General features: G+C 50.4%; 1 long non-coding RNA gene across 1 annotated transcript; it reads left to right on the top strand.

Annotated features, from left to right (window-relative positions):
* Positions 1 to 24,582: 24,582 nt before the first annotated feature.
* LOC135175102 (uncharacterized) lies at positions 24,583 to 54,225 on the top strand. Its single transcript, XR_010302242.1, has 3 exons — positions 24,583 to 24,703; positions 53,930 to 53,996; positions 54,116 to 54,225. It is a non-coding gene; the product is annotated as an uncharacterized LOC135175102 (long non-coding RNA).
* The last annotated feature ends 16,578 nt before the right edge of the window (positions 54,226 to 70,803 follow it).

Raw genomic sequence — 70,803 nt, 5'->3', positions numbered from 1 at the left:
GATCAGCTATCACCTCAGCTCAGTTGTTTCCAGAGACAGCCATATGAAAAAGAAAACTTGCTCTGCAGGCTCACCATTTAGGATTGAAAGAACAAACTCCAAAGTCTCATTGGAGATGGCCCAAACACAGCCTGTAACTCTCCAGTTATCTGCTGCATTCCCTTCTGTTTTCTAGTGTAGCAGCCTTGGAGACTACAACCTCCAACCTCCTGATTGCTGGCTGGGAGAGATGGAAAGGACCAAGGAAATGAGTCAGACAGCATGTGAGATCTAGGCTGGATGTTAGGAGGAAGTTGTTGTCAGAGAGAGTGATTGGCATTGGAATGGGCTGCCCAGGGAGGTGGTGGAGTCACCGTCCCTGGGGGTGTTGAAGCCAAGCCTGGCTGGGGCACTTAGTGCCATGGTCTGGCTGATTGGACAGGGCTGGGTGCTAGGTTGGACTGGATGAGCTTGGAGGTCTCTTATAACCTGGTTGATTCTATGATTCTATGATCTTTGTTTTTTGGTGGCTTCCCCACAACTTGTAGTCAATGCAAGGTTGATGGGTGGTGGTTTGCAAGAGCTCAGAGAGCTTCTGAGCAGAGGGCTGGAGAAAGAAATGCCCAATTTTACAATTTCTTAGTGGTAACACTTCCTAAGAAGCTGTTGCTAGAGATGATATCTGTCTTTTGTATTAAAGAACTTAGGGCAAAGACAATTCATGTTGGGTTTTCAGCCACTATCAGTTGAAGATGTAGACCACCATGAGGTCTGTTCTGCTTGTATCCTCTCACAAGCTGCTGGAAACCTTCATTCTGCCTTAGGAATGGCTAAAGCAGCCCCACCTCTTCTTTAAATGTATGGGAAGAGATATTTCCCTGGGGGAAGCTTCTGTGTCAAGCCTAGAAAGTACATAATAACCATGACCATGAGTGTTAGAAGATTGTGTCTGCTTATCTAGCAGTTTGCTAATGTACTTGACAAAGGTCTGAGGAAGCATTGTCCTTCAATTACAGAGCTCTGTGCTGCCATCAGTGTCTGCTCTTTTAGCTGTTGCCATCAGTGTCTGCACTTTTAGCTGCTTTATCCTGCTACATCTCTCTCAGTTGCCTCTTTCTGCTGTGTTAAGATGTTTCAATCCATTGATGTGGCATAGAAATAAGCAGTAAGCTCCCTCTGGGACCACCAGAACGTTGAGATAACCTCATAGATTCCAAGGTGGCTCTGCTCTTTGCTTCAGCTTTGCTTGCAGGCATCTGCTGACAGCTCTCCTGGCTATGGCTATGCAAAATACTGTCCTAGAATTGTTCCAGTTGGAAAAGATCTCCAAGATCATTGAGTCCAACCATCCACCTAAGGCTGCCAGGGAGTTTAAACTGTGCTCTAATGTGTCCAATCTACATGTTTCTTACTTGAGCTTCACATCACTCTTTAATCTATTTTTCCCCCTTTTCAAGGAAGCCTTCTGACACTACTGGAAGGTTGGGGGAGAGAATTCCACCAATAAATGACTACAGCCTGGAGGCTTTTCTCCAGCTCTATCTTCCCAAAGCTTCTCTGCCTAATTTTGTGCCAAGCTGACATCATCACCTTTAATTTTTAGAAGGCAGCAAAGCTGCTGCCTCTTAAAGCAGTGTAGAACTGACCCCAGGAGGGGATTAAACTCCTGTATCTTCTTAGGTTGGACTGGATGATCTTGGAGGTCTCTTCCAACCTGGTTGATTCTACGATTCTATGATTCTATGGTAAAGAGTCTACAGAATGAGTCTTCTTCTCTGGAACCTTTCCAGGCCTGTCTGGATGTGTTCCTCTGTGACCTGAGCTAGACTGTATGGTCCTGCTCTGGCAGAGGGGTTAGACTGGATGAGCTCTTGGTGTCCCTTCCAACTTCTGGCATCCTGTGAGTGTGTGAACCTCTGGACATGTCTATATCTTTCCACTCAATGCCACTATGGCCATTAAATCATTTGTTCACACAGAAAGGTGCAAGTTGGCAAAGCCCCTGAGCAGCACCAAGTCCAACCTAGAACTCTACACAATTCACCTGAAACCATAGCCCTAAGCACCACAGTCAAACCACCCTTGTTTCTGTCATCCACAACCTCCCTGGGCAACCTCCCTGTTCCAGTGTCTCACCACCCTCACTGTAAAGAACTTCTTCCTAATATCCAGCCCAAATTTCCCTCTTCCAGCTTCAAACCATTTCCCCTGGTCCTATGCCTATCAACCTTTGTAGAGGTCTCACCCTGAGAGCAGATTCCTCTCTGCCTGCCTTGCCATGGTGCAAGGACTCTGCAGTGCTTCTTGCAAACACACAGTCATAGAATCATAGAATCAACCAGGTTGGAAGAGACCTCCAAGCTCATCCAGCCCAACCTAGCACCCAGCCCTGGACAATCAACCAGATCATGGCACTAAGTGCCCCAGACAGGCTGTGCTTGAACACCTCCAGGGATGGCAACTCCACCACCTCCCTGGGCAGCCCATTCCAACGCCAATCACTCTCTCTGACAACAGCTTCCTAGAATCATAGAATCAGTCAGGATTGGAAGGGACCACAAGGATCATTTAGTTCCAATCCCCCAGCCATGGTCAGGGGCACCCTACCCTAGAGCAGGCTGCCCAAAGCCTCCTCCAGCCTGGCCTTAAACACGTCCCTGAGCAACCCATTCCAGGCTCTCACCACTCTCAGGCTCAACAACTTCCTCCTCATGTCCAGTCTGAATCTTCTCACTTCCAGCTTCGCTCCATCCCCCCCAGTCCTGTCACTCCCTGACAGCCTCAAAAGTCCCTCCCCAGCTCTTTTGGAGGCCCTCTTCAGATCCTGGATGGCCACAAGAAGGTCACCTGGGAGCCTCCTCTTCTGCAGCCTGCACAGCCCCAACTCTTTCAGTCTGTGCTCACAGCAGAGCTGCTGCAGCCCTCTGAGCATCCCCCTCCTAACATCCAGCCTAGAACTCCCCCAGCACAGCTGGAGACTCTGTCCCCTTGTTCTGTTGCTGGGTGCTTGGGAGAAGAGCCCAACCCCACCTGGCTATAGCCTCCCTTCAGATACTTGCAGACAGCAATGAGGTCTGCCCTGAGCCTCCTCTTCTGCAGGCTGCACACCTCCAGAACCCTCAGCCTCTCCTCACAGGGCTGTGCTCCAGGCCCCTCCCCAGTTTTGTCGCCCTTCTCTGGACACCTTCCAGCACCTCAATGCTCACACAAAGTATTAATGTGTTTGAAGATTAGAAAAAAGACAAGAAAAGTTAATGTACCATACAGCCTCACATCCTATTTAAACTTAATTTGATGAAATACCAACTACCAACAAATGTAAAAGGTCTGCAGTAAATATCCATGGTGTTCTCCCTAATGGAAGTGTCATCATAAGGTATAATTCGTTAGAGGCTCTTCACTTAAGGCTTTTATGTTTTCAGGTCATTAGCTGTTGATAGAGGTGACCACACAGAATGGCTTAGGTGGTAAAAATGATGTTTCAGAGTTTGCCCTTTTTTCTTGTGAAGGCGAAGAAATTTCCACTTGCAAAAGCAAAACAGCATCAAAAATGTCTTGGAGCAGATGCAGAGGGAATTGGGTGTTTGCAGTCTGGAAAAGAGCAGCCTGAGGAGGGGATCTCATCAGTGCTCATCGGTACTTAAAGGTTGGGTGTCAGGAGGATGGGAGCAGTCTTTTGTTATAGAATCATAGAGTCATAGGATCAAGCAGGTTGGAAGAGATCTGCAAGCTCATCTAGTCAGTGGTGCCCAGGGACAGGAGAAGGTGTAATGGGCACAGCCTTGAACAGGAGAAGTTCCATCTAGAATGATAGAAACATAGAATCAAGCAGGTTGGAAGAGACCTCCCAGCTCATCCAGCCCAACCAGTTGGGATTGGTCTCTTCTGCCAGGCAACCAGTAACAGAACAAGGGGACACAGTCTCAAGTTGTGCCAGGGCAGGTCTAGGCTGGATGTTAGGAGGAGGTTGTTGTCAGAGAGAGTGATTGGCATTGGAATGGGCTGCCCAGGGAGGTGGTGGAGTCACTGTCCCTGGAGGTGTTGAAGCAAAGCCTGGCTGGGGCACTTAGTGCCATAGTCTGGTTGATTGTCTAGGTCTGGGTGCTAGGTTGGTCTGGCTGAGCTTAGCTTGGAGGTCTCTTCCAACCTGCTTGATTCTATGATTCTCTGTGACCTTCTTTATGTGCACCTGCCTTGGCAGAGGGTTTGGACTCAATGATCTCCAGAGGTTTCTTCCAAGCCCCTACTCTCCTATGATTCTATGCATGCTGCCTGTGTTGTCCTTTAATGCAGCTGCCTGCAATGAAAACCTGAAATTGAATTTTAACTTAATAAAGTCAATTGTTTTTTAATTGCATTCCCCCCCTCCCCCTCCTTCTTTTTTTATTGTTTTTTCTTCACTGGGAACCTTCCTCCTCTTTTCATTATGTTCCATTTAAAAAAAGGAGGAACAAATAAAATCAATTTATTTGCTGACAGTGAAAAGGGAGCAGGCAGTATTTCTGAGCAGTTTGGAAAGCCAGCAGCCTTTCCACCTTCAGCATAATCTGTTACAAAGATGTGCTTAAAGCAAGCAGTCACTTAATTAGAAGAGCTGCTCCCTGCAAACAGCTTCCATAGCAAAGCATTGTATAGAGTACCTCCTGAACCCTGCTTTTTTTTTCAGGTGAGGGCAGTTGGAAATTGTGTAGGGAAAGGAAAAAGAGAGATCCTTAAGGTCCCTTCCAAACCAAATTGTTCTATGGGTCACCCCAAATGCCAAGCACGAGGGAGGAAGATGCTGATGTATTGAATGCTGGGCAGGGACCATCCCAGCATTGTGTTACCCCAGGGTCTCTGGCCTGTGTCTGTCCTGGTGTGAGGTAGATCAGAACAGAGGCAGGGGGCTTGGAAATAGATGATTCTTGAGGTCCCTTCCAACCCTGACTAATGCTGTGATTCTGTGAGAACTGATTCTGGTCACTGCTGTGACTTCTCAGCTCAGTCCCTGCTCACTGAGGAATTTTCTGAAGATCAGGGCAGGTTTGCACCTTCAACTGCCCAACAAGAGGTTGCCTGCCATGGGTGGCATCTTTGACAGCAAGCTGAAGGATCACCAAGGTCAGGACTCTTCTTCCCTGGAAGGTGGCCTAAGGGAATGGAGCAAGGCTGGAGGAGAAGAGATTGAGTCTGGATGTGATGAGGAAGTTGTTGAGCATGAGAGTGGTGAGAGGCTGGAATGGGTTGCCCAGGGAGGTGGTTGAGGCCCCATGGCTGGAGGTGTTTAAGGCCAGGCTGGGTGAGGCTGTGTGCAGCCTGCTCTAGGGTAGGGTGTCCCTGCCCATGGCAGGGGGGTTGGAAGTAGATGCTCCTTGTGGTCCCTTGCAACCCTGACTGATTCTATGATTCTGTGACTCTGTCTCTTCTGCCTTCCATCCCAGTCCTGGATTTCTGAATCCATTTCATAGAATCATAGAATCAAGCAGGTTGGAAGAGACCTCCAAGATCATCCAGCCCAACCTAGCACCCAGCCCTGGCCAATCAACCAGACCATGGCACTAAGTGCCTCATCCAGGCTTTCCTTAAACACCTCCAGGGATGGTGACTCCACCACCTCCCTGGGCAGCCCATTCCAATGCCAATCACTCTCTCTGACAACAACTTCCTCCTAACATCCAGCCTCCCCCAGCACAACTTGAGACTGTGTTTTCTTATTCTGTTGCTGGTTGCCTGGCAGAAGAGCCCAACCCCACCTGGCTACAGCCTCCCTTCAGGTAGTTGTAGTCAGCAATGAGGCCTGCCCTGAGCCTCCTTTTCTCCAGGCTGCACACCCCCAGCTCCCTCAGCCTCTCCTCACAGGGCTCTGCTCCAGGCCCCTCCCCAGCCTTGCTGCCCTTCTCTGGACACCTTCCAGCACCTCAACATCTCTCTTGAATGGAGGAGCCCAGAACTGGACACAACACTCAAGCTGTGGCCTGACCAGTGCTGAGCACAGGGGCAGAAGAACCTCCATTGTCCTGCTGGCCACACTGCTCCTGAGCCAGGCCAGGATGCCATTGGCTCTGCTGCCTACCTGGGCACACTACTGCCTCATCTTCAGCTACTCTCTACCAAGACCCTCAGGGCCTTCTTTGCCTGGCTGCTCTCAGCCACTCTGTCCCCAGCCTGTAGTGCTGCTTGGGTTTGTTGTGGCCAAAGTGCAGAGCCCTGCCCTTGGCTTTGTTCAGTCTCATTCCATTGGCTCTACCCACCCATGCAGCCTGGCAAGGTCCCTCTGCAGGGCTCTCCTACCCTCCACCAGCTCCACCCCTACTCCTAGCTTTGTGTCACCTGCCAACGTGCTGATGCTGGACTCAGGAAGCTTGCAGATGAATTTGCAGGTTTGTGAATCCAGCTCCCAAATCCTTTCCCCATCCACTGCTGTGTCTGGTCTTGGACTTGTCCTGTGCCTGCCCCGAGCATCAGTGGTGTCAGTGGTGTTGTCATTGCCACCAGGGGTTGGCTTGTCTCTTGGTTTGTGTCTGTTTGTCTGTTTCATTGTCCTTCTTTCCATCCTAGCTGGGTTGGGTTTGTTTTCTTCCTTCAGTGTCTCTTCTTCCTTCCATTTGGGAACACAGAGTGTTGTTTAGCTCTGTCCTTTGACACCATCTAACTCCTCCATGCACCCAAACTCAGCCACCTTTCCTTGTCCCCAGTTAACATCTACAAAATGGGAAAAAAAATATTCCTTGAGTTTTCCCACACCAGTCCTGTTATGCTGATAATGAAAACACATCTCTGCAACTCCCTTGTTCTTCTCAGCATGGCTGCAGGAACCTTCCCTTCCTCTGCTTTGATGCCTCATTCTGATTTTCAGGCTGAGAGCAGCTGGGGCTGTACTCAGCTGCCTTCTCCCAGAGACCAAAGCAGATTTTAGAAGGAATAAAACCGAAGCATTTAGCAAGGATTTATTTATTTATTTACTTATTTTGGTGACAGCATCTCTTAAACAGCCCCAATCCTCCCAAGGCCTTTCCATTTTCCTCTCCTCAGGATGAGCTGAGACAAAAACATCCGCTGGTCTTTGTGCTTTTTGATCTCCTTCGTAGAGTTGGGAAGAGGAACATCAAAGGTGAAATGTGAATGATCTCAGGCTGCCTTTGCCTGCATGGTGCTGTTCCTCCTCTGGAGAAAGGAGTACTTTTTGGGTTTGCTTTTAGGGCAGTTGCTTTTGTCTTTGTCTTCTTTGCTCTGTGCTGGCTTTTGGTGTTAGTACAAAAGGAGGGTGGTTAAAAAAAGCCCTCTTAGATGGGGAGAGAGCAGGAGAAGGGAAACAGCAATGCCTCCTCCTTTCCAGCACATCTGATGGTTTTCTTTGCTCTATCACCACTGGAAAGATTAGAAGAAGGAATAAGTAGAGCAGGTTCCTGTGTTTCTGGTTTTCTGTTGGTGACAGACTAGAAATCATGTGTAGAATCACAGAATCAATCAGCCAAGTTAGAACAGACCTCCAGGTGTATCCAGCCCGGTCCAACCAACCAGACCATGGCACTAAGTGCCCCAGCCAGGCTTGGCTTCAACACCTTTAGGGAGGGCAGCCCATTCCAATGCAAATCACTCTCTCTGTGAAGAACTTCCTCCTAACATCCAGCCTAGACCTGCCCTGACACAACCTGAGACTGTGTCCCCTTCTTCTGTTGTTGGTGGCCTGGCAGAAGAGACCAACCCCACCTGGCTAGAGCCTTCCTTCAAGTAGTTGTAGACAGCAATGAGCTCTGCCCTGAGCCTCCCCAAAAGGGTTGTCAAGACCTGGCCCAGGCTGCCCAGGGCTGTGTTGGAGTTCCCATCCATGGAGGGCTGAAAAGCTGTGCAGATGTGGTGCTGAGGGACATAATTTAGTGGTGGTTCCCATCCATGAAGGGCTTGAAAAGCTGTGCAGATGTGGTGCTGAGGGACACAATTTAGTGGTGGTTCCCATCCATGAAGGGCTGAAAAGCTGTGCAGATGTGGTGCTGAGGGACACAATTTAGTGGTGGTTCCCATCCATGAAGGGCTGAAAAGCTGTGCAGATGTGGTGCTGAGGGACATAATTTAGTGGTGGTTCCCATCCATGGAGTGCTGAAAAGCTGTGCAGATGTGGTGCTGAGGGACATAATTTAGTGGTGGTTCCCATCCATGGGGGCTGAAAAGCTGTGCAGATGTGGTGCTGAGGGACACAATTTAGTGGTGGTTCCCATCCATGGGGGCTGAAAAGCTGTGCAGATGTGGTGCTGAGGGACACAATTTAGTGGTGGTTCCCATCCATGGGGGCTGAAAAGCTGTGCAGATGTGGTGCTGAGGGACATAAGTTAGTGGTGGTTCCCATCCATGGAGTGCTGAAAAGCTGTGCAGATGTGGTGCTGAGGGACATAATTTAGTGGTGGTTCCCATCCATGGGGGCTGAAAAGCTGTGCAGATGTGGTGCTGAGGGACACAATTTAGTGGTGGTTCCCATCCATGGGGGCTGAAAAGCTGTGCAGATGTGGTGCTGAGGGACACAATTTAGTGGTGGTTCCCATCCATGGGGGCTGAAAAGCTGTGCAGATGTGGTGCTGAGGGACATAAGTTAGTGGTGGTTCCCATCCATGGAGTGCTGAAAAGCTGTGCAGATGTGGTGCTGAGGGACATAAGTTAGTGGTGGTTCCCATCCATGGAGTGCTGAAAAGCTGTGCAGATGTGGTGCTGAGGGACACAATTTAGTGGTGGTTCCCATCCATGGAGGGCTGAATAGCTGTGCAGATGTGGTGCTGAGGGACATAATTTAGTGGTGGTTCCCATCCATGAAGGGCTTGAAAAGCTGTGCAGATGTGGTGCTGAGGGACACAATTTAGTGGTGGTTCCCATCCATGAAGGGCTTGAAAAGCTGTGCAGATGTGGTGCTGAGGGACATAATTTCGTGGTGGACTCAGCAGTGCTGGGTTAACAATTGCACCTGATCACAGAATCACAGAATAAACCATGTTGGAAAAGACCTCCAGGATCACCCAGTCCAACCTATCACCTACCACCTTCTAATTAACCCACCCATGGCACTAAGTGCCTCATCCAACCTCTGATGATCTTAGAGATCTTTCCCCACCAGAATGATCCTGTGAGAAAAGGAGAAGCAGCACAAACATGTTTCTCCTCTCTCCTGCACTACTGCTTGCTGCTGTGCCATGCTCAGCAGAGGAAGCAGATGCTCTTCAGTCCCTCCAGCTTCTGCTTCAGTGAGCATGTGCTTCCAAACTGAATTAACAGCTGATGGGATGGCATTTTGTTGCTTCAGTCCAAAGGTGATTAAGCATTTACTGGCATGTCTGAGCAAACAGGGGATGAGGTGATGGGGTTTGGAGTGCTGCGAGTGCGCTGCTTATAGAGCAGTGCCTTCTGCAGAGCAGGTGGGGTGAGGATTGAGTCAAACAGATGTAGGTGTGCACCTGTGGGGAGCAAACATCTCTGACAAGTTACCCATGGCTCAGCAATCTGCCCCTGGGGCCAAGAAGGTCAATGGGTTTCTGGGGTGTATTAAGAGGAGTGTGTCCAGCAGATCAAGGGAGGTTCTCCTCGCCCTCTACTCTGCCCTGCTGAGACCTCATCTTCAATACTGTGTTCAGTTTGGGGCTCCCCAGCTAAAGAGTCCAAACCCCCTGCCAGAGCAGGACCATACAATCTAGCTCAGGGCACACAGGAACACATCCAGACAGGCCACCTCTCTCCAATCTCTGTTCAGGGAGGTGTAGGGAGTCAGAAAGTCTCTTTTGAGCCTCCTTTTCTCCAGCCTGAACAACTCTAGTTCCCTCAGCTGTCCTCTTAAGTCTTGTACTCTAGAACCGTCACCACATTCATTGCCCTTCATAGAATCAACCAGGTTGGAAGAGACCTCCAAGCTCATCCAGTCCAACCTAGCACCCAGCCCTAGCCAATCAACCAGACCATGGCACTAAGTGCCCCATCCAGGCTTTGCTTGAACACCTCCAGTGACTGGGGACTCCACTACATCTGGGCAGCCCATTCCAATGCCAATCATTCTCTCTGCCAACAACTTCCTCCTAACATCCAGCCTAGACCTGCCCTGGCACAGCATGAGGCTGTGTCTCCTTGTTGTGTTGCTGGCTGCCTGACAGAAGAGCCCAACCTCTTCTCTAGGCACACTCCAACCACATGAAGAGAGTTCAGTTTACCCACAGGAGGTGGTTGTGGAGCCACTGATGTGAAGGCAGAGATGAACTCTAATAGGGGTTTGAAGCAGTGTAGTGAACTGGAGAGAGGAGAACAGACACTGTCAGAGACCTTACACATCCCCAGCATACTTGGATCAGATTTCCCCAGAGCTCTCTAAACTCTATTGCAAACACAAATCTGCTTTTAAGGCTCATTTGGGCCCCACCAGCGACCTGTCATTGGATTTGTGCCCCTCTGGTCTGTGCTGGGGCTGGTGTCAGCAGCATCTTTTCATTGATTGTGAATTGTTTGGGGACATTTTTATTGTCTCCAGCTGTGGAAATAAATAATTTTGCTCTTCCTTTGGTGAATCCAGAGAAAAAAACTAAGTTAATTGAAGCACTTATTTTAGCTGTGGCCAAGCACTTTCCTTCTTCTTATATCTGCCCTTTTCCTAAACAGATGAAACAATAAACTGAGGAGGGGACTGGTGTGGGGGTGGGGGTGTTTATTTGAAAGAAATGAATACTCAAAGCTTAAAGTTGCTTTAAAATACACAAAACCTCCCCAGATTTGGTACTAGAAATGGGGAAAAGCAACCTTGCCACTTGCCCAGATGGTTGCTCTTTCTTTGCTGTTGTCTTTTCTTCTCAGGTTGAAGTTGTAAGGATGTTGATGTGCAACTTGAAAAGTATTTTGGTGTATCTGAATCTGCAACTTTGTTTTTGGTGTGAAAATTGTGGTGGCACAAACAATATATATACAAACATAGCCAGATTTTTCCATGCCTATAGAGGAAATTATCTCTACACCTGCTGTAGAAATGCATCCAGGTCAACCAACAGCATCCTTCCTCGTTGCCACCTGAAAAGTGAATGACATCAGTGATAAGCCACAGAAAAGAGAGTGACAGGATGGTTTGTGTTGGAAGGGAGCTTTAAATGGGATGAGATTGAACAAGGCTAAGTGCAGGGTTCAAAACTTTGGCCACAACATCCCCCAGCAGCACTGCAGGCTGGGGACAGAGTGGCTGAGAACAGCCAGGAAGAGAGGGAGCTGGGGGTGCTGTAGCTGAAGATAAGGCATCAGTGTGCCCAGGTGGGCAGCAGAGCCAATGGCATCCTGGGCTGGCTCAGGAGCAGTGTGGCCAACAGGACCAGGGAAGTCCTTCTGCTCCTGTGCTCAGCACTGCTCAGGCCACACCTTGAGTGCTGTGTCCAGTTCTGGGCTCCTCAATTCAAGAGAGATGTTGAGGTGCTGGAAGGTGTTTGGAGAAGGGCGACAAAGTTGGTGAGAGGCCTGGAGCAGAGCCCTGTGAGGAGAGGCTGAGGGAGCTGGGGGTGTGCAGCCTGCAGAAGAGGAGGCTCAGGGCAGACCTCACTGCTGTCTGCAAGTATCTGAAGGGAGGCTGTAGCCAGATGGGGTTGGTCTCTTCTGCCAGGCAACCAGCAACAGAACAAGGGGACACAGTCTCAAGTGGTGGCAGGGGAGGTCTAGGCTGGATGTTCAGAGGAAGTTGTTGTCAGAGAGAGTGATTGGCATTGGAATGGGCTGCCCAGGGAGGTGGTGGAGTTGCTGTCCCTGGAGGTGTTGAAGCCAAGCCTGGCTGGGGCACTTAGTGCCATGGTCTGGTTGACTGGATAGGTCTGGACTGGGTGATCTTGGTTGGAATGGTTGGACTGGATGGATAGGTTGGCCTGGTTAGAGAGGTTGGACTGGATATTCTTGGAGGTCTCTTTGAGCCTGGTTGATTCTATGATTCTCTGACCTTTGAGGGTCCCTTCCAGCCACATTCATTCCTGTGATTTAAATTCAGTAAGTGCTTTCAGTGGCAGGATTCTGCTGGCCTGGGTTCTGAGCAGAGGCAGGAGGAGAAAATGCCATCAGTGCCACGGAGCCCAGAGTAAACACCAAAAGGAAAAGCAGGATTAGCCTGCATTTATAGACTGCAGTGAGTTCAAATTTACCTAGGTGTAGAGGAATATAATAGGGGATTTGGGTGCCTCCCATAGCCAATGGCCTCCTTTAGAGATAACCAGTCCTTTTAGAAAGGGGATTAAGTGTGGAGGAAGCCTAGTTATGCAAATTAAACCTAAAAGAAATGATTAAGGAATAATTGAATTTAAGAAATAGCTCAGTGCTTAAACATGAACCTTCATAGCTCTAACATACACTCGATCCTTGTTCTTTGCTTGCAACTCAGAGCCTAGAGACTGTGAGGTGGTGGCTTGAGTCCCTTCTCCATGGCTGGGGCTGTGCTTGGGTTTGAGTCAGGATAAAATTCAAGGGATTGAGTGGGTAGAGAAATCCCCAACCCTGGAGGTGTTTAAAAGCCACAGAGGTGTGGTGCTGAGTGACACTGTTTAGCACCAGACTTGCTCGAGTTGGATATTGGTTGAACTTGACGGTCCTCAAGGTCACAGAATCACAGAAACATGCAGGTTGGACAAGACCCTCAGGATCACCAAGTGGTCAAAGGTGCCATTCTGTGCTTCTGTGCTCCACAACCTCCCTGGGCAACCTGTGCCAGTGTCTCACCACCCTCACTGCAAACAACTTCTTCCTAACAGCCACTTTCAATCTCTCCTCTGCCACTTTAAACCCATTCCTCCCTGTCCTGTCATTACAAGACCTTGTCAATAGTCTCTCCCCAGCCTTCCTGGAGTCCCCTTCAGATACTGGAGAAGGCCACTCCAAGGTCTCCTGGAAGCCTTCTCTTCTCCAGGCTGCAGAGCCCCAACTCTCTCATCCTGTGCTCAGAGCAGAGCTGCTGCAGCCCTCTGAGTATCTTGGTGGCCTCCTCTGGAGTGGCTCCAGCAGTTCCATGTCCTTCTTGTGCTGGGGGCTCTAGAACTGCACCCAGGACTGCAGGTGGGGTGTGAGGAGAGCAGAGCCAAGGGCCAGAATGCCCTCCCTTGCCCTGCTGCCCACACTGCTCTTGCTGCAGCCCAGCACAGGGTTGCTGTCTGGGCTGCACTCACACTGCAGGCTCCTCTTGACCTTTTCACCAACCAAGACCATCATGACCCTTAAACTAAGATAAGGAGTCCCTTTCCTTGAGTATCTGAGATGCAGAAAACAGAGATCACTTCTCTAGGTTACACCAGAAACCACTTTTCTTCAGCTTTGTGTTTCTTTCCCTGTCCTTGGATGTGCTGTGCATAGCTGTGGTGTGTCCTCTGCCAGTTTCTGCTCATCTCTTGCCATCAGATGCCTGCATCCCAGGTCCCAGCCTCTCAAAGCCTCTGCTGTTGAAGCAGGTCTGGGTTTCTCTACTCATCAGCATGTTAGTGATAAATATCTTGTCCTGTCTAGAATAACTGCTTGTTACTGCTGCCTAAATCAAACCATGGTTGTTCCACACCAAGATAAACAAAAGTAACACAAATTAGCCACAGACAGCTGGTCAATTAGAAAAACTGCTGCTACAGCTAAAGCAAGTGAAAGGGAAGCTGCAGCAGGTCAGGGGAAGTTCAGGCAGAGAAGAGCTGAGGCCATGGAAACTTAGTGCAGAGCATGAAGTGGCAATGGTGGTGCCCTGTTATGGGGCTAGAGGGCTGCAGCAGGACCAGTGTCAATCAGTGGTGCAGGCTGACTGTTGGAGGCAGTGCCTGGATGGGCAATGGGAGTGCAGGTGGGTAAGAAAACAGATGGAGTTGTGGAATCACAGAACGGTTTGGATTGAAAAGGACATTTAATGATAACCCAGACTAATAGCCCTGCAGTCAGCGAGGACATCTGTGCCTAGGGCAGGGGGCTCAGCCCCAGACAACCTGATCTGAAATTGTTCCAGGGATGAGGCACCTACGACCACTCTGGGCAACCTGGGACAGATTTTACCACCCTCAGTAGCAAAAATGTCTTCCTTCTCTCCAGTCTGAATCTCCCTCTTTCCAGCATCAGTAAGTTTGCAGATGACACCAAGCAAGGAGCAGGTGTGGAGCTGTTGGAGGGTAGGAGAGCCCTGCAGAGGGACCCTGCCAGGCTGGATGGGTGGGCAGAGGCCAATGGGATGAGATTTAAGAAGGCCAAGTGCACTTTGGCCACAACAACCCCAAGCAGCACTTGGGGCTGGGGACAGAGTGGCTGAGAGCAGCCAGGCAGAGAGGGAGCTGGGGGTGCTGGGAGAGAGTAGCTGAAGATGAGGCAGCAGTGTGCCCAGGTGGGCAGCAGAGCCAATGGCATCCTGGGCTGGCTCAGGAGCAGTGTGGCCAGGCTGGATGAGGCTGTAGACAGCCTGATGTGGTGTGAGGTGTCTTGGAAGAGGTGCTGGAACTTCCTTTCCAACCCTGACTGTTTCTATGATTCTGTGATTCTATGATGCTATGATTCTAATTAGGACAGAAAGCTGGCAATATGAACGAACCCAAACCCCTCCTTTGGTTTCAGCCACCTTTATGAGGCACACCATTAGCCACAGGAACGAGTTCAGTGTGAGTTTTTGTCTTCTCAAACCGCAGCTGACACATGGGGAACAATTTCACTTGCTAATGAAACTGCTCCTCGGAGTTGCTATTTTCCCTTTCTCATGCACATGTCCTGGTTGCATAACTGATAAGGAATTTAGGCACAGAAAGGGCTTTGCCAGCAAGCTTCAGGATTGTCCTTTTGAATAGCAAATACCTGCTCCACACTTGGGCAAGGCAAGTGAAGGATAAGAGTTGGACCACTGCATAGGAGGAACCTCTATGCCATTGAGGAGATCAGCAGAGACAAAGACCCAAACCCAGACTCCTGAGCTTTTGATAAATTCAGCCTGTTTATTTCCTTGGTCATCTCCAAACACAGTAATGTGCCTGTTGTAGCACTAATTATCATTGATGGAATGTTATGAATACAAACTTTAGACACAGTGTGGGTCACTGACTGAATTCACCACTTGCATGATGATCTTATCCTGTGCTTGTAAAGCATAGAGTCATCATAGAATCAACCAGGTTGGAAGAGACCTCCAAGCTCATCCAGTCCAACCTAGCACCCAGCCCTATCCAATTAACCAGACCATGGCACTAAGTGCCCCAGCCAGGCTTTGCTTCAGCACCTCCAGGGACAGCGACTCCACCACCTCCCTGGGCAGCCCATTCCAACGCCAATAGGCATCACTATTATTTTCTTTTCACAGCCAATGATCTAATTTCTCTCATTAAAATATTCCAGTTAGCCTCAAACCAGCACACATGCCCTATCATGTACTCCTTGGGGAAAGGGAGCATCTCCCACCTGGCTCTAACTTTGCTTCACAGAGTTGTAGAGAGACAGAAGGTCTCCCTGCAGGCTCCCTTTCTTCATGTGCAGTTTTGAATCCCAGTTCCCTCAGTCACTCAGGATCACAGTGTGCCCAGGTGAGCAGGAGAGCCAATGGCATCCTGGCCTGGGTCAGGAAGAGTGTGGCCAGCAGAGTAAGGGAGGTTATTCTGCCCCTGTACTCAGCAGTGCTCAGGCCACACCTTGAGTACTGTGTCCAGTTCTGGGCTCCTCAATTCAAGAGAGATGTTGAGGTGCTGGAGCATGTCCAGAGAAGAGCGATGGAGCTGGTGAGGGGCCTGGAGCACAGCCCTGTGAGAAGAGGCTGAGGGAGCTGGGGGTGTGCAGCCATGTCACAGAGTCACAGAATTAACCAGATTGAAAAAGATTTCTTAGATCATTGAGTGCAACCTATCACCTAACCCTTCTCTTTAACTAAGTGAACAGTAAGTGCCTCATGCAGCCTCCTCTTAAACACCTCCAGGGATGGGGACTTCACCATCTCCCTAGGCAGCCCAATCCAATGCCAGTTGCTCTTGCTGTGAAGAACTTCAGCCTGACATCCATCCTGAACCTGCTCTGGCACAGCTTGAGACTGTGTCCCCTTGTTCTGTCTCTGGGTGCCTGGCAGAAGAGACCAACCCCACCTGGCTACAGCCTCCCTTCAGGTAGTTGTAGGCAGCAATGAGGTCTGCCCTGAGCCTCCTCTGCTCCCATGGCTTGTGATCTAGACCTTTTTTGTCAGCTTCCTTACCCTTCCCTGTTCCTGCTCCAGCATCTTTCCCAGCAAGCCAGTTTGAATTAGGAAGGCTAGCTGAGTCTAGAAGATAAAGATCAGCTTTTTCTTCTGCGAGAGGACGTGGACCTTTTGCCTAAGCACCAAATGCAGAGTGCGCAAAACTGGCACAGTCTGTTAGCCCTGAACCCCCTCTGTCTTTCATGCCATCTCCACTGCTGATCACTGCTTGGGAGCTGGAGCAGGATCAAAGAGCTGACCTTGCTGCTTCTCTGCAGCTTTTGCACTCTCAAGGAATTCAAAGGGTAGAGAAAAGCTCCCTGAGCTGCTACAGCTCCTAACAAATGCTTCTGCCACACCAGCATCCAATTCTTGGGGAAAGAGCTAAAGATTGTCAATTATACATGCTCCTTCCCCCAGGTTTAAAATGATATGTACACACATTATGGACTTCAATTAATGTCTGAGACATTAAATTGGAGATTCAAAGTGGCAGTGACTTGATTATTTTTTTTTCTTTTGGTGGTGCAGTGCAATGCCAAGCACCAATCCAGGCTGGGCAGTGAGTGACTGGAGAGCAGCCCTGAGCAGAGGAACCTGGGGGTGCTGGTGGATGAGAAGCTAAACAGGAGCCAGCAGTGTGCACTTGCAGCCCAGAAAGCCAAGCAGAGCCTGGGCTGCAGTAGGAGAAGTGTGGGCAGCTGGGTGAGGAAGGTGATTCTCCTCCTCTACTGCACTCTGGTGAGACCCCATCTTGAGTATTGCATCCAGTTCTGGAGCCCCTGGGACAAGAGGGATGTGGAGATGCTGGAGTGTGTCCAGAGCAGGGCCAGGAGGATGCTCAGAGGGCTGCAGCAGCTCTGCTGTGAGCACAGACTGAAAGAGTTGGGGCTGTGCAGGCTGCAGAAGAGGAGGCTCCCAGGTGACCTTCTTGTGGCCTTCCAGGATCTGAAGGGAGCCTCCAAAAAAGCTGGGGAGGGACTTCTGAGGCTGTGAGGGAGTGACAGGACTGGGGGGAATGGAGCAAAGCTGGAGGTGAGGAGATTCAGAGTGGCTGTGAGGAGGAAGTTGTTGAGCATGAGAGTGGTGAGAGGCTGGAATGGGTTTCCCAGGGAGGTGGTTGAGGCCCCATGGCTGGAGGTGTTTAAGGCCAGGCTGGCTGAGGCTGTGTGCAGCCTGCTCTAGGGTAGGGTGTCCCTGGGCATGGCAGGGGGGTTGGAACTAGGTGATGGTTGTGGTCCCTTGCAACCCTGACTGATTCTATGATTCTGTGCTCTGTTGGTCAGCTGCCTGTGCTGGGTTAAGTTTAACTTGATCTCAGATGTCTCTTCCAAACAAATGGATTCTAAGATTCCATGAATCAGAGTTTATTTCTGGATAGAAAAGAAACAGAGAAAAGGCTGCAGGTCCTCAGGAAGAGCTGAGGGATACAAACCAAACTCTTGCTCCTTCTCTCTGTTCATCTGGCTGAAACAGATCTGCTTAATGCAAGCAACAAGTGGTGGTTTGAATGTTCCCCCGTGCAGTGTTCCTATGCATTCCTGGAGAAGGATTTGGCCACAGGTCTTCTGTTGGTGATGAAGATGAACCAGTGTCACACCACTGCCTAATGGGTGGATAAATGTCCCTGTTCCTTGGTGTCTTCTCTGCAGAGGGGCAGCTCTTTGCATGACCAGGACACTGGCCTTGGAGAAGCCCTTGTATGTGGTGGTAGACCAATATCTTTCTGCAACTTCTTTATTCCTTCTCATGTATTGAGCTACCGAGATTCAAAACTAGCAGCTGGCAGTTGCTGCCCAAGGATGTGGTGTAGCAGTGGTAGAGTTAGACCATGGTTGGACTTGATGATCTCAAAGGTCTTCCCCCACCATGGTGATTCTGTGATTCTGCAGTTGTTTTGAGACCAACATCACTGGGCTTTGTCCTTGATTCCATCCCGTGGAGGAGCCTTGCCTTTCAGTCTCCTGCAAGGTCCCTTTCCCTCTCTGTTCTGAAGTGTTTGTATGTTTAAGGGTCCTTGTGCAGAAGAATATTTCATTGCAGGGGGCTGGAAAGGCAGAGGGTAGTTGGCTCTGCTGGCTCTGAACAAAAAGAACAGGTTAGAAAAGACTGTTTGCCATTTTACACTGTTTAAGTGGTTGGAGATTTTGAGGCCACTCAGTAGTTGAGATGTTGCCTGGTTACCATTTTTGATGAGGTAGAGGCAGAATAAATAAAATGACACTTTAGCATTAAAATGCTGGGATGGAGAATTGCAGATGTGCTCCCTTGTGTGTGGGCCAGCTAAGTCAGGAATCTTCCTTTGGAAGAGCTCTGATTCTTCTGTCCCTTTTTAATCTCATTTATTATTATTATTACTAGTAGTAATAGTTCGATCACAGTCTCTGCACTGCATTTTCTTTGCCATGGAGAGTCTCATAGAATCAACCAGGTGGGAAGAGACCTCCAAGCTCATGCAGTCCAACCGAGCACTGAGCCCTAGCCATTAACTAGACCATGGCACTAAGTGCCTCATCCAGGCTTTGCTTCAACACCTCCAGGGATGGTGACTCCACCACCTTCCTGGGCAGCCCATTCCAATGCCAATCACTCTCTCTGCCAACAACTTCCTCCTAACCTCCATTCAGGTAGTTGTAGACATGCTCATCATCCTCACTGCAGTACCTCACAAACATCCCCACCAAGCTGCCTTAGGAGAGCAGGCAGCTCCTGCTCGTCAGTGCTGCCACTTTATGGACAATGCCTGCTTTTGAGGCAGCGCTTGACTGCTGACCCTGTTTCATCCTCAGTGCCTTGTAACACAGGAATTAACTATTCTTCTGGCTTCCCCAACCTGTCATTTGAGAAGTGCTCATGGAGCTGAGAAATCTTTCATTCTGCAGCAGCTGTCTCATCAGCGAAAAGGTGACTGTCTGAGCAGGAGCACTGGAAATTTCTTGGGTTACTGTCTGGTTGTTAAAAGTCTTTGTGTCTTTTAACAATGGGCAGGTTTTGTCCTAGCTGGTAGGCTGAAGGTGTCAGGTCCCCTCTCAATCTGCTCGTTACCTGCCATCCTGAACGTGATGGAGAGGGCAGAACATCAGACAACAGAGAATGTAGGGGTTGGATGGAACCTCTGGGGATCATCTAGTCCAGACTTCCATGTGTTGTGCCAGGCATGTTTTGTTGCTCTTCCCCCTCTTGTGCTGTGGGGAGAAGCAACCACGGGAAAGAGGGCTCCCCAGTTGACGAGGGACAGAGATCTGCTGGAGAGGGTCCAGCAGAGGGCTAGGAGGATGATGAGGGGAAAGGAGGGCATGGCTTATGAGGAGAGGCTGAGGGACCTGGGGCTGTTAATCTGAAGAAGAGAAGACTAAGAGGGGATCTAATAGATGTTTATAAGTATTTGAGGGCTGGCCTGGAGTGGGGGACAGGCTCTGCTCACTGCTCCCTGGGATAGGACAAGGAGCAATGGGTGTAAGTTGCAGCAAAAGAGGTTCTGCCTCAACACAAGGGGGAACTTCTTTATTGTAAGGGTCCCAGAACACTGGCACAGGCTGCCCAGAAAGGTTGTGGAGTCTCCTTCTCTGGAGCCTTTCAAGGCCTGTCTGGATGTGTTCCTATGTGATCTGTGTTAGATAGCATTGTCCTGCTCTGGCAGGGGGATTGGATTTGATGATCTCTTTGGGTCCCTTCCAACCTCTGACATCCTGCGAGCCTGTGAGCCTGTGACAAAGAACCTGGAGCCACTGCGTCTAAGGACTTTGGCTTGTCCAGACCTGTTAGGGCCACAAGGATGCTCAGAGGGCTGGAGCACCTCTGCTATGAGGACAGATTGCTTATCATGACAGGAGGCCTCCCCTGTGCTCTGTCTCTTCAACCTGGTTGATTCTATTCTATTCTATTCTATTCTATTCTATTCTATTCTATTCTATTCTATTCTATTCTATTCTATTCTATTCTATTCTATTCTATTCCATTGCATTCCTATCCTATCCTATCCTATCCTATCCTATCCTTCTCTATTCTATTTCTATTCTATTCCATCCCATTGATGGCATCTTCAAGACAAAACTGAGGGATGCCCAGGTTCAAACCTCTTCTTCCCTGGCTGGTGTCCATGGAAGACTCTGTCCCTTCTACATTTTATCCTGATCTGCATGTTTCTGAATCCATTTGCAGAATCTACCTCCTGAATCTGATTCCCATCTGCTGCCGAGTTCAGCCTGGGACGTGCTGAGTGCCTGCCCCCAGCGTCAGTGGTGCCAGTGGTGCTGTCATTGCCATCAGAAGGTAGGAGGGAAGAGAGATCATGGAGAGCATCTGGCACTTCTTTGCTGGCCAGAACAGCCTTTACCATTGGTAGAGCTTTTGGGTGATTCCTGGTAATGATGTTTATTCAGGTTTTCCTGGATAAAGCCTGAAGATTCCTAAATGTCCTTTCCCAAGACATTAGGAAACACAGAGAGATTAAATGATGGAGTTCAGTGAGCACTTAATAATCAGGAATGATAAACTTAGGAAACTTTCAGCTGGCACTTATATTGAAGAGAAATCTATGCAATGATAAGAAACAGATAGCTCAGGAATCTGAAGTGCCTTTTGAAGCATTAACGTTTAGAGATATAGGCACCAAAATCCATTAGCTGCACGGCTGTTGCATGCTGTCATTGCACCACTGAATTGCCAGGAGAAAGCACCCCATTAAGTGTTGATGCTCCATGCTAATTCATGCACAGGCTTTCAATTGATTTAGATTCCTGCAGCCACGTAAAGTGATGAGAAAATTCTGTGGCAGCCAGCAGAGATCAGTGAATCTTTCCCTGGGTGTTAATAGGGATCCATAAATATGTGTATGTACAGGGATAAAGAGATAGAGAGTAAAACTAGCACATAGAAGGGTATTTTGTGAAGTTCAGCGTGCCCAGGTGGGCAGCAGAGCCAATGGCATCCTGGCCTGCATCAGGAGCAGTGTGGCCAGCAGAAGCAGGGGAAGTCCTTCTGCCCCTGTACTCAGCACTGCTCAGGCCACACCTTGTGTGCTGTGTCCAGTTCTGGGCTCCTCCATTCAAGAGAGATGTTGAGGTGCTGGAAGGTGTCCAGAGAAGGGCAGCAAGGCTGGGGAGGGGCCTGGAGCACAGCCCTGTGAGGAGAGGCTGAGGGAGCTGGGGGTGTGCAGCCTGCACAAGAGGAGGCTCAGGGCAGACCTCATTGCTCTCTGCAACTCCCTGAAGGGAGGCTGTAGCCAGGTGGGGTTGGGCTCTTCTGTCTGGCAACCAGCAACAGAAGAAGGGGATACAGTCTCAAGTTGTGCTGGGGTAGGTCTAGGCTGGATGTTGTTAGGAAGTTGTTGTCAGAGAGAGTGATTGGCATTGGAATGGGCTGCCCAGGGAGGTGGTGGAGTTGCTGTCCCTGGAGGTGTTGAAGCCAAGCCTGGATGAGGCACTTAGTGCCATGGTCTAGTTGACTGGATAAGTCTGGTTGATAGGTTGGGCTGGATGATCTTGGAGGTCTCTTCCAACCTGATTGATTCTATGATTCTATAGTCTGGTTGATTGGCCAGGGCTGGGTGCTAGGTTGGGCTGTCTGAGCTTGGAGGTCTCTTCCAACCTGGTTGATTCTATGAAGCAGAATACAGTTTGCGTGCTGGTACAAGGAATCATAGAATGGCTTCAGCCAGAAGGTACCCTAAAGATCTGGAGCATGTCCAGAGGAGGACAATGAAGCTGGTGATGGATGTAGAGAAGAGAAGCAGCTGAGGGAACTAGAGTTGTTTAGCCTGGAGAAAGGGAGGCTGAAGGGAGGCCTTTCTCTCAACATAAAAGGAGGTTGGAGGAAGGTGAGCATTTATCTCTTCTCCCATGACCTTTCAGTGCTGGGTTGAAGGTTGGACTGGATGATCTGGAAGGTCTCTTCCAAGCAAATATATTCTCTGATCTGTATTCCCCACCCAAAAGCTGCTGCAACTAATTGGAAGATGTTTGTGAAGCAGCTGTGAGGTTTGTCCTCTCTGTGGCCACAGTGCAATAAAGCTGATGGGAAGCTGCCTTAGTGCTTTCCCTGCCGTGCAAAACTCAAACCATCTCCTCCTGAGGAGGTGTCCCTTGGCATTTCTGTTTGAGCACTCACTTTGTCTCTCTGTTTTTAGCTCTTTCTAGTTCAGAGAGAAACATTTTCCTTTCCTGCTCCTGAGCTGAAGCCAGTAGGACAAATGTGTCCTTGTGGTGTAAGATTTCTAGCTAAATTGCCAGCAGCAGCATGGGCAAAGGAGCTCTGTCTCTCTGCAGGGCAGCAGAGTTTGACATCCTCAGTTACAAGCAGATAAAATAAAATATGATTTCAGAAGGGGAAAGATAATTTGGACTGAGGATGAAATGAAAATGTTAAGTGACACTTCAGAAGGGATTGATCACAGAATCACAGAGTCATAGAATCAGTCAGGGTTGGAAGGGACCACAAGGAGCAGCCAGTTCCAACCCCCCTCCCATGGGCAGATATACCCTACCCTAGAGCAGGCTGCCCACAGCCTCAGCCAGCCTGGCCTTAAACACCTCCAGCCATGGGGCCTCAACCACCTCCCTGGGCAACCCATTCCAGCCTCTCACCACTCTCATGCTCAACAACTTCCTCCTCACGGCCACTCTGAATCTCCTCACCTCCAGCTTTGCTCCATTCCCCCCAGTCCTGTCACTCCCTGACAGCCTCAAAAGTCCCTCCCCAGCTTTTCTATAGGCCCCTTTCAGATCCTGGAAGGCCACAAGAAGGTCACCTGGGAGCCTCCTCTTCTGCAGCCTGCACAGCCCCAACTCTTTCAGTCTGTGCTCACGGCAGAGCTGCTGCAGCCCTCTGAGCATCCTCCTGGCCCTGCTCTGGACACACTCCAGCATCTCCACATCCCTCTTGTCATAGTGGGTCCAGAACTGGATGCAGTACTCCAGGTGGGGTCTCAGCAGAGCAGAGTAGAGGGGGAGAATCACCTCCCTCAACCTGCTGGCCCCAGCATGGCTGGTAAATGTTTTGCCAAGGAAGCCAAGTGACTTACCCAAGGAGAGCTTGAGGGCAGACATATTTGAAACCATTTTCTCACTCTTATTGTTTTCTGTCTTTTCTTTTTTAATGGATGCTCTACCTTCTAAACAATTCTATCTCATAAAAAATGAGCATTTGCCATAGTTCAATTTTAGAAACCAGGCAGCAGGTTTTTGTTGGGGTTTTTTTGTTTGGATTTTTTTTTTAGCTGTTCATTAGGGAATTTTATTTTTCTCTATTGACTTTGTTGTTGCTTAGATTACTTCAAGCTATCCCTCTCAGTTTTAAGCAACTAAACCCCAATCACCTCTCTGAAGATGAGGCTTTCACTCTGTAGTTGTCTCAAACATAGAATCATAGAATCAACCAGGCTCAAAGAGACCTCCAAGCTCATCCAGATTGGCATTGGAATTCTATGATTCTGTGAACATCCAGCCCAACCTAGCACCCAGCCCTAGACAATCAACCAGACCATGGCACTAAGTGCCCCAGCCAGGCTTTGCTTCAACACCTCCAGGGACGGTGACTCCACCACCTCCCTGGGCAGCCCATTCCAATGCCAATCACTCTCTCTGACAACAACTTCCTAACAACGTCCAGCCTAGACCTGCCCTGCCACAACTTGAGACTGTGTCCCCTTGTTCTGTTGCTGGTTGCCTGGCAGAAGAGACCAACCCCACCTGGCTACAGCCTCCCTTCAGGGAGTTGCAGACAGCAATGAGGTCTGCCCTGAGCCTCCTCTTGTGCAGGCTGCACACCCCCAGCTCCCTCAGCCTCTCCTCACAGGGCTCTGCTCCAGGCCCCTCATCAGCTTTGTCGCCCTTCTCTGGACACCTTCCATCACCTCAACATCTCTCTTGAATTGAGGGGCCCAGAACTGAACACAGCACACAAGGTGTGGCCTGAGCAGTGCTGAGTACAGGGGCAGAAGGACTTCCTCTGCTTCTGCTGGCCACACTGCTCCTGATGCAGGCCAGGATGCCATTGGCTCTGCTGCCCTCCTGGGCACACTGAACTTCATAAACAAGAAAGGCAGAAAACCCCTTCTATGTTCTATTTTTAGTCTCTATCTCTTTATCCCTGCACATGCATGTTGGCTCTCCTGGTCACCTGGGCACACTGCTGGCTCATGTTCAGCTACTCTCTACCAGCACCCACTGCTGGCTCATGTTCAGCTACTCTCTACCAGCACCCCCAGGTCCCTTTCTGCAGCAGAATAACTAGAATCTGTTTTAAAAAAATAAGCTGTTAGTGTGCACACTAAAAAACCCACCCCACCACATTCAACTCAGGTGGCAAAAAGGTGTCTTCTCTATGACGAAAAACCTCTTTGAAGCTCTGCTTAATGGCAGCCACATCCCTAAAGCTGAGCTGGCAAACAATATCTGCCACTTTACCCAACAGTTTGGGGTGGAATTAATGCATGAAACTTAATTGGCTTTATATATTTACATCCAGGCTATTCAGAGGGAAACTCCAGTTTGTCTGAGGGGCTGCCCACGCTCCTCTTTGATGAGCCTCATCATGAATAAAGATGGCTTCAAACTGAGTTCTGAGGAGAACCTGGAAAGCGTTGGGGATCTTGAAAGTCTCTGGGTAAGTCAACCTAGATATCAAAGACTTGTCTCTTAAGCTGGGTATTTAATCCATAACATGTGAAAAGAGTTGATATTTGGTTTTGGTTTTTGGGGGGTTTTTGGGTTTTTTATGGTTTAGAATGGTTTAAGTTGGAAGAGACTTCAAAGCTCAGCCAGTTCTGAACCCCCTGCCATAGGCAGGGACACCTTGCACTAGAATAGGTTGCTAAAGGTCTCATCCAGCCTGGCTCTGAACAACTACAGGGAGGCTGTGGATCACCAACCTGGCCCTGAACCTGGCCCTGAACACCTCCAGGGAGGTTGTGGAGCACAGAAGGTGATCAAAGATCACTGTCTGTGCTTCTGCGCTCCACAGCCTCCCTGGGAAACCTGTGCCAGTGTCTCACCACTCTCACTGCAAACAACTTCCTCCTAACATCCAGTCTAAATTTCCTCTCTGCCAGTCTAAACCTGTTCCTCCTCATCCTCTCATTACAAGACCTTGTCAATAGTCCCTCCTCAACCCTTCATAGAATCATAGAATCACAGAATCATAGAATCAATCAGGTTGGAAGAGACCTCCAAGATCATCCAGTCCAACCTAGCACCCAGCCCTATCCAATCAACCAGACCATGGCACTAAGTGCCTCATCCAGTCTTTTCTTGAAGACCCCCAGGGAAGGCCACTCCAAGGTCTCCTGGAAGCCTTCTCTTCTCCAGGCTGCACAGCCCCAGTTCTCTCAGCCTGTGCTCATAGCAGAGCTGCTGCAGCCCTCTCAGTATCTTGGTGGCCTCCTCTGCACTGCCTCCAACACTTCCATGTCCTTCTTGTGCTGGGGGCTGCAGAACTGCACCCAGGACTGCAGGTGGGGTGTGAGGAGAGCAGAGCCAAGGGGCAGAATGCCCTCCCTTGCCCTGCTGCCCACACTGCTCTTGCTGTAGCCCAGCACAGGGTTGCTGTCTGAGCTGCACTCACCCTGCAGGCTCCTGTTGAGCTTTTCATCAACCCAGACCTCCAGGTCCTTTTCCTGAGGGCTGCTCTCAGCCATTCCCCCCCCAAGCCGGGATCTATGCTTGGGATTGCATCCACCCAGGTGCAGGAGCTTTTACTTGGCCTTGTTGAATCTCATGAGCTTGGCCTGGGCACAGCTCTGCAGCCTGTCCAGGTCCCTCTGTATGGATCCCTGCCCTCTAGCAAGTCAACTGTGCCACACAGTTTGGTGCCATCTGCAAACATCCAAACAGGTCTTGAAAGTCTCCCTAGAAGGAGACACCACAACTTCCCTGGGGAGCCAGTTTCAGTGCTCCATGGCCCTTACAGTAAAGAAGAAGTTCCTCCTCATGTTGAATCACAGGAACATGCAGGTTGGCAAAGCCCCTCAGGATTACAGGATCAAAGGATATTAGGGGTTGGAAGGGACCCAAGGAGGTCATGGAGTCCAACCCCCCCTGCCAAATCACCAAGTCTAACCTAGAACCCTGCTCTACAAGATTCACCTTAAACCATATCCCTAAGCACCACATCCAAATCAGCCTTAAACACATCCAGGCTGAGTGACTCCACCACTTCCCTGGGCAGCTCATTCCAGTCCCTGAACACTCTCTCCAGGAAAAACTTTTTCCTAATGTCCAATCTAAACCTTCCCAGCCTCAGCTTGAGGCCACATCCTGTGCTGTAGTTCATATCCACTGCCTCTGTGTTCCTTTGTGACCTGCCCTTGGTGATCCTGCTCTGACAGCAGGGTTGGACTTGACAATCCACAGAGGTCCCCTCCAACCCCCTACCATTCTATGACTCCAAGATTCTAGAAAGCTAAAGCAGCACAACTGACAGAAAAACCCTGCAGTGTGAGAAGAGGCTTTGGGGTGACCTTGATCACAACTTGCTGGGAATCAGGTGTGCAGCTGCCTTTCATAAGACAGGAATCACAGGTCTAATTTCCTGCCTATTGAGTTAAAAGCTGCCTCCTGATTTTATTGTGATGCTATCTGGGAGATGTTATTTCATTTCAGTGTATTCTCTTTTCATCCACATGCATTTTTCTACTGCAGTCACTATTTATTTTCTCTCCTAACTCATCTTCTGCATTAACATCATCTTCACCAGGAGGAACTGCAACGATAATTCAATCTGAGTTAGCTTCCAGGAAGGACCTGTGGCCTGGGTGTCTGCTGAGGCTTTGAGAAATTGATTTCTTGGCTTGCAACAGGCACTAAATTCTCCTTATAAACCACTGAGCATCTTCTTATGGGATGTGAATGGCTGCTGTCACAGCAGGTGCAGTTGGCCTGATAAACATAATCACACTCAGGGCTGGCCAGCATGGATGTTTGGATGGCAATCAACAAGTCAGGTTATTTGTTGGCTTTCTGAGCTCCAGCTGAGTGTTTTGAGAGCAGAAGTGTGAGCAGGCAGGACAAGAAGAGGGTTTGTTTTTTTTCATAGAATCAGAGAGTCATAGAATTGTTTCAACTGGAAAAGACCTCCAAGATCATCAAGTCCACATGGCCATTAAAACATGTCCCCAAGTGCCATGTCCCCAAGTGCCATTCCAGAGACAATGACTCCAGCACCTCCCTGGGTAGCCTGTTCCAATGTCTGACCACTCCTGCAGGAAAGAATTTTTAACTCATATCCAACCTAAACCTTCCCTGGCACAATTTAGAGAATCATAGAATGGTTTAAGTTGGAAGAGACCTCAAGGATCATCCAATTCCAACCTCCTGCTTTAGGCAGGGACACCTCCCACTAGAACAGGTTGCTCAAGGCCCCATTCAACCTGGTCTTGAACACCCTGATCATCTTCTGTGCTTCTGTGCTCCACAACCTCCCTGGGCAACCTGTGCCAGTGTCTCACCACCCTCACTGCAAACAACTTCTTCCTAACATCCACTTTCTATCTCCCCTCTGACACTTTAAACCCATTCCTCCTCATCCTGGCATTACCACACCTCGTCAATAGTCCCTCCCCAGTCCTCCTGTAGCCCACTTCAGATCCTGCAAGGCCACTCCAAGGTCACCTGGAAGCCTTCTCTTCTCCAGGCTGCAGAGCTCAAATTCTCTCAGCCTGTGCTCATAGCAGAGCTGCTGGAGGACTCTGAGCATCTTGGTGGCCTCCTCTGGAGTGGCTCCAACACTTCCATGTCCTTCTTGTGCTGGGGGCTGCAGAACTGCACCCAGGACTGCAGGTGGGGTGTGAGGAGAGCAGAGCCAAGGGGCAGAATGCCCTCCCTTGTCCTGCTGGCCACAGTGCTCTTGTTGCAGCCCAGAGCTACCTTTGAATCTCTCTCAACACACAAAGGGATAAACCAAACACCAGAGCTCCCTTTCAACCTCCACCACGTTGGGATTCTGTGATTCTCAACCCACAAATGGATAAACCAAACTCCAGAGCAGAACACGACTGTTTAGACTATCCCTAGTCACCACCCCTCTCCTTTTGAGAACTGGAAGCAAAACACACCCCTTGGCATCTTTTCTGTGCAGCTTCCTTGCTGGTTTTGTCTTAGACTAACCTCTTTCAGGGCTAATGAGGTAGTAAATTATGTATTTCTAGAGCTCTGGCCAAGATCTTGTTAAGTGCTGGCTGGGTGCAGCACTGCTGGCATCCTTGGGCTGTCCTGGGAGCGCTGCGGCTGTGGCTGCTGCAGACTCTTCCAAACAGGGTGCCTGAGCTCTCTGCAGGAGTCCAGTCCCTTATTCATCCCCTTCACCCACTGCAACTAGGGGATTAGGAGCTATTTTGAGGCCAGCAGCAAAAAAAACCTGGCACCAGATTTTGCAGGTACTGCTCTCCCAGGGCTTGCTTGATCCCAGCAAAAGCAGTTTCCAGCTGCCAGCAGGCTGTAGTGGGAGAGAAGAATGGTGTTGGCACCTACCTACTACAACAGCAAAATGTGGTGGCTTTGGAAAAGTGATCAGATTCTTACCAAAACTTGTCACATTTTACTACTCATCTTCCATCAACCTCCTTTAGGTTTCATAGAACTGTTTTGGTTGGAAGTGATCTCAAAGATTATCATATCCAGCCATCACTGGTGGCACAGCTGAGCAAAGTCACACTCAGGCTTTGGAGGAGGAGGCTTGTGCTTCTACATCACCTTGGAGGGGCCAACATGTCCTCAGAGAAGGTGCAGGAGGAGGCTTGTGCTTCTGCATCACCTTGGAGGGGCCAACATGTCCTCACAGAAGGTGCAGGAGGAGGCTTGTGCTTCTGCATCACCTTGGAGGGGCCAACATGTCCTCACAGAAGGTGCAGGAGGAGGCTTGTGCTTCTACATCACCTTGGAGGGGCCAATGTGTCCTCACAGAAGGTGCAGGAGGAGGCTTGTGCTTCTGCATCACCTTGGAGGGACCAACATGTCCTCACAGAAGGTGCAGGAGGAGGCTTGTGCTTCTACATCACCTTGGAGGGGCCAATGTGTCCTCACAGAAGGTGCAGGAGGAGGCTTGTGCTTCTACATCACCTTGGAGGGGCCAATGTGTCCTCACAGAAGGTGCAGGAGGAGGCTTGTGCTTCTACATCACCTTGGAGGGACCAACATGTCATCACAGAAATATCTTCTGGGGGAAAACCAACAGGAAAGCTGGGGAGGGACTTTTTAGGGTGTCAGTGATAGGATTGGGGGAATGGAACCAAGCTAGAAATGGGTAGGTTGAGACTGGATGTTAGGAAGAAGTTCTTCAGCATGAGGGTGGTGAGAGCCCCATCCCTAGAGGTGTTTAAGGCCAGGCTGGATGAGCTTCTAGACAGCCTGATCTCATGTGAGGTTTCCCTGCCTATGGTGGGGGGTTGGATCTGAGTGATTTTTCTGGTCCCTTCCAGCCCTGACTGATTCTATGATTGTATGATTCAACCAGCAGCAGAACAAGGGGACACAGTCTCAAGTTGTGCCAGGGGAGGTCTAGGCTGGATGTTGTTAGGAAGTTGTTGTCAGAGAGAGTGATTGGCATTGGAATGGGCTGCCCAGGGAGGTGGTGGAGTTGCTGTGCCTGGAGGTGTTGAAGCAAAGCCTGGCTGGGGCAGTTAGTGCCATGGTCTGGTTGATTGGCTAGGGCTGGGTGCTAGGTTGGTCTGGATGAGCTTGGAGGTCTCTTCCAACCTGGTTGATTCTATTATTCTATGATTATTTGTTGTGTGTTTTTATTCAGCTGTTGCTTTCTTGGAGCCCACCCAAATCTCAGAAGTGGTGTAAACAGCTGCTGATGTGCAGCTGACACTGAGTGTATTGTGCTTCCAAACCCTGTTCAGCTGCTTATCCCAATTTCCTGGGCTCAAACTGGTCTCCTCAGCCTGGAGAATTTCAGCAGCCCTGCAGATGCCAACAGTGATGGATGTTGGCCTGATCAAGCTGCTGCTCTCTAAGAGCCATTGGAATGGGCTGCCCAGGGAGGTGGTGGAGTCGCCATCCCTGCAGGTGTTGAAGCCAAGCCTGGCTGGGCCACTTAGTGCCATGGTCTGGTTGATTGTCTAGGGCTGGGTGCTAGGTTGGGCTGGATGAGCTTGGAGGTCTCTTCCAACCTGCTTGATTCTATGATTCTGTGAAAGTCTGGCTTCTGCATCAGGTCTATTGAGGCTGGGATTGATGCCTGAAGGATTTGTAAAGGAAATGGGATCTGCATAACTTGCACTGCTGTGTGAAGAGGAAAAGCTGAGAGTCCTGGGGTGGGAGGTCTTTGAACTGGAAAGGAGCAGCTTGAGAGGGGATCTGATCAATGCTCAGCAAGAGCTGAGTGGTGGGGTGAGAGAACTGGGCCAAACTCTTGTCAGTGGTGCCCACTAATAAGACAAGGGGCAGTGGGCACTACCTGGAGGAACCAGGAGGTTCCATCTGAAGATGAGGAAAACATTTGCTGTGAGGGTGCTGGAGCCCTGGAGCAGGCTGCCCAGAGAGGCTGTGGAATCTCCTCTGGAAAGATCTGAAGCCCACCTGGACATTGTGATCCTGGGCTGTGGCGGAGGGGGATTCTGCCGCCTACGCCGATTGTGGTGGAGGGGAGAAGTCAATTGGTGCGAGAGGATGTTCTATAAACATAGATATTTATTAACTTCAATATTCTGAACTCTCAGCACCCCCAGCCACTGTAATTTAATATTAAAAGGATTTTGCATGGTTATGGAAGACATTCTAGGACTAATATCAACAGCAACTTGTTAATAACTAGCAAACAGTTCAAACTATAAACAGAGAGAGGAGCTTCCCCGCGGCAAATACCACTTGGGGTCGATTTTCTGTTTGCCCAGCAGGTGAGCTGAAAGATCTTTCTGCTCTATAGATACTTAGATACTTAGAATCAACCAGGTTGGAAGAGACCTCCAAGATCATCCAGTCCAACCTATCCCCCAGCCCTATCCAATCAATCAGACCATGGCACTAAGTGCCTCATCCAGGCTTTGCTTGAAGACCCCCAGGGACGGTGCCTCCACCACCTCCCTGTGCAGCCCATTCCAATGCCAATCACTCTCTCTGGGAAGAACTTCCTCCTAACATCCAGCCTATACTTCCCCCGGAACAACTTGAGGCTGTGTTCCCTTCTTCTATTGCTGGTTGTAATAGGAGGCAAAAGAAATTATAGAGGCATTAAAGCATTCACTTACAATTCTGATTAATCAGTGATGGCCCGCCGGGGCTATGTCACAGCCTACTACCAGTGTCTAAGCTTCAGGGGAGTCTTTGCCTGTGGACTTTGAGGCTGGAATCCTCCCAGCTTGAGGGCAAATAGTCTCTGACCTTGTGCTGCTGATTTCTTCTGGATGCTCTCTCCAGGGTTTCTTAGGCAGGATCTCAGGTGCAGAGGCAGGATGCTGCGCTGTCTCAGCACAATGGAACGCTGGCTACTCAGGCCGATCGTGTGCAGGCACTCTGCTCCTGGTTAACCTGTGGCAGTGGTGCTCACCAGGCAATCATAAGGCAGCAGGTGTGCAGTAGGATGCATGGCTGCATGGAGTCTGAGCTCTGTAGGTAAAGGCAATAGAGGATCTGGTCCTGTTAACTCACCGCAGTGGTGTGCAGGTGTGCATGGCTGGCTGGGAGACTGAGCTCTGTAGAGAAGAGCAGGCAATAGAGGATCTGGTCCTGGTAACTCACTGCAGTGGTGTGCAGATGTGCACAGCTGGCTGGGAGACTGAGCTCTGTAGAGAAGAGCAGGCAATAGAGGATCTAGTCCTGGTAACTCACTGCAGTGGTGTGCAGATGTGCACGGCTGGCTCGGAGACTGAGCTCTGTAGAGAAGAGCAGGCAATAGAGGATCTAGTCCTGGTAACTCACCGCAGTGGTGTGCAGGTGTGCACAGCTGGCTGGGAGACTGAGCTCTGTAGAGAAGAGCAGGCAATAGAGGATCTAATCCTGGTACCTCACTGCAGTGGTGTGCAGGTGTGCACGGCTGGCTGGGAGACTGAGCTCTGTAGCGAATAGCAGGCAATAGAGGATCTAATCCTGGTAACTCACTGCAGTGGTGTGCAGGTGTGCACAGCTGGCTGGGAGACTATGGGAGATTGTGTCTGTGTAATAACAGCAAAGCAAACAGGCATGCAGGCATAAGCAAGAGCTGGTGAGTCTAAAGCCTAACAATGAGCCTGGACGTGAGTGAGCGTGAGCAGGGGAGTCTGAGCACGTTGCTTACCTGTGTGCCCCTATTTATCAAATGTGGGCCGAGACTAATGGCCCCTTGGCCACTAGAATGACCAGTCAGGTTGGCAGTCAGCCAAACAATACCAGAATAGGCAAAAGCCACAGGCCTGGACCTTCCAAATGTGGGACTCACACAGGCCTTACACTAGGCAGGCGGCAGCTGGGCGTGCGGGGGCTTACACAACATGTGTACAAACAGGGGTCCTGGGCAGACCAGACTATATGGCACCAGGCCTATTGTACCCCTTTTATCCATTTAATGTGAGGCAGAAAAACATGTCCAGGCAGGGCAAGGCATAAATAAGCCTATTTTGGGGCCTCCAGGCCCTCCACGACATGGGCAAGCTGCTGTGGGTGGCCCTGCTTTAGTAGGGGCGTTGGACTGGATGATCTCCAGAGGTCCCTTCTAACCATTCAGTGATTCTGTATTCTTTTCTAGTGACTTTTTTCTCCCAGTTCTGGAGCCCCTGGGACAAGAGGGATATGGAGGTGCTGGAAGGTGTCCAGAGAAGGGCCACAAGGATGAGCAGAGGGCTGGAGCTGCTCTGCTGTGAGGAGACACTGAGGGAGTTGGGGCTGCTCAGTCTGGAGAGGGAAAGACCTTCTTGTGGCCTTCCAGGATCTTAAGGGGGCTACAGTAAAGCTGGGGAGAGACTTTTTAGGCTGTCAGGGAGAAATAGTACTGGGGGGAATGGAACCAAGCTAGAAATGGGTAGATTCAGCCTGGATGTTAGGAAGAAGTTCTTCATGAGGGTGGTGAGAGCCTGGAAGGGGTTGCCCAGGGAGGTGTAGGAAGCCTCATCCCTGGAGGGTTTAAGGCCAGGCTGGATGAGGCTGTGGCCAGCCTGATCTAGTGTGAGGTGTCCCTCACATTCTGTGCTTCTGTGCTCCACAACTTCCCTGGAGGTGTTCAAGTCCAAGTTGGATGAGTCCTTGAGTGACCTGTTCCAGTGGGAGATGTCCCTGCCTATGGCACAGGGGGATTGAAGGTGGCTGAGCTCTGAGGTCCCTTCCAACCTAAACCATTCTATGATTCCCTAAGATTTCTTTTTTGAGCTGCCTTTTTTTTTTCCTGGCAAACCTGGGCCCCTGCATTTAATCTCCCTGGCATCCCAGGTAAGATAAGACTAATTTCCAACCCTCCCTCATAATTAGAAGTCATCCAGGTTCAATCTTCCTTAATGAACATAATCTATTGCCTTGTGTCTTTTGACACAGAAAAAAAACCCCATGCAGTAAAAAGCTTTTGTGTTCATAGTTGTGCTTTCTGTTGCTTGTTCTCCTGATGCTTTCCAGCAGCCAGAGGTGTGAACACTGCCTGAAAAAGTGAAAAGCTTCAGCTCTTTATTTATTGCCTACTCTTAACAGCTCAAAAGTATGGAAAACCTTTCAATGAATGTCTGTTCCTCTGTGGGTTTGTCAGAATCCCAGCATGGTGGGGCATGGAAGGGACCTCTGAAGAGAATCATACAATCATAGAATGAAGCAGATTGGAAGAGATCTCCAAGCTCAGCCAGCCCAACCCAGAGTGCTAACCCAGCCCTAGCCAATCAACCAGACCATGGCACTAAGTGCCTCATCCAGTCTTTGCCTGAACACCTCCAGGGATGGGGACTCCACCACCTCCCTGGGCAGCCCATTCCAATGCCAATCACTCTCTCTGACAACAACTTCCTCCTAACATCCAGCCTAGACCTCCCCTGGCACAACTTGAGACTGTGTCCCCTTGTTCTGTCGCTAGTTGCTGGTAGAAGAGACCAACCCCACCTGGCTACAACCTCCTGAAAGGTAGTTGTAGTGAGGAGCCAAAATGTAATGATGTTGTAGTGAGAAGCCAAAACCAGAAGCCAGTGTTTGAGATACAACTACACCAATGCTGAGTGCAGGGCAACAGTCATTGAATCATAGAATCAGTCAGGGTTGGAAGGGACCACAAGGAGCAGCCAGTTCCAACCTCTGTGCCATGGGTAGGGACACCCTAACCTAGAGCAGGCTGCACACAGCCTCACCCAGCCTGGCCTGAAACACCTCCAGCCATGGGCCCTCAACCACCTCCCTGGGCAACCCATTCCAGCCTCTCACCACTCTCATGCTCAACAACTTCCTCCTCACAGCCACTCTGAATCTCCTCACCTCCAGCTTTGCTCCATTCCCCTTCCATTCCATCACTTCCCACCTAGATACTTTTTAAGGTCTTTTCCAACCCAAAGCATTCAATGATTCTTGTGCATTCTCCAGCTTCCATTATAGAAATCTTTTGCCAGTGGTTCAACTACCTTTGTGGATCTTCCTCCAGTCTTCCAATATTGTGATGCTTAACTAGTTAAGGACAGTGTTTAGATTGGGGCTTCTCAGTAGATCAAATCAAAGCCATGTCAAGCTGTGGGAGCTGGGGGTGCTGGTGGACGAGAAGCTCAACAGGAGCCAGCAGTGTGCACTTGCAGCCCAGAAAGCCAAACAGAGCCTGGGCTGCAGCAGGTGCAGTGTGGCCAACAGGTGGAGGGAAGTGATTCTCCCTCTCTACTGTGCTCTCCTCAGACCCCACCTGTAGCACTGCATCCAGTTCTGGAGCCCCCATTACAAGAGGGATGAGGAGATGCTGGAGTGTGTCCAGAGAAGGGCCAGGAGGATGCTCAGAGGGCTGCAGCAACTCTGCTGTGAGCACAGACTGAAAGAGTTGGGGCTGTGGAGTCTGCAGAAGAGGAGGCTCCCAGGTGACCTTCCTGTGTCCTTCCAGGATCTGAAGGGGGCCTCCAAAAAAGCTGGGGAGGGACTTTTGAGGCTGTGAGGGAGTGACAGGACTGGATGGAATGGAGCAAAGCTGGAGGTGAGGAGATTCAGAGTGGCTGTGAGGAGGAAGTTGTTGAGCATGAGAGTGGTGAGAGGCTGGAATGGGTTTCCCAGGGAGGTGGTTGAGGCCCCATGGCTGGAGGTGTTTGAGGCCAGGCTGGCAGAGGCTGTGTGCAGCCTGCTCTAGGGTAGGGTGTCCCTGCCCATGGCAGGGGTTTGGAACTGTCTGCTCCTTGTGGTCCCTTCCAACCCTGACTGATTCTATGATTCTATGATTCTATGATCAAGCTACATTTTTGCCTGCCTGGCAAACCCTGGGCAGATCTTCCTGTGTGTTTATCAAGTGCAACCAACCAGGTTTTGTAAAGGACCTGAAACTTGTGTCCCTTGAGCTTCTCCATTAACCTTCTCACCAGCAATAAACATCTCTATGTGGTAGAGCTGGTCAGGTGTAAACTAACAGTAGAAATGGAAGCAGTTTGGGCAGGGTAGCTCCACAGAGACTTGTGCAGTACAGCAGAAGGCATTAAAATGCTGCTTTCTGCCAGATGAAGATATGTGTTGTTAGATATGGCCTCTGCCTTCTGCAAGCATCATTACATGGTGTTCTCTAAGTGGATTATGGCTTCTGGGGAGCACGAAACTGTGGATCCAAGGATATTAAAGCAGAGCAAGTGAAGACAGGGAGGCAGAAAGAATTGTTCTGGATCAGGAAGAAAGGTATCTGCAGATGAACCTCTCATTAAAGTGAACCAATCTGTGCAACCCAGTTGGTGCTTAGAGCTTTCTCTGGCCTGGCCAAACTTGCAGCTCTCATAAAACTGGAGATGAGCAATTTGGTTTATTGGTGATTCAGATAGCAGCAGAACAAGGCTCTGTTTGCCAGTCCACAAACTTCCCAGACATTAGCCTGGTCCCAGCAATCACCAGTCTGCTGTATTATAATTTCTGCTGGAGAGCCACTCTGTGAAAAAGCAGCAGCTGTTCACTGAAAATAAACATGTTCTCTCAGCCTGGAGAAGAGAAAGCTCCAGGGAGAACTCCTGGTGGCCTTTTTGGTACTTAAAGGGGCCAATAAGAACAATGGAGACAGAGTTTTGAGCAGGGTCTGTTGTGACAAGTCAAGGGGCGGTGGTGGCATCCACCAACAACTCAACAGCTTCCTCCTCACATCCAGTCTGAATCTCCCCACCTCCACCAAAAACTGAAGGCAGTACTCAAGATGAGGTCTCCTCAGGGCGGAGTTGATGGGGGAGGAGAACCTCTCTTTATCTGCTGGACACACTCTTCTTAATGCTTCCCAGCGTCCCCTTGGCACTCTTGGCCTCAAGGGCACATTGCTGTGCCATGGACAGCTGACATCTTCAGAGGGAATGGGCTGCCCAGGGAGGTGGTGGAGTCCCCATCCCTGGAGGTGCTGAAGAGGAGGCTTCATGAGGCACTTGATGAGAAGGGTTAGGTGATAGGTTGGACTCGATGATCTCAGGCATCCTTTCCAACCTGATTAATTATGTGATTTAAACTAAGAGTGAGATTCAAACTGAATAGAAGGAAGGAATTTTTCTACAGTGAGGGTGGTGAGACCTGTCCCAGGCTGCCCAAAGAAGTGGTAGATGCCCCAGCCCTGGAACTATTCCAGGTGAAGTTGTGTGGGGGCTGTGCCAGCTCCTCTATTTCATAGAATCATAGAATGAAGCAGGTCGGAAGAGACCTCCAAGCTCAGCCAGCCCTACCTAGCACCCAGCCCTAGCCAATCAACCAGACCATGGCACTCAGTGACCCATCCAGCCTTTGCTTCAACACCTCCAGGAATGGCAACTCCACCACCTCCCTGGGCAGCCCATTCACTCTGAAGATGTCAAGCTGTCCATGGCACAGCAATGAGCCCTTGTGGCCAAGAGGGCCAAGGGGACACTGGGGTGCATTAAGAAGAGTGTGTCCAGCAGATCAAGGGAGGTTCTCCTCCCTCTCCACTCTGCCCTGCTGAGACCTCATCTTGAATACTGCCTTCAGTTTTGGGCTCCCCAGTTGAAGAGGGGCAGGGATCTGCTGGAGAGAGAGCAAGGGAGGGCTGCGAGGATGATGAGGGGACTGGAGCACTGCCTGATGAGGAGAGGCTGAGGGACCTGGGGCTGTTTAGTCTGGAGAAGAGAAGACTGAGAGGGGATTTAATCAATGTTTAGAAATACTTGAGGGCTGGGGGTCAGGAGGAGGGGGCAGGCTCTGCTCACTGCTCCCTGGGATAGGACAATGAGCAATGGATGGAAGCAGCAGCACAGGAGGTTGCAGCTCAACACAAGGGGGAACTTGTTGACTGTAAGGGTCCCAGAGCACTGGCACAGGCTGCCCAGAGAGGTTGTGCAGTCTCCTTCTCTGCAGCCTTTGCAGGCCTGTCTGGATGTGTTGCTGTGTGCCCTGTGCTAGATAGTATGGTCCTGCTCTGGCAGGAGGCTTGGAGTCCATGATCTCCTTGGGTCCTTTCCAACCGCAGACGTCCTGTGATCCTATGATCCTATCATGTCTCTGCTTACTGCATGGGCAGGGTTGGACTAGATGAACATAACCAGTCAACGTGGCACCAAGTATTACTTCCAGGGGTAGATGCCTTTAGCAGTGGAATCCAGGAGATGCCATCTGAAGATAAAGGAAAACATTTTGGACATTAGGATGAAGTTTTTTCACAGAGAGAGTGTTCAGGGTCTGGAATGAGCTGCCCAGGGAAGTGGTGGAGTCACCCTGCCTGGATGTATTTAAGGCTGGTTTGGATGTGGTGCTTAGGGCTGTGGTTTCAGGTGAATCTTGTAGAGCAGGGTTATAGGTTGGACTTGGTGACCTGGCAGGGGGGTTGGACTCAATGATCTCCTTGGGTCCCTTCCAACCCCTAATATCCTGTGAACCTGTGATCCTGAGGGGCTTTACCAACTTGCATGTTTCTGTGATTCCCTGATCTTTACTGTGAGCCCTGCAGCAGGCTGCCCAAAGAAATTGTGGGATCTCCTTCTCTGGAGAGATTCCAGAGCCACCTGGACATTGTGATCCTGGGCAGGCTGTTGTGGGTGCCCCTGCTTTAGCAGGAGACTTGGACCGGATCATCTCCACAGTTCCCTTCCAACCCCTACCATGCTCTGCCATCCTGTTCTGCTCTGCAATCATGATTCCAGAGGATATGAGCACACCATTAAACAGAATATCTGGTCCAGGAAATCTCTTCCACATCCCTCCTGATTACAGGTTGTGATGGTGCCTGGTGATTTTGAGTAGGAATACCACTTTGTGGCGCGTCGGTGACTGGTTGCTCACATTCCCTGCTATAATGGAGAGGCATGTGTGAGAGACTTAACTGTTTCCTCTCATATTGTTCACCAAAAAAAAAGAGGAAGATTTGATTATTGTGAGGTAGCCAAGGGTCTCAGGCAGAAAATGTGAGCTGCTGTTTCCCAAAGTAAGTGCTGCCAGCCACGCATCCACATGCATTTACCTGCAGGGAGCTGCTTATTCACTTCACATGTTTGTTGTTTTCACAGTACCCCAGGGGTTTTTGACCAAGGGTTAGCACATCCAATTTACCACTTTCTCAATGTGCTTTACAATGCACAGGGAAAACAAACAAACCAACCAACAACAATAACAAGAATAGAGCAGGGGGGGTTGGGGGGAGCTAATTAAATGTGCTTTGTTCTTGTTGCTCTTGCACATGGGTTTCATAGAATCATAGAATCAACCAGACTGGAAGAGACCTCCAAGCTCATCCAGAACAACTTAGCACCCAGCCCTGTCCAGTCTACCAGACCATGGCACTAAGTGCCCCAGCCAGGCTTGGCTTCAACACCTCCAGGGATGACTCCAGCACCTCCCTGGGCAGCCCATTCCAATGCCAGTCTCCCTCTCTGACAACAACTTCCTCCTAACATCCAGCCTATACCTCCCCCACCACAACTTGAGACTGTCCCCCCTTGTTCTGTTGCTGGTTGCCTGGCAGAAGAGCCCAACCCCACCTGGCTACAGCCTCCCTTTAAGTAGTAGTAACCAGCAATGAGGTCACTCCAAAGCCTCCTCTTCTGCAGGCTGCACACCCCCAGCTCCCTCAGCCTCTCCTCACAGGGCTGTGCTCCAGGCCCCTCCCCAGCCTTGCTGCCCTTCTCTCAACACCTTCCAGCACCTCAACATCTCTCTTGAATGGAGGAGCCCAGAACTGGACACAGCACTCAAGGTGTGGCCTGAGCAGTGCTGAGCACAGAGGCTGAAGGACTTCCCCTTGTCCTGCTGGTCACACTGCTCCTGAGCCAGGCCAGGATGCCATTGGCTTTCTTGGCCAAATGGTTTGTTTTGGAAGAAACCTTTGAAGGACATCTAGTCCAACACTCCTTCATCCAGACCATCAGCTAGTGTAGGTTGCCCAGAGCACGGAGCAACCTGTCTTGGGATGGTTCCAGGGATGGAGCATTTACCACCTCTCTGGGAAACTCTGGGAAAAACTCACTGTAAAAAATGTTATCCTTCTATCCAGTCTGATCTCCCTACTTTTAGTTTCTATTTAATTCACTGCAGACTTTTTCTGGCCTCCTCTTTGTGGAGACATTTAGAATTTCTTTAGTATTGCTATGGATGTCTGGTTGCTAAGGCAGACATCCATAGCATCCTCTTGTGATTTCAGCCAGCCTGTGTGAGTCAAAGCCAACTCATTTCTTTGTTCGCGTCGCTGAAGCTGTGGAGGAAAAGCCACTGACTTCATCCCATCCTAGAATCATAGAATCAAGCAGCTTGGAAGAGACCTCCAAGCTCATCCAGTGAGTGCCAGGAGGCTGGAGCCAGGCTCTGCTGGGTGATGCCCAGGGACAGCACAAGGGGCAATGGGTGGAAGCTGAGGCAGAGGAGGTTTCATTTAAACCTGAGGAGGATTTTTTTTCCCTGTGAGGGTGACAGAGCACTGGAAGAGGCTGCCCAGGAGGTTGTGGAGTCTCCCTCTCTGCAAGTATTCCAAACCTGCCTGGATGTCTTCCTGTGTGGTCTGGTCTAGGAGATCCTGCTCTGGCAGGAGTGTTGGACTGGATGAGCTTTGGAGGTGCCTTCCAGCCCCTGACATTCTGTGATTCTGTGAGTCTGTGATTCTGCTTCATAGGAGAAGAATGTCTGAAGTTTTGGAGTAATTCAGGTAACTTTCTGCTTTGCTGTCAACAACTACCTAAAGGGAGGCTGTAGTCAGGTGAGATTGGTCTATTCTCCCAGGCAATCAGCAACAGAACAATACAGTCTCAAGTTGTGCCAGGGCAGGTCTAGGCTGGATGTTAGGAGGAAGTTGTTGTCAGAGTGATTGGCATTGGAATGGGCTGCCCAGGGAGGTGGTGGAGTTGCTGCCCCTGGAGGTCTTCAAGAAAAGCCTGGATGAGGCACTTAGTGCCATGGTCTGGTTGACTGGACAGGGCTGGGTGATAGGTTGTGCTGGCTGAGCTTGAAGGTCTCTTCCAACCTGGTTGATTCTATGATTCATTTCAGCATTCTGAAGCAGTTTGAGCTCTTTATTTGCCTGGGCCTTGTCATTTGGCATTTAGCAAAGCAGCTAAGATGCAGTGCTGAGGGACATGGTGCCCCTGGTAGCACTTGGTGCATGATCAATCTTTGCGTGCCAAAGTGACAGGTCTTTATTTGAGGTTGGCTCTGCAGTCTCTCCCGATGAAGTAGTCACAACTCCTCTGATGTAGTCATTGTGATGCTGTGAGATCATTTCTACAAGTGCAAGGAAGCAATGCTTCAAGTTAAAAAACACCAACCCAGCCTGGTTCCCTCGTGTTCAGACTGCAGGAAGGGTGATCTGCTATTTAATTTATTGAGTACTCAAGGGCACCGGGCAGGATAGATGTTCCAGTCCCAGCCCATCTCAAATAACAAGCCAGCAGAAGTCTCTGCTACTGATATGAAGTGTCAGGAAAGAAGAAAAGCTTGCAGGAAAAAAGGGAGTAATTTAGGCAACATGCCAGAGTTTAACCCTAGAGGGAATCTTCATTTGATTTTTAATCAACCACTCCTGCCGTAAGCCTCCTCTGAAATCCTTCCTGTACTCTGATGACTGCTCTGGACAGGAGGACAAGGCTGCTGTCATAGACAACCTCTGCCTACACCTTGGGGGTGAAAGCAAGATACATGATTCTCCCCCTCTACTCTGCTCTGCTGAGACCCCAGCTGGAGCACTGCATCCAGTTCTGGAGCCACTATGACAAGAGGGATGTGGAGATGCTGGAGTGTGTCCAGAGAAGGGCCAGGAGGATGCTCAGAGGGCTGCAGTAGCTCTGCTGTGAGCACAGACTGAAAGAGTTGGGGCTGTGCAGGCTGCAGAAGAGGAGGCTCCCAGGGGACCTTCTTCTGACCTTCCAGGATCTGAAGGGGGCATCCAAAAAAGCTGGGGAGGGACTTTTGAGGCTGTGAGGGAGTGACAGGACTGGGGGGAATGGAGCAAAGCTGGAGGTGGGGAGATTCAGAGTGGCTGTGAGGAGGAAGTTGTTGAGCATGAGAGTGGTGAGAGGCTGGAATGGGTTTCCCAGGGAGGTGGTTGAGGCCCCATGGCTGGAGGTGTTTAAGGCCAGGCTGGCTGAGGCTGTGTGCAGCCTGCTCTAGGGTAGGGTGTCCCTGCCCACAGCAGGGAGGTTGGAACTGGCTGCTCCTTGTGGTCCCTTCCAACCCTGACTGATTCTGTGATTCCTCATTAACATAGAGGTCAAGTGTCCTGATTTGAGCTGGAGCAGAACTGGTTCTGGTCAGTGTTGTGAGTTCCCAGCTCAGGCTCTGCTCAGTGAGGCATTGTCTGAAGCTCAGGGCAGGTTTGCAAAGCCAGGAGCTGCTTCTAGCAGGAAGAAGCTGATGGGGAGAGCTCCTGCCAAGGACTGGGCTGCACAAAGGCTCTGCCTGAGACATGCTCCTCTGCAGAACAGAGCCACTGATGCAGCTTGTGACACACCTTGGGGCACAAGAAGGCAGAGGTGGCAGCTGTGGGGAGGAGTGGGTAGGACAGGTGACCCTGCAAGGGATTTCATCCTATGGATGGCATCTTTGGGAGCAACCTGAAGGATCCCCAGGGTCAAGCCTCTTCTTCCCTTGGCCACTGTCCAAGAAACAGTCTGTCCATTTGGTCCTGATCTGTGTGTTCCTGAATCCCATTCCAGAATCCACCATTTCTCCACTAGGCACTTTTTAGCTTTCTTCTCTGTTATCTTTCTTGCTGACAGAGGCAAAAAGATGATAGTCTGGTCTGATGGAAGGTGTCCCTACCTATGGCAGCAGGGTTGGCACTAGGTCTCTTTCAATGTGAACCATCATTCAGAGAATCATAGAGTCAGTCAGGGTTGGAAGGGACCACAAGGAGCAACCAGTTCCAACCCCCCTGCCGTGGGCAGGGACACCCTACCCTAGAGCAGGCTGCACACAGCCTCAGCCAGCCTGGCCTTAAACACCTCCAGCCATGGGGCCTCAACCACCTCCCTGGGCAACCCATTCCAGCCTCTCACCACTCTCATGCTGAAGAACTTCCTCCTCACGTCCAGTCTGAATCTCCTCACCTCCAGCTTTGCTCCATTCCCCCCAGTCCTGTCACTCCCTGACAGCCTCAAAAGTCCTTGCCCAGCTATTTTGGAGGCTCCCTTCAGACCCTGGAAGGCCACCAGAAGGCCACCTGGGAGCCTCCAAGGTGATGCTAATCTGTGAACAAGTTATTTGGGCCACAGATACATGCAACTATAGTTGGTTCTGTGCTTAATACAAAGCTTCAAATGCAACTTTAAAACTCTCTCTTGGTGAGCTCAAAACAGGCTCTGAGAAACAAGTGCAGGAATTTTATTTTCTAAGACCAAAAAAAACAAACCTCCAACCCACCTAAAACTCCCAAATAAATGCATTGTTATTTAATGATATCACTGGGATTCAGCAGCTGACCCACTTTTGTGGTCTTTAAGATGATGGCTGCCTGAAGAGTTGAGAAGGAAACATACTGGTGGCGACCACCCTCTTGTTTGCACCTCTTCAGTTCACTTCTGCACCTAAGAGTACTGTAGTCCTAAAAAAAAGAGACTTCTGAAGCTTGCTTGTTCTCCTACGACCAGTGTGGAAGCACACAGGGTGGGACAGATCTAACTGAGCTCTCCAGGGGCTCGTTTAGGATGTGTCAGACAATTCTGATCACAGCTGGAGTTTGCATTGAGGAAGAGAATCCCACATGGGCACAGAAATGTGCTGTCCTGGTTCTCCCTCAAAGAGAAGCCAGGCCAGGTCTGCTGTGTTCTTCACTCTTTACTCCTCCAGCCCTTCCCTCCCCTGTACTGCTGATTTCCTTTTCATCCTCTCACTGCTTGTATCAGATGTTTCATAGAATCATAGAAACAGCCAGGTTGGAAGAGACCTCCAAGATCATCCAGTCCAACCTAGCACCCAGCCCTGGTTGATCAACCAGACCATGGCACTAAGTGCCTCATCCAGGCTTTTCTTGAAGACCTCCAAAGACAGTGACTCCACCACCTCCCTGGGCAGCCCATTCCAATGCCAATCACTCTCTCTGACAACAACTTCCTAACAACATCCAGCCTAGACATCCCCTGGCACAATTGAGACTCTGTCTCCTTGTTCTGTTGCTGGTTGCCTGGCAGAAGAGCCTAACCCCGCCGGGCTACAGCCTCCCTTCAGGTGGTTGTAGACAGCAATGAGCTGAGCCTCCTCTTGTGCAGGCTGCACACCCCCAGCTCCCTCAGCCTCGCCTCATAGGGTTTGTGTTCCAGGCCCCTCCCCAGCCTTGCTGCCCTTCTCTGGACACCTTCCAACACCTCAACATCTCTCTTGGATTGAGGAGCCCAGAACTGGACACAGCACTGAAGGTGTAGCCTGACCAGTGCTGAGTACAGAGGCAGAACTTCCCCTTGTCCTGCTGGCCACACTGCTCCTCATCTTTCTGATTCAGGCCAGGAAGCCATTGGCTCTCTTGGCCACCTGGGCACACTGCTGGCTCATCTTCAGCTGCTCTCTACCAGCACCCCCAGGGGCTTCTCTGCCTGGCTGCCCTCAGCCACTCTGTCCCCAGCCTGTAGTGCTGCTTGAGGTTGTTGTGGCCAAAGTGCAGAACCCTGCACTTGGCCTTGTTCAATCTCATCCCATTGGCCTCTGCCCACCCATGCAGCCTGGCAAGGTCCCTCTGCAGGGCTCTCCTACCTTCCAACAGCTGCACACCTGCTCCTAGTTTGGTGTCATCTGCAAACTTACTGATGTTTGGTCTCTTTGGGATGTCAGTGGCTTAAGAAATTATGATACCCATGATGAATGATTAACAGAAAAGTCATCTGCTCTGCAAAGTCCAGTGGCAGGATGATGGTTTTAAGCACCAGCAGGCAACATTGGGGCAGGCACTGATCAGTTACAGAATCCATGAGTAGTAGATCCTGGAAGGGACCTCTAGTCCAACACCACTGCTAAAGCATGGGCACCCACAGCAGCTTGCCCAGGATTGTGTCTAAGCAGGGCTTGGGATGTCTCTAGAGGAGGAGACTCCACAGCCTCTCTGGGCAGCCTGCTCTGGGGTTCCATCACCTTCACACCAAAAATGTTTCTCTTAATCTTGAGATAGAATCTCCTGGGTTGCAGTTTGTGCCTCTTGCCTCTTGCCTCTTGTCTGGTCACCAAGCACCACTGAGAAGAAGCTGGCCACATCTTCTTGTCCTTCACCCCCTCACCTGTCATCAACATCAATCAGATCTCCTATCAGGCTGATCTTTTCCAGGCTAATCTTTTCCAGTACTTGAGCACTGCCTTCAGTTTTGGGCTCCTCAGTTGAAGAGGAACAGAGAGCTGCCAGAGAGGGTCCAGTGGAGGGCTGTGAGGATGATGAGGGGATTGGAGCACTGCCTGATGAGGAGAGGCTGAGGGACCTGGGGCTGTTTAGTCTGGAGAAGAGAAGACTGAGAGGGGATTTAATCAATGTCTATAACTATCTGAGGGCTGGGGGTCAGGACGGGGGGACTGACTCTGCTCACTGCTCCCTGGGATAGGACAAGGAGCAATGGATGGAAGCTGCAGCACAGGAGGTTCCAGCTCAACACAAGGGGGAACTTCTTTGCTGGAAGGGTCCCAGAGCACTGGCACAGGCTGCCCAGAGAGGTTGTGGAGTCTCCTTGTGTGGAGCCTTTGCAGGCCTGTCTGGATGTGTTCCTGTGTGACCTGTGCTAGATTGTATGGTCCTGCTCTGGCAGGGGGGGGTTGGACTCAATGATCTCTTTGGGTCCCTTCCAACCCGTTACATCCTCTGATCCTGTGATCCAGGTCTCTCAGCCTTTCCTTCTCACAGAGATGTTCCAAGCCCCTCAGCATATTAGGAGCCTCCACTGGACTCTCCAGCAGTCTTCTGTCTCTCTTGACCTGGTGAGCCCAGAACGGGACAAAATACTGCAGATACAGGATCACCCGAGCAGAGTAGATGTGTAGGAGAGCCTCCTTTGACCTTCTGGACACACTCTTTTCAATGCACTCCAAACACTGATAGGAAATGAGCAAGTGATCTGATGTGCAAAGTAGGATGGCAGAAGGATGCTTTCTGAAGTACCAGCAGGCATGGGGGTAGGCAGTGAATAGCTGATGGTCCAACCTGACAGGTCCATCACGTTGGCTTCCCAAGCAGGATTGCCAAGCAGCTCTAGAAGAGAGGGGACACAACAGAAGGATAAGACCTGGCTGTGCTTTTGCTGCAAAGCAAAGCTTCATGTATCTTGCTGAGGAGCTGCTAATTGGCAACCAGCAGCATGGGAGTTCTTCTTTCCTTGCCTGAAAATGGGAGGAGAAGTGACTCCATCTGACTGAAGCAGAGCTCTGGAATAATTAGTGACTAATGTGCATTGACCTGGTTAGAAGGTTGTTTACTGCATGGGTGCATGGATTCAGCTTAATAGGGAGCTCTGAGGGGAAAACCTTGAATAGAAGGGACAGCAATGACTGAGAGAAAAATCCTGCCTTCATTAAGGCTTCAAATTTGGTAGGAGACACTGCCAGGGCAAGGGAATTTGCAGGCACAGTTCGTTTGATGAAAGAAGAGGATGTTGCTTGCTGTACTCAGCACTGGTCAGGCCACACTTTGAGTACTGTGTCCAGTTCTGGGCCCCTCAATTCAAGAAAGATGTTGAGGTGCTGGAACATGTCCAGAGAAGGGCAACAAAGCTGGTGAGGGGCCTGGAGCACAAATCCTATGAGGAGAGACTGAGGGAGCTGGGCCTGTTTAGCCTGGAGAAGAGGAGGCTCAGGGGTGATCTTATTACTGTCTACAACTACCTGAAGGGACATTGTAGCCAGGTGGGGGGTGACCTCTTCTCCCAGGCAACCAGCAATAGAACAAGGGGACAGAGTCTCAAGTTGTGCCAGGGTAGGTATAGGCTGGATATTAGGAAGAAGTTCTTCACAGAGAGAGTGATTGGCATTGGAATGGGCTGCCCAGGGAGGTGGTGGAGGCACCGTCCCTGGGGGTCTTCAAGAAAAGACTGGATGAGGCACTTAGTGCCATGGTCTGGTTGACTGGATAGGGCTGGGTGATAGGTTGGACTGGATGATCTTGGAGGTCTCTTCCAACCTGGTTGATTCTAAAAAAACAAAGAAGAGAGTGAGCAATAAACTCCAACATCTCTCTTTCCACCCTGGGCCCTTCTGATGTAAGCACTCTGCAAGGTGGGACTCAGCCTGGCACCTTTCAGGGTGTTTGATGTTCAACTGGAAGACCTCATGGCTCTCTACAGCTACCTGAGAGGAGGTTGTTGTGATACTGGTGTTGGCCTCTTTTCCCAAGTGACTAATGACAGGACAAGAAGAAAATCCAGTTCTAGAGCCCCTATGACAAGAGGGATGTGGAGATGCTGGAGTGTGTCCAGAGCAGGGCTAGGAGGATGCTCAGAGGGCTGCAGCAGCTCTGCTGTGAGCACAGACTGAAAGAGTTGGGGCTGTGGAGTCTGCAGAAGAGGAGGCTCCCAGGTGACCTCCTTGTGGCCTTCCAGGATCTGAAGGGGGCATCCAAAAGAGCTGGGGAGGGACTTTTTAGGCTGTGAGGGAGTGACAGGACTGGGGGAATGGAGCAAAGCTGGAGGTGGGGAGATTCAGAGTGGCTGTGAGGAGGAAGTTGTTGAGCATGAGAGTGGTGAGAGGCTGGAATGGGTTTCCCAGGGAGGTGGTTGAAGCCCCATGGCTGGAGGTGTTTAAGGCCAGGCTGGCTGAGGCTGTGTGCAGCCTGCTGTAGGGTAGGGTGTCCCTGCCCATGGCAGGGGGTTTGGAACTGGATGCTGCTTGTGGTTGCTTCCAACCCTGACTGATTCTAAAGTCTTGAGGTCCCTGGGAAGGTTGTTGAAAAAGGAATGGGAGAGGGTCAGCAATGGAGCTGAGTCTGGGAAGGAAATTCTTTTCACTTTAACTTTGAAAGAGGAGGGGGTAAGAAAAACTGTACTAAACAAAAGATTCAGACGTGAGAATTTAGATACTATTTGGAGCAGATTATGCAAGAGGAAGCTGTTGGGACATAATTATCTCAGGCAGCTAATTAATGAGTTGGGATTGGAGTGCCTGTGTAGGCCTGCAGCTGTCTTGGTAGAGGAAGGAAAGGCTTGAAGGAAGGAAAGAGGAAACTTCACTCCTTGGAGGAAAGGGGTGTTTTTTATGCACGTGTACAGAGAAGAGCACCAAGGCTGGGGAGGGGCCTGGAGCACAGCCCTGTGAGGAGAGGCTGAGGGAGCTGGGGGTGTGCAGCCTGCAGAAGAGGAGGCTCAGGGCAGACCTCATTGCTGTCTACAACCACCTGAAGGGAGGCTGTAGCCAGGTGGGGTTGGTCTCTTCTGCCAGGCACCCAGCAGCAGAACAAGGGGACACAGTCTCAAGCTGTGCTGGGACAGGTCTAGGCTGGATGTTGTTAGGAAGTTGTTGTCAGAGAGTGATTGGCATTGGAATGGGCTGCCCAGGGAGGTGGTGGAGTCACTGTCCCTGGAGGTTTTCAAACAAAGCCTGGATGCCAGGGTTGGAAGGGACCACAAGGATCATCTAGTTCCAACCCCCCTGCGATGGCCAGGGACATTCCTAGAGGTGTTGAAGCCAAGCCTGGATGAGGCACTTAGTGCCATGGTCTGGTTGATTGTCTAGGGCTGGGTGCTAGGTTGTTCTGGATGAGCTTGGAGGTCTCTTCCAACCTGGTTGATTCTATGATTCTGTGAATCATTGCAATGATTCCTCCTGCTCTCCAAACCTGTGTGAGCAGGCTGCCCAGAGAGGTTGTGGAGTCTCCTTCTGTGGATAGATTCCAAGGCCACCTGCACATTGTGATCCTGTGCAACCTGCTATGGGTGCCCTTCCTTTAGCAGGAGAATTGGGCCCTTTCCAAGCTCCAGCATTCTGCAGTTCTGGGGAAATCGTTAAGTGGGGCTCTGCAAGGCTCCTCTGGGATTTCAGAAGTCTTGACTGTGGTGGGGGGAGGCTTAGAGAGAAACTGCTGGAGCTTCTCTTTCCTGCTGCACTAACAAGCACTTACATCCATGAATGTGCAAAGCAGGCAGCAAGAAGCTGCTGCAGCTCTTGGAGCAGGCAGATGTGCAGTTAAATCAGCAAGTTTAACAAGTCATCCTGTGTCCCTGTGTCAGCAGAACCTCAGCTGCTGCCTCTGTGAACAAGAAGCTCACAGAGGACAGAGGCAGTTTCCTGCAGCACAAGAATTCTGCCATGTGAAATGATTCATCTTCCCCCTGATCCGAGGGGATGCACACACAGATGGCTTCAGTGGCTTAGGAACTGGGTAGCATCTTGCTGTAGCAATTTGGGTGTTTCATCCCCCTCAAATAGGAAGAGGCTTTGGAGTCCAGGGAGGTGACTGATGCATGTGCAGGCGACAAAACCTGATTTGGGCTTGTAGGGTGATGAGGCAGGGCAAAGTATCTGAGTTTGCTCTACGATTCACTGGAAGCAGATTGTAGTGAGGTGGGTGTTGGTTTCCTTCCCTGGTATCAAGAGAGGTGCTGAGATATGGGAATGTGTCCAGAGAAGGGCAGCAAGGCTGGGGAGGGGCCTGGAACACGAGGCCAGTGTGGAGGGGCTGAGGGAGCTGGGGGTGTGCAGCCTGCAGAAGAGGAGGCTCAGGGCAGAGCTCATTGCTGTCTACAACTCCCTGAAGGGAGGTTGTAGCCAGGTGAGGTTGGGCTCTTCTGCCAGGCAGCCAGCAACAGAAGAAGGGGACACAGTCTCAAGTTGTGCCAGGGGAGGTCTAGGCTGGATGTTAGGAGGAAGTTGTTGTCAGAGAGAGTGATTGGCATTGGAATGGGCTGCCCAGGGAGGTGGGGGAGTCACCATCCCTGGAGGTGTTGAAGCCAAGCCTGGCTGGGGCACTTAGTGCCGTGGTCTGGTTGATTGCATAGGACTGGGTGCTAGGTTGGACTGGATGAGTTTGGAGGTCTCTTCCAAACTGGTTGATTCTATGATAAGAGGAAATACTCTCAAGAGATTTAGATTGGATCCTAGGAAAAAAAAAAATCTTTCCTACTATAGTGGTCAGGCATTGGAACAGGTTGCCCAGGGAGGTGATGGAGTCCCCATCCCTGGAGGGGTTTCAGAGCTGTAGATGCAGTGCTGAAAGACTTCATTTAGTGGTGGTTTGGCAGTGCTGGGTTAGTAGTTTGACTTGACGATCTTAGAGGTCTCTTCCAACCTAAGTTATTCTATGATTCTATCCATCAGTGGAGGGCTATGAGGATGATGAGAGGACTGGATCACTGCCTGGGGCTATTTAGTCTGGAGAAGAGAAGACTAAGAGGGGATGTAGTCAACGTCCATAACTATCTGAGGGCTGGGGTTCAGGAGGGGGGGACAGGCTCTGCTCACTACTCCCTGGGATAGGACAAGGAGCAATGGATGGAAGCTGCAGCACAGGAGGTTCCAGCTCAACACAAGGGGCAACTTGTTGACTGTAAGGGTCCCAGAGCACTGGCACAGGCTGCCCAGAGAGGTTGTGGAGTCTCCTTGTGTGGAGCCTTTCAAGGCCTGTCTGGATGTGTTGCTGTGTGCTCTGAGCTAGATTGTGTGGTCCTGCTCTGGCAGGAGGCTTGGAGTCGATGATCTCCTTGGGTCCCTTCCAACCCCTGACATCCTCTGATCAATGAGATTTGAGCCCTTGAATGGTTGCAGTGAGTGCAGATCACCCTGCATGGGGTGTTGCTGCTTGCACTGACATGCAGGTGTTTGGGAAAGAGCAGCTCTCCACCCATTTGCAGGAGGAGGTGACCTTTGTCTTCATGCCCCCACTAGGCACCTTGCCCACATAGGAAAACCCTCATCCCAGCTGGCCTCTCTCTTTGCTTCCTCACTTGCAAGCAGTGAAATGATATGGTAATTGCCCCTGTGTTTGGAAGGCTGAAGCACAGATGTTGTTGTTGCTGTGAGATCAGGTTGCTGCTGGAAGAAGGACTCGGTGGCTGCATGTTGTGACTGGAGCTGGTAATAGGATGTGATTATTTCTTGCCGTATCAACAGATGTGCTTAAGGGAAGAGTCTGCACAAGATCTGCTAAAGCTTTTGGTGGACACAAGGCAGCAGCAGCAGCTATGCTATGTGGTGACTTGACTGCCTGGACGGACAGGCAGAGTCCAGTGGGATGGGGTTCAATATCTCCAAGTGCAGGGTGCTGCACTTTGGCCACAACAACCCCATGCAGAGATACAGGCTGGGGTCGGAGTGGCTGGAGAGCAGCCAGACAGAGAGGGATCTGGGGGTGATGATTGATACCCACCTGAACATGAGCCAGCAGTGTGCCCAGGTGGCCAAGAGAGCCAGTGGCATCCTGGCCTGCATCAGGAATGGTGTGGTCAGCAGGAGCAGGGAGGTCATTCTGCCCCTGTACTCTGCACTGGTTAGACCACACCTTGAGTACTGTGTTCAGTTCTGGGCCCTCCAGTTTAGGAGGGACATTGAGATGCTTGAGCGTGTCCAGAGAAGGGCGATGAGGCTGGGGAGAGGCCTCGAGCACAGCCCTGCGAGGAGAGGCTGAGGGAGCTGGGATTGGTTAGCCTGGAGAAGAGGAGGCTCAGGGGTGACCTTATTGCTGTCTACAACTACCTGAGGGGTGGTTGTGGCCAGGAGGAGGTTGCTCTCTTCTCTCAGGTGGGCAGCACCAGAACGAGAGGACACAGCCTCAGGCTACACCAGGAGAGATTTAGGCTGGAGGTGAGGAGAAAGTTCTTCACTGAGAGAGTCATTGGACACTGGAATGGGCTGCCTGGGGAGGTGGTACTGTGATACTGTGATACTGTGACTTTGACAGCAAGGTCAAGGCAAAGACAGTAATCATAGAATGGTTTGAGTTGGAAAGGACTTTTCAAGGTCATCTAGTCCAACACCCCCTGCAGTCAGCAGGGACATCTGCAACTACAGGAGGTTGCTCAGAGCCTCTAACAGCCTGACCTGGAATGGTTCCAGGGATGGGGGTCATCTACCACCTCTTTGGGATACCTGGGAGAGAGTCTCACCAGCCTCAGCATCAAAAGATCTCTTCCTTTTCTCTAGTCTGAATCTCCCTCTTATAATTTAAACCATCACCCCTTGTCCTATCACAACAGGCCCTGCTCAGAAATCTATCCCCACCTTTCTGACTGCCTCCTTTTGAGTCCTGAAAGACCACTTTGGAGGTCTTGATGGGGCCTTCTTTTCTCCAGGCTGAGCAACCCCAGCTCTCTCAGCCTGGTGCTCCAGCCCTCTGTACCCATGCAGTTTCACCCTCACCTTCACAGAATCATAGAATCAGAGACTCATAGAATCATAGGATGAAGCAGGTTGGAAGAGACCTCCGAGCTCATCCAGTCCAACCTAGCACCTAGCCCAAGTCAGTCAACCAGATCATGGCACTAAGTGCCTCATCCAGTCTTTTCTTGAAGACCTCAGGGGATGGTGACTCCACCACCTCCCTGGGCAGCCCATTCCAATGCCAATCACTCTCTCTGACAACAACTTCATCCTAACATCCAGCCTAGACCTCCCCTGGCACAGCTTGAGACTGTGTCCCCTTCTTCTGTTGCTGGGTGCCTGGCAGAAGAGCCCAACCTCACCTGGCTACAGCCTCCCTTCAGATTGTTGTAGACAGCAATGAGCTCTGCCCTGAGCCTCCTCTTGTCCAACAACCTGACTTCTTGCTCATAGCTCTGACAACAGCATGGGGGCTGCCAAGCAGCACTGTGCACCAGTCCATGCTGCTGTGTTGCTGCTGCTGGGCTCCTCCTGGCTCTGCTGATGTCATTCCGCCGGGCTGATGTCAGCGCTGGGTAGCGACTGCTGAGGCTGTGCCAGCCTCTCTGTGGGGGCACAGCCAGCCAATGACTCATCCCCTTCTGCTATATCTGTGAATCTTTGCAAGGTGCCTGCAGAGAGTGACTCATTTTACCTCTCCATCTTCATCTGGCTTCATCAGGAGGCCCAACACGATAGGTCCGAGCCGGGCATCAAACTCCCCCATGGCTGGAAGGAGATGAGGTGGTGTGGCTGATGTAGTGACGCACTTTGTTCTCACAGAAGTAGAGAGCAACCTGTGGATTGACATGAATCAGTGGTTTCACAAGTCCACTGGTCATCATGGCAGTGGTTGAACAAGATCTGATGGCAAGAAACACTTGCCTGGGCATTAGGAAGAAGCTTTGGGCATTGGAAGAGACTTTTGGGTGTTAAGAGGACATTGGGAGGATGATTTTAGAGTCATGGAATCATAGAACCAGTCAGGGTTGGAAGGGACCACAAGGAGCAGCCAGTTCCAACCCCCCTGCCATGGGCAATGACACTCTAGAGCAGGCTACCCACAGCCTCAGCCAGCCTGGTCTTAAACACCTCCAGCCATGGGGCCTCAACCACCTCCCTGGGCAACCCATTCCAGCCTCTCACCACTCTCATGCTCAACAACTTCCTCCTCACCTCCACTCTGACTCTCCCCACCTCCAGCTTTTCTCCATTCCCCCCACTCCTGTCACTCCCTGACAGCCTAAAAAGTCCCTCCCCAGTTTTTTTGGAGGCTCCCTTCAGATACTGGTGGTTTTTGGGAGATTAGGAGGAGGTTTTTGGACATTAGGATGTTCTTTACTATGAGGCTGGTGTAACACTGGAATGAGTTGCCCAGGGAGATGGTGGAAGATCCACACCTGGGGATCCATGGTCTGACTTGATGGGGCTCTGAGCAACCTGATTTATTTGGGGATTTCCCTGCTGATTGCAGGGGATTTGGACTAGAGGACCCTAAAAGGTCCCTTATAAACCCAAACTGATAATCAACCAGACCATGGCACTAAGTGCCCCAGCCAGGCTTGGCTTGAACACCTCCAGGCATGGTGACTCCACCACCTCCCTGGGCAGCCCATTCCAATGCCAATCACTCTCTCTGACAACAACTTCATCCTAACATCCAACCTAGACCACCCCTGGCACAGCTTGAGGCTGTGTTCCCTTGTTCTGTCCCTGGGTGCCTGGCAGAAGAGACCAACCCCACCTGGCTACAGCCTCCCTTCAGGTAGTTGTAGACAGCAATGAGGTCTGCCCTGAGCCTCCTCTTCTGCAGGCTGCACACCCCCAGCTCCCTCAGCCTCTCCTCATAGGGTCTGTGTTTCAGGCCCCTCCCCAGCCTTGCTGCCTTTCTCTGGACATGTTTCAGTATCTCAACATCTCTCTTGAATTGAGGGGCCCAGAACTGGACACAGTATGTGTGGATGTGGTGCTCAGGGGCATGGTTTAGTAGTGTTAGCTATGCAGCTGTGCTGGGATTGCAAGTTCTAGGCAAGCTTTTGGACTTGATGCTCTGAAAGGTCTCTTCTAACCTCAACAGCTCTCTGCTTCTCTGGTCCATGTCCCCACTCCCACGTGCAGAAAATGGAATTGTATGCTCAAAGCAGGTAATAAAGGATTTAAATCACTTGAGTGCCCTACCAGGGCCCCTTTCAGTCTTTGTTTAGCTTAGGAGGAAATCTAGATGTCCATGTAATTGTACTTTTTAATTCTCCCCTCCACCCAGATCCTGTTCCAGAGCCCTCTGCTGCAAGCAGACAATGAGAAGGCACAAAGCAGACTCCACTTTGGTCACCAATTACATTGCTTAAAGTTACAGTTACTTTCCCCTTCCCTTTTTAATAAGAATTATATTTTCTGGCATTGTTGCATGAAGCATTTGTCAAGCTGCAGAAGAAATCCAGGACTTCATATAATGAATTGCCCACTCAGCTTGCCAGCTGGCAGCATGAATCCAATGCAGTGCAGTGCTGAGAGCAGTTGTTCTCTGAGTTTGCAGGGATAAATGGAGTCAGAGTCCTGTCAGCTGCTTCCAGCTCTTCCTTCCAGTTAATTATTTTCTTCATGGACTCAGAGAATTGTTTTGGTTGGGAAAGGCCTTTTAAGTTCATCAAGTCCAGCTGTTAACCCAGCACTGCCAAGTCCACCGCTAAACCGTGTCCAGCAGCACCACATCTATGTGGCTTTTAAGCCTCTCCAGGGATGGGGATTCAACCACTTCCCTGGGCAGCATCTTCTGGGGCTTGACAATCCTTCTGGGGAGGAAATCATTCCAATATCCAACCTAAACCTCCCCTGATGAAACCTGGAGTCATTTCACTTCATCCTGTCACTTAGAATCAGTCAGGGTTGGAAGGGACCACAAGGATCATCCAGTTCCAACACCCCTGCCATGCCCAGGGACACCCTACCTTAGATCAGGCTGCCCACAGCCTCATCCAGCCTGGCCTTAAACACCTCCAGGCATGAGACTTCCACCACCTCCCTGGGCAACCCATTTCAGGCTCTCACTGCTCTTATGCTGAACAACTTCTTCCTCACAGCCACTCTGAATCTCCTCACCTCCAGCTTTGCTCCATCCCCCCCAGTCCTACCACTTCCTGACAACCTAAAAAGTCCCTTCCAGGTTTCTTGTAGCCCCCTTAAGACACTGATAGGCCACAAGAAGGTCACCTGGGAGCCTTCTCCTCTCGAGACTGAACAGCCCCAACTCCCTCAGTCTCTCCTCACAACAGCGCAGCTCCAGCCCTATCACTCCCTGACAGCCTAAAAAGTCCCTTCCAGGTTTCTTGTAGCCCTCTTAAGGCACTGAAAGGCCACAATAGAAGTGAAAATAAATGAAGCAGCCCCTCCCCAGCTGTGGCCCATATGCCAGTGCCTAAGGTGCCACCCATGCTTTTCTGCCCCAAAGGATTAACCTCCTCCTCTTTTCTCATTTGTTCCTATCATCCTCATTTACCCACTTACTCTGGCTCCTGGTCCTGCTCTCTTTATTATCACACCCCTGGACTCAGCTTCTCTTCCTTGCCAAGCCCAGTCCTACATGGCTTGCAGTGCTACATGTTGTAGTGAGCTGTTTGTCTTCATCTTGACTATCATCTTCCTATCTCCATATTTGAATTAGGAGCTGTATTCAAATGTGCTGTCTGAAAGCATGAAACAGGTGGGGAAGGTCTTTTTAACAGGGCCCAATGTGGCAAGACAGAGGGTGATGGCTTTAAAGTGAAAGAGGGCAGATGTAAGCTAGATATAAAGAGGAAATGTTTTACTCTGAGGGTAGTTCTGAGGATGTTCAAAAAAAGCCTGGCTGGGGCACCTAGAGCCATGGTCTGGTTGATTGGGTAAGGCTGGGTGCTAGGTTGGGCTGGATGAGCTTGGAGGTCTCTTCCAACCTGATTGATTCTGTGATTCTATGAATAAGGTCACCTGGGAGCCTTCTCCTCTCGAGACTGAACAGCCCCAACTCCTTCAGGCTCTCCTCACAGCAGAGCAGCTCCAGTCCTATCAGTCCCTGACAGCATAAAAAGTCCCTCCCAGCTTTCTTGTAAGCTCCCTTAAGATACATCCTTGGAGGTACTTGAAAGACTTAGTGCCAAACCTGGATGGGGCACTTAGTGCCATGGTCTGGTTGATTGTCTAGGGCTGGGTGCTAGGTTGGACTGGATGAGCTTGGAGGTCTCTTCCAACCTGCTTGATTCTGTGATTCTATCACTTCTGGATATGGTGCTGAGGGCTGTAGTTCAGTGGTAGTGGCTTAGCAGTAGTGGTTGGGATTGTGAGCTGTTGGATTTGGTCTCTTCCAACCTTGACAGTTCTGTGACTCTGTAGACGTGGCAAAGAGACAGGGATGGTGGTTGGTGTGAAGAGAAATGCTCTTTTTCCCCCCTCCTGGCATTGTATTTTTCTTCCTGCCCTTCTACTTGCCTTTTCTTTTCACTGCTGCATTTTTTTCTACATAGGTCTGCATCCTCTTTATTTAATTTTAACTGGGGGGGTCTGTGTGTGTGTGTTATTGAAGGAATCATCCAACAAAAAGAACATCCCACACTCGAGCAAACAACCTGAAAGGAGCAGCATTTGAATTCTGGGCACAAAGAAGTCATTACTTGGCTGCTCTCTGTCCATTTGTCATGATATGAAATGCACCCTGACTCGTCTGTAAGAGCTACAAAAAGCCATCTGGTCGTGTTAGTCTTCTCTCTTTCCTCTCTCAGTCTCTGCTTGTAGGTCTTTATTATGCTCTTCTAGGAGAATCACAGTGTAAATGCTTGAGGCAGGTGAAGATGAATCTATGGGTCTATCTTTCCTTTGTAATTTTCCAGGAGGGATTTAATCCATCAAGAAGGTAGGAAAAAAATGTAATGATAAAATAACTCCCTCAGCTTGCTCATCTCAGGCAAAAGTTGAACCTCCCTGAGTCAAGGGAGGTTCTCCTTCCACTCTACTCTGCCCTGCTGAGACCTCATTTTGAGTACTGTGTTCAGTTTTGGGCTCCCCAGTTAAAGAGGGACAGGGATCTGCTGGAGAGAGTCCAAGGGAGGGCTGTGAGGATGATGAGGGGACTGGAGCACTGCCTGATGAGGAGAGGCTGAGGGACCTGGGGCTGTTTAGTCTGGAGAAGAGAAGACTAAGAGGGGATTTAGTCAATGTTTATAAACATCTGAGGGCTGGGGGTCAGGAGGGGGGACAGGCTCTGCTCACTGCTCCCTGGGACAGGACAAACAGCAATGGATGGAAGCTGCAGCACAGGAGGTTCCAGCTCAACACAAGGGGCAACTTCTTTCCTGGAAGGGTCCCAGAGCACTGGCACAGGCTGCCCAGAGAGGTTTTGGAGTCTTGTGTGGAGCCTTTGCAGACCTGTCTGGATGTGTTCCTGTGTGCTCTGAGCTAGATTGTATGGTCTTGCTCTGGCAGGGGGTTGGACTGGATGATCTCCTTGGGCCTCTTCCAACCCCTGGCATCCTGTGAGCCTGTGAAAAATACAACTGTTGAAAAGAAGACTTTACAAGAGGAGGCTGAGGGGAGAGCTCATTGTCCTCTACAACTATCTCAAAGGAGGTTGGAGCCAAGTGGAGGTGGCTCTCCCACTGATGTAAAATTTGATGGTCCCATCAGTGTTGGACTCATGTCTCCCTCCAAGAGATTTCTCTGTTGGCTATTAGGAGAACCCATCCCAAGAGCAAAGCCTGTGTCACTCTTTGAGGAAAGGCTCAAATAGCCAAACCCAGTGTGGGCTCCAAGCCATACAACAAGCTGTGAGCCTGGCTGTGCAGGCCAAAAGCCTTCCTAGATGTGACAGTAGCTGCCTGGGCTTTAAATTTGGCAACAAAAGCACTTTTATTATCTTCAGGCTCTGCTGATGTGCTCCTCTCCCACGGTCTGAAATCAATGCATGCAGCTGCTCTGCATATTTATTACTCTAGCTGCCAGGTAACCACTTGGGCATCTCCTTGCAGGAGTGGTTCACATCCCCAGAAATTATGTCCTCTCTTAGTGGTTGAAGCTGGAGGAGGAAAAAAAATCACGAGGAGTAACTTTATGAAGAAAGCTGAGTCCACAGAGTCCCTTTAAAGCTAGTACCTAGCATGGAATCAGGGGAACTTTTTGGTTGGAAAAGATCTGGAAGATCACTAAGTCCAACCATTCCCTAACTCTACCAAGGCTGGTGCTAAACCATGTCCCTCAGCACCACATCTCTGTCTTTTCAACACCTTTAGGGATGGGGATTCAGGCACCTCCCTGGAGAGCTTGTTGCAGGGTTTGAGGCCATTACCTCTTGACTTGTTTCTTACTAGGGAGAAGTGACCAACTCCTGTCTGGTGAAGGGAATGGAACAGCTCTGTTAGGAGGAGAGCCTGAGGGAGCTGGGGCTGTGCTGCTGGCAGAGGAGGAGACTGAGAGGTGACCTCAGCAGTGGTTATCAAGATGTGCAGGTGAGTGGCAGGAGGCTGGAGCCAGGCTCTGCTGGGTGATGCCCAGGGACAGCACAAGGAGCAATGGGTGGAAGCTGAGCCAGAGGAAGCTTCATGTAAACATAAGGAAGATTTTTTTCCCTGTGAGGGTGACAGAGCACTGGAAGAGGCTGCCCAGGGGGGTTGTGGAGTCTCCCTCTCTGGAGATATTCCAAACCTGCCTGGATGTGTTCCTGTGTGATCTGCTCTAGGAGATCCTGCTCTGGCAGTGGGGTTGGACTGGATGAGCTTTGAAGGTCCCTTCCAGCCCCTGACATTCTGTGATTCTGTGATTCTCTCTCCAGGGAGAGCTAAAGAGCCACAGCAATCTCAGAATCATAGAATGGTTTCATTTAGAAGGGACTTCTAAAGATCATTTAGACCAACCCCACAGCAGTCATCAGTTGCCTCCCCAAATTTCTCAGGTTGCTGGGAGCCCCATGAATGTCCAACCTTACCCAGAATGTCTCCAGGGATGGGGCTTCCACCACTGACCTGGGCAACCTCTTACAGTGTTCCACTACCCTCATAGTAAAGAACTTCTTCCTAATGCCCAGTCTAAATCTACTCTCCTGTAGTTTCAAATGATTGCTCCTGCCACTACAAGCCTTGGTAAAAAGTCCCTCCTCAGCTTTCTTATAGGCTCCCTTCAGGTACTGGAAGGCCACTTTAAGGTCTCCCTGGAGACTTCTCCAGGATGAACAACTCCATTTCTTTCAGCCCATAGCAGAGGTGCTCTAGCCCTGAGGTCATCTTCATCAAATCATAGAATCAAGAAGGTTGGAAGAGACCTCCAGGCTCATCCAGCCTGACCTGTCACCCAGCCCCAGCCAGTCAACCAGACCATGGCACTAAGTGCTCCAGCCAGGCTCTGCTTCAACACCTCCAGGGATGTTGACTCCACCACCTCCCTGGGCAGCCCATTCCAATGCCAATCACTGTCTCTGACAACAACTTCCTCCTAACATCCAGCCTAGACCTGCCCTGGCACAACTTGAGACTGTGTCCTCTTGTTCTGTTGCTGGGTGCCTGGCAGAAGAGCCCAACCCCACCTGGCTACGGCCTCCCTTCAGGGAGTTGTAGACAGCAATGAGGTCTGCCCTGAGCCTCCTCTTCTGCAGGCTGCACACGCCCAGCTCATGGCCTCCTCCTGACCCTCCATGTCCTTTTTGTGTTGAAGGTCCCACAACTGGACATGGTACTCTAAGTGAGGTCTCACCAGAGCAGAGTGTGATTGCATAGTCATCTCTCAGCCTGCAGCTCAGTCTTAGTCTGTGGGCAGCACAAGTGAATGACACTGCTGGAGTTCATTAAGGCTCAGCTGCCATTTTATCTTGAACTGTAACCTCCCAACTCTCTATTTGGATTTATAGGGAAAGTCTTAGACAAAGTTTGCTCTGGGCTCTGGTGGAGCAGGCACTTCAGAGACAATTGCTGAAAGTCTGTTCTTCTGCTGGCAGAATCATAGAATCAGTCACGGTTGAAAGGGACCACAAGGAGCAGCCAGTTCCAACCCCCCTGCCATGGGCAGAGACACCCTACCCTAGAGCAGGCTGCACACAGCCTCAGCCAGCCTGGCCTTAAACACCTCCAGCCATGGGGCCTCAACCACCTCCCTGGGAAACCCATTCCAGCCTCTCACCACTCTCAGGCTCAACAACTTCCTCCTCATGGCCACTCTGACTCTCCCCACCTCCAGCTTTGCTCCATTCCCCCCAGTCCTGTCACTCCCTGAGAGCCTCAAAAGTCCCTCCCTGGATTTTTTGGAGGCTCCCTTCAGATGCTGGAAGGCCACAAAAAAGTCACCTGGGAGCCTCCTCTTCTGCAGCCTGCACAGCCCCAACTCTTTCAGTCTGTGCTCACAGCAGAGCTGCTGCAGCCCTCTGAGCATCCTCCTGGCCCTGCTCTGGACATGCTCCAGCACCTCCACATCCCTCTTGTAATGAGGGCTCCAGAACTGGATGCAGTACTCCAGGTGGGGTCTCAGCAGAGCACAGTAGAGGAGGAGAATCACTTCCCTTGCCCTGCTGGCCACACTTCTCCTGCTGCAGCCCAGGCTTTGCTTGGCTTTCTGGGCTGCAAGTGCACACTGCTGGCTCCTACTGAGCTTCTCATCCACCAGCACCCCCAAGTCCCTCTCCTCAGGGCTGCTCTCCAGCCACTCACTGCCCAGCCTGCATTTGTGCTTGGCATTGCCTCAACCTAGCTGCAGGACCTTGCTCTTGGTCTTGTTGACCCTCCTGAGGCTGGCTTGTGCCCACCTCTGCAACCTGTCCAGGTCCCTCTGGATGGATCCCTGCCCTCCAGCCTGGCTGCTGCACCACACAGCTTGGTGTCAGCAGCGAACTTGCTGGGGGTGCTCTCAGTGCCACTGTCCACATCCATTCTGACTCCTCAATGAATAGAAAGGGTCTTAGTATTGACATGGGTGAAGTCAGCAATGGTTGCTTGAGCCTGCAATTTCTTTTCCAAGCCTTTCTGTAGACAGCTTTGATTGAGATTCTGCTTGTAAGCGAAGGTCTGTCTTTGGGGCACCTCTTTCCTCCAAATTCTTAGTCAATCTTGTCTTAGTGAAGCATTTCTAAAGATAAACACTTCACAGAGGAGCAAAGATTTCCATTTAAGAGCAGGGGAATCCTGTTTGGTGGGTAGGTAATCTTCACCAAAGCTTTCTGAAACCAACAGGAGCTTTTTAAGCCAGTTACAAGAAGCCATGTAAAGAGTTGTCTGGAAGCAGACAAATCAATAGCTATTGAGAGTCCTAAAGCTGAAGGAAATGCCACCACTCCTCTCCATCTAGCAGCACTGACTCCTCTCCTCCAGCAGGACTTCTCCTGGCAAGGAAATCTAAACACTTTGTGGTGTGAGTTTGGAGATTTGGAGAGCAGAAGAGGTTTGGGGGGGCGTTAGTTTAGTCTAGAGAAGAAGAGGCTGAGGGAAGACCTCATTGCTCTCTACAACTCCCTGGAAGGAGCCTGGAGTGGGGTGGAGTTGGTCTTTTCTCCTTAGTGTCAGTCCTGAAATGGTGCCAGGGGAGGATTAGGTTTGACATTAAGAACAATTTCTTTCCTGCAGGAAGTGGTCAGGCATTAGAACAGGCTGCCCAGGGAGGTGGTGGAGTCACCATCCCCGGAGGTGTTCAAGATATATGTGTGGACATCACATTTTGGGATATGGCCATGGTGGTCTTAGGTTTATGGTGTGGACTCGATGATCTTAGAGGTCTTACCCAACCAAAAGTGTTGTATGATTCTGGTGGCCCTTGGGTGGCTGTAAATTCAGTGGCAGCTGCAGCTGAGTCTCTGTGACAAACAGCTGAGCCATGCTTGGGATGTGTTGTAGTCTTTGAGCTTCTTCTGAATCACAGAATGCAGTGGTGTGGAAGGGACCCTTGCAAGTCATCTTGCCCAGCACCCTGCAATCAGCAGGCATATAGAATCATGGCATTGAATCATAGAATGGTTTAGGTTGGAAGGGACCTCAAAGCTCAGCCAATTCCAACCCCCTGCCATAGGCAGGGACACCTCAAGGCCTTATCCAGCCTGGCCTTGAACACCTCCGGGGAGGTTGTGGGGAACAGAAGCACAGAAGGTGATCAAAGATCTACAGCCTCCCTTCAGGTAGTTGCAGACAGCAATGAGGTCTGCCCTGAGCCTCCTCTTCTGCAGGCTGCACACCCCCAGCTCCCTCAGCCTCTCCTCACAGGGCTGTGCTCCAGGCCCCTGCCCAGCCTTGCTGCCCTTCTCTGGACACCTTCCAGCACCTCAACATCTCTCTTGAATGGCGGAGCCCAGAACTGTACACAGCACTCAAGGTGTGGCCTGAGCAGTGCTGAGCACAGGGGCAGAAGAACCTCCCTTGTCCTGCTGGCCACACTGCTCCTGAGCCAGCCCAGGATGCCATTGGCTCTGCTGCCCACCTGGGCACACTGCTGCCTCATCTTCAGCTCCTCTCTCCCAGCACCCCCAGCTCTCTTTCTGCCTGGCTGCTCTCAGCCACTCTGTCCTCAGCCTGCAGTGCTGCTTGGGGTTGTTGTGGCCAAAGTGCAGAACCCTGCACTTGGCCTTGTTAAAACTCCTGGCGGCTTCATTCTTCTCCACAACCTCCTTAAAAGATGAAACTCCCAAGGCTGCCATGCTTGGATGGGTTGGAAATTATCTCCTGTCATCCTTTTCTCCTGCTCAGCTTTACTGTGAATTTATCTCACCAGCTTCTCTGTACCCTGGACACAAAGTCCATTTAATCCATATGCAGCATATTTCTAATCACTCTTCCCCACCCTCTTCTTTTTCACTTGGCAGTGACTTCTTGGAGCTTCCTTAAAGTCATCATTTGAGCTGTTTATTTCATTTTCTGAGGCATTCAGTTAATTTCATCCAAATTTCTCAGGAGTCAAGAATCTTGTTGTAAATAATTCCAAAGAGCTTGACTACTTTTATGTCTTACAGCCTCTCTTTTCAAATGTAATTAATTCTTCAGGAGATCATAACTTCAAAACCAATAAAGAATTCATTGTCCTGTCTTTTTATTTACTGTGGGAGAAGTATCTCATGTTTGGTTGAGACTGGTGGGGAAGTAGCTGCAGCCCTACCAGTTAACTGATTTCCCAGTGTAATTTTTCAGCTTACATAATGTAGAATCAGAGAATCAAGCAGGTTGGAAGAGACCTCAAACACCATCCAGCACAACCTAGCACCCAGCCCTAGACAATCAACCAGACCATGGCACTAAGTGCCCCAGTCAGGCTTGGCTTCAACACCTCCAGGGACAGTGACTCCACCACCTCCCTGGGCAGCCCATTCCAATGCCAATCACTCTCTCTGTCAACAACTTCCTCCTAACATCCAGCCTAGACCTCCCCTGGCACAGCTTGAGGCTGTGTCCCCTTCTTCTGTTGCTGGGTGCCTGGGAGAAGAGACCAACCCCACCTGGCTACAGCCTCCCTTCAGAGAGCTGTAGGCAGCAATGAGGTCTGCCCTGAGCCTCCTCTTGTGCAGGCTGCACACCCCCAGCTCCCTCAGCCTCTCCTCACAGGGCTGTGCTCCAGGCCCCTCCCCAGCCTTGCTGCCCTTCTCTGGACACCTTCCAGCACCTCAACATCTCTCTTGAAAGGAGGAGCCCAGAACTGGACACAGCACTCCAGGTGTGGCCTGAGCAGTGCTGAGCACAGGGGCAGAAGAACCTCCCTTGTCCTGCTGGCCACACTGCTCCTGAGCCAGCCCAGGATGCCATTGGCTCTGTTGGCCACCTGGGCACACTGCTGCCTCATCTTCAGCTCCTCTCTACCAGCACCTCCACCTCCCTCTCTGTGTGGCTGCTCTCAGCCACTCTGTCCTATTGTCCCCAGCCTGTAGTGCTGCTTTGTGCTGTTGTGGCCAGTGTAGAACCCTGCACTTGGCCTTGTTCAATCTCATCCCATGTACAGAATCATAGAATTGTTTATGTTTATATCCAGAACTGCCCCCAGGACTGCAGGTGGGGTGTGAGGAGAGCAGAGCCAAGGGGCAGAATGCCCTCCCTTGCCCTGCTGCCCACACTGCTCTTGCTGCAGCCCAGCACAGGGTTGCTGTCTGGGCTGCACTCACACTGCAGGCTCCTGTTGAGCTTTTCATCACCCTAGACCCCCCGGGTCCTTTTCCTCAGGTCTGCTCTCAGCCATTCCTCACCCAGCCTGTAGAAGAACTTGTTCCTCAGGGAGATCATAGAATCACAAAGGTTGGTAAAGACCTCTAAGACCAACCTCTAAGTCCAACTATTAATCCATAGTTACCACTGAACCACGTCCCTCAGCACCACATCTATGCAACATTTAAATCCTCCAAGGATGGTTGCTGTCTGGGCTGCACTCACACTGCAGGCTCATCTTGAGCTTTTCATCACCCCAGACTCCCAGCTCCTTTTCCTCAGGACAGCTCTCCAGCCATCATAGAGCTGTTGGAGTGTTGAGGCTGGAAGAGACATTTGAGGTCATTGATGCCTCCCTATCGTCTTGGTGACTGAGTTGAGATGGTGCTGATCTGGGGAGCCAGGCAGATTGTTTTGCAGGGAAGAAATGATGTGATGGTGCCAGTGGTTAACTGCAGTGCTTGGTACTGCTTGTTACTCAAGTGTGGACTTATGCTGCCCTGCTCTTGTGTTGGCTTGTTGGGAGGCTGTTTTGCAGAAGACATCACCAGAGATGGGACTTTCCATCCTCTATCTCAGTAATGAGGAAGGGTGTATGAAAGAGGTGGGGTGGGGCTGGTACTCCTTCTCTCATCCTCTTTTTAATGAGATTGGCATTGGAAGTGTGAAACAGTCTGAATTTAATTGCTGTTTTGATGAGCTCCAGACCAAACAGGAGTCATCAGAAATCTGTGCAAGCTCAGCTCTCATCTTTCTCAGCTCTCAACAAAGTATCTGCAGTGAGATAGTGAGTGATGTCATCTGTCCTCTCCCAAAATTGATCACACAGAATGTGTTTTGTCTCCAACAGACCAAAGCTTTGATTGTACTGACATTTTCCCTTTCCCAGCAGTAATTTCTGCAGGAATAAATGAGGCTTGGAGAGCAGAGAAGAAGATTCAGACAATGTGGTGAGGGTGAAACATAGAATGGCTTCAGATGGAAGGGACCTTAAAAATCTAGTTCTAACCCCTCTACCATGGGCAGGAACACCTTCCACTAGACCATGCTGCTCAAAGCCTCATCCAGCCTGGTCTTAAACATGAGTCCTTTGTGTGCTGTGGTGAGAACGTTGCCAGAATGACAGCCCCGGAAAATAGGGACTGCCAAAAACAGGGAAGGGGAGAATGTCTGCAGGACTTGTCAACACCTCACAGACTGGGTTTAGCTTTGGGCCTGTCACTCCAAGGAGGACTCGAGGATCTGGATTGGGTCTAGGTGGGCAGGAGAGCCAATGGCATCCTGGGCTGGCTCAGGAGCAGTGTGGCCAGCAGGACAAGGGAGGTTCTTCTGCCCCTGTACTCAGCACTGCTCAGGCCACCCCTTGAGTGCTGTGTCCAGTTCTGGGCTTCTCAGTTCAAGGAGATGTTGAGGTGCTGGAACATGTCCAGAGAAGGGCAACAAAGCTAATGAGGGGCCTGGAGCACAGCCCTGTGAAGAGAGGCTGAGGGAGCTGGGGGTGTGCAGCTTGCAGAAGCTCAGAGCAGACCTCATTGCTTTCTGCACTCCCTGAAGGGAGGCTGTAGCCAGGTGGGGTTGTTCTCTTCTGCCAGGCAACCAGCAACAGAACAAGGGGACACAGTCTCAAGTTGTGCCAGGGCAGGTCTAGGCTGGATGTTGTTAGGAAGTTGTTGCAAGAGAGAGTGATTGGCATTGGAATGGGCTGCCCAGGGAGGTGGTGGAGTCACCATCCCTGGAGGTGTTGAAGCAAAGCCTGGCTGGGGCACTTAGAGCCATGGTCTGGTTGATTGGCTAGGGCTGGGTGCTAGGTTGTGCTGGATGGTGTTTGAGGTCTCTTCCAACCTGCTTGATTCTCTGATTCTACGTTATGTAAGCTGAAAAATGACACTGGGAAATCAGTTAACTGGAAGGGCTGCAGCTACTTCCTCACCAGTCTCAGCCCCAACTCTTTCAGTCTGTGCTCACAGCAGAGCTGCTGCAGCCCTCTGAGCATCCTCATGGCCCTTCTCTGGACACACTCCAGCATCTCCACATCCCTCTTGTAATGGGGACTCCAGAACTGGATGCAGCCTCAGGTCTCTTATCCTTTCCTCCTTGCAGAGATACTCCATCCCCCTCAGCATCTTTGTAGCTTCTGCTGCATTCTCTCCCCTGATTCTGCTCTGTCTTGAACATGAGAGACAAGGCTGAACCCAGTACTCCAGATATGGCCCCATTAGGGCATGCTGGTTAAGCAGCCTGGTTTATTGGAAGGTGTCTCTGCCCATGGCAGGGGTGGGGGTGTGTGGAACTAGACAATCCTTAAGGTCCCCTCCAAGCCAAACCATTCTGTGATTTTTAGTTTCAAGTGGATGCCCACCAAAGCTAACCCCAAACTAATGTTATTCACACATCAGCTCATTTAATGCTCCCAGGAACCAGCACTCAACTTCTATAGGATGATAAATCACCATGATTCCAATACCTACTTTTTTTTTGTCAGCTGAACAACCTGCAATCAGTTATCCAATAACACTGCAGGCAGGCTGAATAATTCAGTCTCATCTTTCTTCTACTGTTGGAAGTCTCTTGAAATGGACTAAGTCTTATCTTCTGCTATAGTCATTAAGGTGTCATTTAAAACCCACACAGCCTTTATGACATCTTTATGCCTCCCAAAGGATTAAACTATGAGGAGATAAATGCATTCCTTAAGTTTTTAGCAACTAATTCCCTACCAAAGGAAAGCATCAGGTTGGCATCTCTTTTTTATGGCTTAAAACCCTTCATTAGCTGATATTTGGGCAAAGCTCCTTTTGGGTCAGGGAACATTCAGACCACAAAGCTCTGTGTTGCTGTAGAGCCTTGACCCTGTTTTGCTACTGTCTTGCATAGCTCAGTGCCAACATAAAGTGGGATCAAGGGAAGTGCTCTCTGTGTGTGTGTCCCTCAATTCTGAGTGGATGTCCAGTTTTAGAGTTCATAGAATCAGTGTGGTTGGAAGGGACCTTAAAGACCTTAAAGGTGAAGTTGTGCTTAACTAACCTGACAGCATTTTATGATGCCATAACTGAATGAGTAGATTCAGGGAGAGCAGTGGTTGTAGTCTACCTTGACCTTAGCAAGGCCTTTGACACTGTCTCCCATGACTTTTTAGTGAGCAAGCTGAGGAAGTGTGGGATGGAAGAGCAGACAGTGAGGTGGGTTAGGAACTGGTTGCAAGATAGAGTTCAGAGGGTGGTGATCAATGGTGCCAGGTCCAGCTGGAGAGCTGTGACCAGTGGTGTCCCCCAGGGATCAGTGCTGGGGCCAGTTCTGTTCAACATCTTCATCAATGGCATTGCTGAGGGCACAGACAGACAGAGTCTGCTCAGCAAGTTTGCTGATGATGACACCAAGCTGGGAGGCTTGGCTGATACAGCTGAAAGCTGTGTAGCCATCCAGAGAGACCTGGACAGACAGAGCTGGGCACAGAGGAACCAGATGGAGTTCAACAAGGACAAGGGCAGAGTCCTGCATCTGGGCAGGAATAACAAACTGCCCCAGTACAGGCTGGGAGGTGACCTGCTGGAGAGCAGCCCTGTGGAGAGGGACCTGGGGGTCCTGGTGGATAACAAGTTACCCATGGCACAGCAATGTGCCCTTGTGGCCAAGAAGGCCAATGGCATCCTGGGCTGTATTAGGAGCAGTGTGTCCAGCAGATCAAGGGAGGTTCTCCTCCTCCTCTACTCTGCCCTGCTGAGACCTCATCTTGAATCCTGTGTTCAGTTTTGGGCTCCCCAATTGAAGAGGGACAGGGATCTGCTGGAGAGGGTCCAGCAGAGGGCTAGGAGGATGATGAGGGGACAGGAGGGCATGGCTTATGAGGAGAGGCTGAGGGCCCTGGGGCTGTTTAGTCTGGAGAAGAGAAGACTGAGAGAGGATTTGATAAATGTTTCTAAGTATCTGAGGGCTGGCCAGGAGTAGGGGGACAGGCTCTGCTCACTGCTCCCTGGGATAGGACAAGGAGCAATGGGTGTAAGTTGCAGCAAAAGAGGTTCCAGCTCAACATGAAGGGGAACTTCTTTCCTGTAAGGGTCCCAGAGCACTGGCACAGGCTGCCCAGAGAGGTTGTGGAGTCTCCTTCTCTGGAGAATTTCCAGGCCTGTCTGGATGTGTTCCTCTGTGATCTGTGTTAGATTGTATTGTCCTGCTCTGGCAGGGGGGTTGGACTCAATGATCTCTTTGGGTACCTTCCAACCCCTAACATCCTGTGAGCCTGTGATCTCTATCAATTCTCTGTTGTTGTCTCTCTGTATGTTGTCTCATCAGCCTAGGTTGAGCAATCTTTAGGTCATTGGGAAAATGAAAAGCATCTGTCAGGGTCAGAAGTCCAATCAACACCTATCACCCATCAGGGAACAGAGATTTCTCTTAGTAATAGATGTTAGGTCTGGTAGTAAACATCTCCACACTGAGCCTTTGCCTGTGATCCCACAGATAACTCAAAAGCTCTTCTGTGTTAATAGGAAAGCTTAGTTATTGATGTTGTAATGGGGCCCAAAGACCTCAGGAGCTTGCTTTGCTTTTTCCTGTCGTGAGGAAGTGACCCTAAACATATAGAATCATGGAATCAATCAGTCAGAGTTGGAAGGGACCCTAAGGATCATCTAGTTCCAAACCCCCTGCCATGGGTATGGACACCCTAGTCTAGATCAGGCTGGTCAGAGCCTCATCCAGCCACCAATTCAACATATCCACCATTTTATCCAGGGCTGGGCTCAGTTGCAGCCCATAAAATAAAATGGTCCCACAACAACTTTTCTTCTGTGTAAGAGGAGCAAGGAGAAGAACTTCAAGTCTAGAAGAGGCACTTAGTGCCATGGTCTGGTTGATTGGCTAAGGCTGGGTGCTAGGTTGGGCTGGATGATCTTGGAGGTCTCTTCCAACCTGCTTGATTCTATGAACTTGCAATTAGAATGGCCTCAAAAATGGCATTCTGATTTTGAGGAAACCTTGGAGTGGCCTTCCAGAATCTGAAGGAGATCTGCAGAAGGTCTGGGGAGGGACTATTTATAAGGTAAATAAATAGTAATGCCAGGATGAGGAGGAAGGGGATTAAACTGGCAGAGGTGAGATTGAAACTGGATTATCAGGATGTTCTTTTCAGTGAGGGTGGTGAGACACTGGCACAGGTTGTCCAGGGAGGTTGTGGAGCACAGAAGCACAGAATGTGCTTCTGTGCTCCACAACCTCCCTGGGGATGTTCAGGACCAGATTGGATGAGGCCTTGAGCAACCTGTTCTAGAGGGAGGTGTCCCTGCCTATGGCAGGGGGTTGGAACTGGCTGAACTTTGAGGTCCCTTCCAACCTAAACCATTCTATAATTCTATGATTTGTTGCTTCCATGAAGTATATTCCAAGCTGTGCTTTGCCTGTCAATTTTCTTGTGTGTGACAGAATTATAGGATCATTAAGGATGGAAAAGACTTCCTAAGGTCATTAATTTCAGCCATCCACCCAACATCACCATTCCCTCTAAACCCATTAAACCAGTTGACATGATTTGGGACACCTCTAGTGTTGGTGGCTTTACCACCTCCCTGACCAGCCTGTTCCAATGCCTGACCACTCCTTCAGCAAAGAAATCCCTTCTTGAAGAGGTTGTAAAATTAGGGAGAGTGGAGGTTGTGATTCTGCTCTGATGGCCTTTCAAAACTCTTAACCACCAGCTACAAAGAGGAAGGCTTGGGAACTTCACTGCCTCCTGGCAGTCATAGAATCTTAGAGTTAACCAGGTTGGAAGAGACCTCCAAGATCATCCAGTCCAACCTATTTCCCAGCCCTGTCTTAGAATCCCAGTGTGCTGTGGTTTGGAGATCACTCAGAGATCATTTGGAGGTCATTCAGTCTGACTCCCCCTGCTAAAGCTGGGTCATCCACAGCACATTGCCCAGGATCACAAATTTGGAATCTCTCCAGAGAAAGAGGCTCCACAACCTCTCTGGGCTGCCTGCTTCAGGGCTTCACCACCTTCACAGGAAATTAGTGTTCAGATGGAACCTCCTGAGTTCCAGTTTGTGCCCATTGCCCCTTGTCCTGGCACCACTGGAAAGAGTCTGGCCCCATCCTCTTGGCTTACAATCATAGAATCATAGAATCAACCAGGTTGGAAGAGACCTCCAAGACCATCCAGTCCAACCTAGCACCCAGCCCTGTCCTAGAATCCCAGCATGGTGGGGTTTGGAGGGGACCTTTGGAGATCATTCAGTCCAACTCCCCCTGCTAAAGCAGGGTCACCCACGGCACATTGCCCAGGATCACAATGCCAGACAAGTTTGGAATCTCTTCAGAGAAGGAGGCTCCACAACCTCTCAGGACAGCCTACTTCAGGGCTTCACCACCCTCACACCAAACTAGTTTCTCCTGTGAGATGAAACCTCCTGGGCTCCAGTTTGTGCCCTTTACTCCTTGTCCTGTCACTGGGCACCACTGGATAGTCTGGCCTCATCCTCTTTACCCCTACAGGTTCTTCAGCTCTTGCTATTAATTGATCAGATCTCCTCTCAGGCTGCCCTTCTCCAGGCTGAACAGCTGCAGGTCTCTCAGCCTTCACACAGAGAAACATCCAGGTTGGTAAAGACCCTCAGGATCACTAAGTCCAACCTATAACCTGTGGTCTTTCCTCTTCACAGAGAAGCTCCAGGGCCCTCAGCATCTTTGCAATCTCTCCTGGACTCTCTCCAGTAGTTGCCTGTCTCTTGACTTGGGGAACTAAGGGAGCTAGATGGAGGCCACTCTGCAGTTTTGGAGAGACAGAGAAAAGGAGAGATCAAGAGAATCATAGAATCAAACAGGTTGGAAGAGACCTCCAACCTAG

The sequence above is a fragment of the Pogoniulus pusillus genome, chromosome 1 (genome assembly GCF_015220805.1).
Source record: "Pogoniulus pusillus isolate bPogPus1 chromosome 1, bPogPus1.pri, whole genome shotgun sequence".
Classification (NCBI taxonomy): Eukaryota; Metazoa; Chordata; class Aves; order Piciformes; family Lybiidae; genus Pogoniulus; species Pogoniulus pusillus.
This window is presented reverse-complemented; position numbering and strand designations above follow the sequence as displayed.